The sequence below is a fragment of the Oratosquilla oratoria genome, chromosome 12, assembly GCF_046742065.1.
Source record: "Oratosquilla oratoria isolate Oo_2021 chromosome 12, ASM4674206v1, whole genome shotgun sequence".
Taxonomy (NCBI): domain Eukaryota; kingdom Metazoa; phylum Arthropoda; class Malacostraca; order Stomatopoda; family Squillidae; genus Oratosquilla; species Oratosquilla oratoria.
Genome location: NC_134788.1, coordinates 41,021,768 through 41,092,018, shown reverse-complemented (window position 1 = coordinate 41,092,018; position 70,251 = coordinate 41,021,768). Strand labels below are relative to the sequence as shown.

The 70,251-nt window shown below is 44.5% G+C and overlaps 1 protein-coding gene across 2 annotated transcripts; it reads left to right on the top strand.

Moving 5' to 3' along the window:
• Window positions 1–10,713: 10,713 nt before the first annotated feature.
• On the top strand, window positions 10,714–62,896 carry crm (cramped chromatin regulator). 2 transcript variants are annotated; one of them, XM_076195468.1, is made up of 15 exons: window positions 10,714–11,094; window positions 14,467–14,840; window positions 16,529–16,725; window positions 18,419–18,545; window positions 22,209–22,433; window positions 25,097–25,296; window positions 26,751–26,864; window positions 34,128–34,340; window positions 41,327–41,989; window positions 47,362–47,631; window positions 53,394–53,810; window positions 55,691–55,984; window positions 57,366–57,512; window positions 58,392–60,444; window positions 60,722–62,896. In XM_076195468.1, exons 1-15 carry the CDS (start codon window positions 11,033–11,035, stop codon window positions 61,321–61,323), a joined length of 5,958 nt encoding a protein of 1,985 aa, XP_076051583.1. In that variant the 5' UTR covers window positions 10,714–11,032; the 3' UTR covers window positions 61,324–62,896. The 2 variants fall into 2 exon arrangements, with proteins under 2 accessions (XP_076051583.1, XP_076051582.1); XM_076195467.1 differs by having other exon boundaries at window positions 53,391–53,810.
• The last annotated feature ends 7,355 nt before the right edge of the window (window positions 62,897–70,251 follow it).

The following is a 70,251-nucleotide window of genomic DNA, read 5'->3' as shown; positions in this document are numbered from 1 at the left end:
ATTATAATTATTATTATTATTATTATTATTATTATTATTATTATTATTATCATTATTATTATTATTATTATTATTATTATTATTATTATTATTATTATTATTATTATTATTATTATTATTATTATTATTATTATTATTATTATTATTATTATTATTATTATTATTATTATTATTATTATTATATTAATAAAAAAAATGATAAAAACAGCAACAATAACTGTAACAATAATAATTATCACATTATCCTTCTCCTCCTCCTCCCCTTCTCCTCCTCCTCCCCTCCTCCTCCTCTTCTCCTCCTCCTCCTCCTCCTACTCCTCCTCCTTTTCTTCCTCCTCCTTTTCCTCCTCCTCCTCCTTTTCCTCCTCCACTTCTCCTCCTCCTTTTTCTCCTCCTCCTCCCCTCCTCCTCCTCCTTTTCCTCCTCCTCCTTCCCCTCCTTCTCCTCCTCTCCTCTTCCTACTTTTCCTCCTCCTCCTCCTCGTCCCCTCCTCCTCCCCTCCTCCTCCTTCCCCTCCTCCTCCTTTTCCTCCTCCTCCTCCTTTCCCTCCTCCTTCTCCTCCTCCCCTCCTCCTCCTTCCCCTCCTCCTTCTCCTCCTTTTCCTCCTCCTTCCCCTCCTCCTCCTCCTTCTCCTCCTTCTCCTTCCCCTCCTTCTCCTCTTCCTCCATCTCCTCCTCCTCCCCTCCTTCTCTTTCTCCTCCTCCTACTTCTGTTATGTGAACAGAGTCCCCCACATGTGCTTCTACGCGATATTTTGGCTTATAGTATCGCCGCTGCAGGAATGGGATGGACAAGGAATGTATATGTTGTGTAGAAATAGCTGGCCTTCGGCCTTGTATTACATTTGTGTAGGTTAAGCCCATATTACGCCTGTACTGCAGGCATTTATAACCTTATGAAAGCACAACCTAGGCCCTGCCGAGCCATATTTCGGACAGTCTGGGTCGTTCGCTACTTTAGCGTACGCAGGGTGCGTTTATAAGGATGCCAGGTTTTGGTATCCAGGTCCAGTTCTCTCCTGTACTTGTCACCAGCGGTGCGCGACCCAAGGCTCGCGGTCACTTTTGCGGTTAGGGCGACACTCGCGCTAACCAGAATAAAGCCAACAAACACAATCGAGTCTCCTTCACTCCCTCGGCACCAAAGCACAAGTAACGTTCGCGTAATGTTACACCTCCTCCTCCTCCTTCTCCTCCTCCTCCTCTTCCTCCTCCTCCTCCTCCCCCTCTTTCTCCTCCTCCTTCTACTCCCTCTCATCCTCCTCCTTGTCCTCCTCCTTCTTCTTTTTCGTCCTCCTCCTTTTCTTCCTCTTTTCCTCCTTCTCCTCCTCCTTTTCCTCCTCCTCCTTTTCTTCCTCCTCCTTTTCCTCCTCCTCCTTTTCTTCCTCCTCCTTCTTCTCCTCCTCCTCCTCCCCTCCTTCTTCTCCTCCTTGTTCTCCTCCTCCTTCTACTCCTCCTCCTCCTCTTTGTCTTCCTCCTCATTTTCCTCCTCGGATTGTTAATGTGTGGAATTCATTACCTTCCACAGTCGTTGAAAGTAACACAATAGAATTAAAAAATCGCTAAAATAAGTACTTGGAAACTGATCCGCAAATAAAATATCATCCCTTGCAATAAAAGATCTGACAAACCCGGCATTTAATTGCAATTGGATAGGGTAGTGGTAGCAGTAGTGTTAGTTCATCTCCTGCCCTGTTTTCTTAACTGTAGCTTAGTTTAGTAAACACAAACAGCCTCGTTATGGCCAGTAGGCCTCCTGCTGTTCTTTGTTCTTCCTTTATGTTCCTCTTCCTTCTCCTCCTCCCCTTTTCCCCTTCTTCTCCCTCCTTCTCCTCCTCCTCCCCTTCTCCTGCTCTTTCTCCTCCTCCTCCTCACCTTCTCCTCCCCTCATCCTCCTCCCCTTTCTCCTCCTCCTCCTCCCTTTTCCCCTTCTCCTTCTCCTCCCCTCCTCCTTCTCCTCCCTTTCTCCCCTTCTCCTCCTCCTCCTCCTCCACCACCACCTCCTCCTCCTCCTCCTCCCCTTCTCCTTCTCCTCCTCCCCTTCTCCTCCCCTTCTCCTCCTCCTCCTCCTCCTCCTCCTCCTTCCTTCTCCTCCTCCTTCTCCTCCTCCTCCTCCTCCTCCTCCTCCTCCTCCTCCCTTCTCCTCCTCCTCCTCCTCCTCCTCCTCCTTCTCCTCCTCCTTCTCCTCCTCCTTCTCCTCCTCTTCCTTTTCTTCCCTTCTCCCCTTCTCCTCCTCCTCCTCCTCCTCCATCCCCTCCCGTCTCCCCTTCTCCTCCTCCTCCTCCTTCTCCTTCTCCTTCTTCTCCTCCTCCTCCTCCTCCCCCTCCACCCCCCTCTCCCCTTCTCCTCCTCCTCCTCTTTCTTCCTCTCCTCCCCTTCTCCTCCTCCTCCTCCTCCTGCTTCTTTGCTCCTCCTCCTCCTTCTCCTCCTTCTCTTTCTCTTCCTCCTCCTTCTCCTCCTCCTCCCCTTTTCCTCCTCCTCCTTCCTTCTCCCTCCTTCTTCTCCTCCTCCTCCCCCTCCTCCTCCTCCTTCTCCTCCTCCCCCCTTCTCATCCTCCTTCTCCTCTTTCCCCATTCTCATCTTTCTCCTCCTCCTCCTCTTCTCTCTCTCCTCCTCCTCCCTCCTCCTCCTTTTCCTCCTCCTCCTTTTCCTTCCTCCTCCTCCTTCTCCTCCTCCTCCCCTTCTCCTCTTTCTCCTCCTCCTCTTTCTCCTCCTCCTCCTTTTCCTCCTCCCCTTCTCCCCTTCTCCTCCTCCTCCTCCTCCTCCCCCCTTCTCATCCTCCTTCTCCTCTTTCCCTATTCTCATCTTTCTCCTCCTCCTCCTCCTCTTCTCTCTCTCCTCCTGCTCCTCCTCCTCCTCCCTCTTCCTCCTTTTCCTCCTCCTCCTTTTCCTCCTCCTCCTCCTTCTCCTCCTCCTCCCCTTCTCCTCTTTCTCCTCCTCCTCTTTCTCCTCCTCCTCCTTCTCCTTCTCCCCTTCTCCTCCTCCTCCTCCTCCTCCTTCCCTTCTCCTTCTCCTCCTCCTCCTCCTCCTCCTCCTCCTCCTCCCCCTCCGCCCCTTCTCCCCTTCTCCTCCTCCTCCTCCCTTCTCCTCCTCCTCCTGCTTCTTTTGCTCCTCCTCCTCCTTCTCCTCCTTTTCTTTCTCTTCCTCCTCCTTCTCCTCCTCCTCCTCCTCCCCCCTCCTCTTCTCCTTCTCCTCCTCCTCCTTCTCCTCCTCCTCCTTCTCCCATCCTCCTCCTTCTCCCCTCCTCCTCCTCCTCCTCCTTCTCCTCTTCTCCTTCTCCTCCTCCTTCTGCTCCTCCTCCTCCTTCTTCTCCTCCTCCTCCCCTTCTCCTCCCCACGGATCTCTGTGATCAGAAAGATAGAGAGAGAGAGAGAGAGAGAGAGAGAGAGAGAGAGAGAGAGAGAGAGAGAGAGAGAGAGAGAGAGAGAGAGAGAGAGAGAGAGAGAGAGAGAAATTGGCCCCAACATATATATTCATATAAATCTTTTAGGAGGCCATATTGTGAGATCGGAGGAAATCTTTTTTCGTTTTTATTATTTTATCATTTTTTTTGTTTTGTTTTGTTTATTGATGATCACAGAAGCTAATATATGTATTAAGCTTTGTATGTTTCGTACAAACAGAAAGCCCGCAGTGTGTATATATTATACTTTTATTATCTATTATTTATTATTTATATTTCTTCTTATCTATTTACTTATTTATTATTTATTATTCATTATATATTATTTATTATTATCATTTATCATTTATTATTTATTATCTACTAATGTATGTATTAAGTTTTATATGTTTCGTACAAACGGGAGACCCATAGTGTTTATTTATTATATTTTTTCATTTCATTTTTCATTTACTATATCTATTATATTTTCATTTTATTTTATTATTATATTTATCACATTTTTATTTCATTTTTCTATTTATCATATCTATTATACTTTTTTATTTTATCTTTATTTTTTTTTTTACTTTGATCGTTATACCAACGCTAGTCGGCAGTTCGGTGGAAAAAATAAAAACAAATAAATAAATAAGTAGATAAATAAATAAAATAAATATAAAAAGATAAATAAGGTAAATAAAACAAATAAATTATAGAAAATGAATAAATAGATAAACAATTAAAATAAAATAAAGTAAAATAAAAATAAAAAATATGAATTTCTCCGGTTTTTATTTTATCTTTATTTCGGGTTTTCAAAGTCATCAGCGGGACAGTAAAAAAAAAAAATCTTATTATGAAGAGACGAGGAAAAGGTTCGAGCCTTCGACAGTTGTTTGGCTGCTGGAAGCATCCCTCGCCTCGAGGATTCCTGGGGGACTGGCGACGGGAACGTAAGAATGAAGGAGACTGCGAGAGACCATAAGGCCTACACTAGGCAGTTCCATAACCAAGGCGTCATTTGGCGTATGGTACTCCTCCAAGTACAATACATACATACATACATACATACATACATACATACATACATACATACATACATACATACATACATACATACATACATACATACTTACTGGGAAAGGTGGAGGGGGAAACACGGGTCTTTATCTGATTATCGATAAAGACCCGTGTTTCCCCCTCCACCTTTCCCATAATTTGTCCCAATGTCTCTACATATACATACATACATACAGACATACACACATGCATGCATGCATGCATGCATACATACATACATACATACATACATACATGCATACATAAATACATACATACATACATACATACTATATACATACATAGATTCATACATACATGCATACATACATACATACATACATGCATACATACATACATACATACATATATACATACATGCATACATACATACATACATGCATGCATACATATATACATACATACATGCATGCATAGATAATACATACATACATACATACATACATACATACATACATACATACATACATACATTCATACATACATACATGCATACATACATACATACATGCATGCATACACACATACATACATACATACATTCATACATACATACATACATACATACATACATACATACATACATACATACATACATACATACATACATACATACATGTATACATACATATATGCATACACACATACATTTATACATGCATACATACACATACACGACTTGATGGCGTGGTTGGTAGTTCCCGGTTGCCACTGCAGAGGTCTGGGTTCGAATCCCGCCCAGGACTGAAATAATTTCAGTGCGGCTGCGCTGCGAGTCGTTGCTCCAACTCTCGTGGGCGGGGAGCTGGTTGTGTGTGTGCGTGCGTGTAAGGTCATAGCATTACCCATAGATCGGTCATACATGAGCTCTGAGCTCTCTTCCGGGAGGGAATTAGCTGTCGATCACGAGTCCAACACGTGATTCAAAGACCAAGGTGAATCACACACACACACACACACACACACACACACACACACACACACACACACACACACACACACACACACACACACACACACACACACACACACACACACACACACACACACACACACACACACACACATGAAAATAAAAAAACATAGCTATAGAAGAGAACTGAAGAAAAACAGTTTTCCTCATAGAGTTTTGGACACTTGGAACAAACTGGACAATGGAATAGTATGCGCAAAAACCATTCATGAGTTTAAAAACAAACTAGACACTGCAAGATACAAAGGCGGGACATCACGAGCATAGCTCCCCTTCCCGCAAAGTACAACTAGGTAAATACAACTAGGTAAATACACATGTTTGCACTTGCAAACCTATCATACGAGGAGAGATTGGCTAAACTGGAGTTACCGACACTGGAGCAAAGAAGAGAGAGAGGTGACCTATTGACCATCTACAGAATCATGAAAGGCACAGAGGTACTCGATAGAGAGAACTTACTTAACTGGGACAAAAGAAACACAAGAGGACATGGAAAGAAAATAAAAAAACATAGCTATAGAAGAGAACTGAAGAAAAACAGTTTTCCTCATAGAGTTTTGGACACTTGGAACAAACTGGACAATGGAATAGTATGCGCAAAAACCATTCATGAGTTTAAAAACAAACTAGACACTGCAAGATACAAAGGCGGGACATCACGAGCATAGCTCCCCTTCCTGCAAAATACAACTAGGTAAATACAACTAGGTAAATACACACACACACACAAGCCAGAGAACTGGGGTTCGATTCCCCGGCCGGGCGGAGATAAGTTGGGTTTGTCTCCTTTCACGTGTAACCCCTGTTCACCTAGCAGTGAGTAGGTACGGGACGTTAGTCAAGGAGTTGTGACCTTGCATTCCCGGTGTGTGGAGTGTGAGTGGTCTCAGACCTACCCAGAGATCTGCTAATAATGAGCTCTGAGCTCACTGCCGTAGGGTGGTGTCTGGCTGTCTCGACAGAGACTGCAGCAGATCCGAGGTGAATGCACACACAAACTGTTAATGAAAGTAAAAATTGAAGAGGATTGCGAATCACTGTAGGAAGACCTGAATAATGTATGGAACTGGAGTCAGAAATGGGAGGTGGACTTCAATATTAAGAAGTGTAGCATAATGGAGTTTGGAAAAAGCAAAAACAGAATATCAGGACAATATAAAATTGGAACCAAGGAGGTAAAGAAGGAGGGATCCGAAAAAGATTTGTGGGTAATTATCCCAAACGACTTGTCCTATGACAAACAGATAAACAAAATTGTTGGAGAATCATACAACTTGCTAAGATCAATAAAAGTGGCATCTACATATTTGGACGAAGAGATTAAAAAAATATTGGTCACACTGATAAGGCCTAGACTAGAATATGCGGCGACATTGTGGTCACCCAGTACCAAAAAGAATATAAAGAAAATAGAAAAAATCCAGAGAGCAGCAACAAAAATGGCATCTGCACTCGCAAACTTGTCATATGTGGAGAGATTGGCTAAACTAGATTTACCGACTCTGGAGCAAAGAAGAGAGAGAGGTGACCTACTGACCATCTACAGAATCACGAAAGGCACAGAAATACTTGATAGAGAGGACTTGTTAAACTGGGACAGGAGAAGCACAAGAGGGCATGGAAAGAAAAAGAAAAAATAACTACAGAAGAGATCTGAAGAAAAACAGTTTTCCCCATAGAGTGGTAGACACTTGGAACAAACTGGACAATGAAATAGTGTGCGCAAAAACCATTCATGAGTTTAAAAGCAAACTAGACACTGCGAGATACAAAGGCGGGACACTCCGAGCGTAGCTCCCCTTCCCACAAAATAAAACTAGGTAGATGCAACTAGGTAAATACACACACACACACACACGCACACACACATATATATGTATATATATATATATATAAATGTATATATATATATATGTATATATATTATATATATATATATATAAAATATATATATATATATATATATATATATATATGTGTGTGTGTGTGTGTGTGTATGCATATACATATATAGGCACACTGAATGGTCCCCAGTACACAGATATTAATCTTTTTCAACCACATTAATTTTTCACTTTAATTCCATGCCATCACGATCGAGACTGACAAGGAGCTGGACGGAAACATATACGGAAACTGATACGTAGTCAAGCCAAGGACTCGAACTCAGCTGAGACGTACCAAGTGAAGAGTGACTTAAACCACTGCGCTACCAAGAGTGGTTTAAGTCACTGTTCACTTGGTACGTCTACTTACTTAGTTTACTTAGTGAGGTTCCGAGATCGATCCTCACAGCCGTAGTGGACTACCGCTGCTGCCAGTCCTGTTGTCCCTCCTCGCGAGGGCCAGTTGGTCTGGTAGTGAGTTCGGAGAGAACCTACTGATGGCGGTGTAGCCTGGCACTGGAGGCTCGTCTGGCAGCACCTTGCGCAGAAACCTGTCCAGTGCATGTTTGAAGCTATCCATCGAGCATTTGGTTTTCTCTCTCACCTCTTTTGGGAGGGCGTTGAAGATTTTTGGACCCTCATGGCCTAGGCTGGTTGCCAGTGGGCTCTTAATCCTTTCCGGGGCTCTTGATGGGAGAGCTTGTCTCTCACACTTACGCCCATGCCTTACACTGTGGTACGGCTTGATTGTTAAGGGCGTGGGGTCCGGAACAAGTCCCTCTAGGATTTTCCATGTGTAAATGGCCCTGTATCTTTCTCTCCTCCTTTGTTGAGAGTATAGACCTAGTGCTCCCAGGCGATCCCAATAGCTGAGATCTTGCATCCCTCTGATATGCCTGGTGTAATTCCTTTGGACAGCTTCAAGCATCTGGATGTCTCCGCGTTTGTGTGGCGACCAGAGTTGGCTACAATAGTCCAGGATCGGTTGAATAAGCGCCTTCCAGAGGGTAAGCATCACTTTGACCTCTCTTGAGGAGAAAGTCCTTAGGACCCAGCTGGCCATCCCCCGTGCTCTTTTCACTGACTGCATGATGTGGTGCTGGAAAGTGGCATCATCACTTAGGTGTATGCCCTGGCTTTTTACATGGGCTTTGGGTGTGATTTTCATACCTCTTTCCGTGTGCAGTTCAGTGTTGTCTTTAATGCCTTGGTTTGTGCCATATCTCAAGACCTCAAACTTCTCTTCGTTGAATTGCATGTTGCTGTCGTTGGCACATGCACAAACTGAGTTGAGATCGTCTTGTAGATGTTGCACGTCCCCACTTTCCCGCAGTGGACGGCTGATGTGGGTATCGTCGGCAAAAGACATGAGGGTTGAGTCCATACTCCTATTTATGTCATTCATGTGGATTAGGAATAGGAGGAGGGGGCCGAGTACAGATCCTTGTGGTACTCCGTTTATTGACGAGATAAACACCATATGAGGACGGAGCCTTTATTTGTACGACGTTTCGCTTATTACAGCTTTTTCAAGTACAAGTTAAGATACAAATGCTTGAGATTAAATAAGAGGAAAGGAGGGAACGGGGAGAGAAAAGGGGGGGGGGGAGGAAGAGGAGGAGGAGGAGGAGGAGGAGGAGAAGGGGGGGGGGGAATCGACACTGGGAAAGGATGAGAATGCAGGCCCAAACGTCCGTGGGCGAAATGTCCAAAAAGGGGGTTTAGATATGTAATATTTTGCTGGCCATGGGTATTACCTTGGATTCAATGGACTTGACACCATCAACGGCGACTGTTTGTGTACGGTCTGTCAGGAAGTTGTGAAGCCAGACTCCTAGCTACCCTGAGATTCCTAGATCCCTTGCCTTGTTGAGGAGGAAGACACCGTGGTCCACCTTGTGGAAGGCTTTGGCAAAGTCTAGGAATACTACGTCAACATTTCTCCCTTCTGACAGGTTCCGTAGTCGCCAGTCGTAGTGTAGTAGTTTGAGAGGCATGATCGACCTTTCCTGAAACCATGCTGATTCTCTTTTATGAGTTTATTCACTTGAAGGTGTGTGAACAGCTTGTCCCTTACGCGTTTCTCAATCACTTTGACAATGTGGGACGTGAGGGAGGGCGACAGGTCGATAGTTCTTTGGCAAGGTCCGATCTCCTCCTTTGTGTATTGGGCTTATGATGGCTTGTTTTAGTAGTGCCGGGATCTCTCCTTTGTCTAGGGAGGCTAGCCACAACATATGGATTGGGACTGCCAAGACCTCGCTGCATTGTAGGAGTGGGATTGCCGGAACGCCGTCTGGTCCAGCAGCCGATTTTTAATCCCGAGCTCCTTTATTGCCTTTTCTCAACTGAGTTCGAGTCCTTGGCTTCACTATGTATCAGTTTCTGTATATGCTTCCGTCGAGCTCCTTGTCAGTCTCGATCGTGATGGCATGGAATTAAAGTGAAAATTTAACGTGGTTGAAAAAAAAAAAAATAATATATATATATATATATATATATATATATACATATATATATATATATATATATGTATATATATATATATATATATATGTATATATATATGTATATATATATATATATATATATATATATATACATATATATACATTGCTTGCATATATATTATATATATATATATACACACACACATATTATGTCCCCTCCTTGCTTAGCCAACAAAATGAGACCCCCCCTTATCATTGTTATTATAATTTTTTCTTTGTAAAACGTTTAAATTACTTCAACTCATAAATGTAAAACTTTTAAATGACTTCAACTCGGAAATGTTTCCGTTGTCCCACCCACTATTCAAAAGGGCATTAGAGCACTTTCGGATGCAGGATACGTGGGTGTGTTGAAAATAGAAAGTAACATATATTACCCGAGAAGTATTAGTGGTTTATAATAACTTTAATAAAGACAATAAATATTTTTTTCGGGAAAATGTTGTTTTATATTACTGGAAGTTCAATCACAAGTATTACCGTATGGTTATTAATTAGATTTATTCAATGTTTTTCGGAAGCTCCTTTATGCACAATTGTTAATACATAGACCCCACACAAATTACATGTTATCTTTAAGCCATTGTGTATTATATAATTTCACATGGAGAAGTTAATCACATACATTGAGAATTTATAATTCAATATTTACTGCAAGATAAGTTTCAGAATGAAAGATCGTTGAGCGCGAAATATAAAAACCAAGGCGGAGTATGCATTAAAAGAATCTTGCCTTACGGTTTGGTTTGAACAACTATATTGTTTCTATTTAACCATAAATGCAGCTTTGAAAACATCTTAAGAGATACATATACAAAATCTATGAAGGATAAGATAGTTTGTTGACAGACGCACGTGTCCGCGGAAGAAGGTCGTAAGTAACAAAGTCCGCTTTAATGACAACAACAATAGGAGTCTGGCACGTTGGGGCTGAGTTTTAGGCGATAGTAAACAATCCGTGGACACGGTTTGACCTTCTTATCGTGTTTATTACGTTGAGAAATCCTATTGCATGTCGCCAAAGTGGAACAGTGACCTGAAAAGGTGTGAAACCGAAGTAAGAGAACACAGTGATCAGAGCGGTAGAGAGAGACAGGCGGATCGTTTGACGAAAACGTCATTGCTAGACTTGCCGTTATCCTAACACCGTGCAAATACAAGTCATTAACAATGTAGAAAACATTGACGGTTGGAAAATGGGGAAAAGGAAGAGGACAACAAGTTCCAAGGACACAAACGAAGGCCCCGTAAAACAAAGGTAATTCTTTCAACAATTTTGGGCGCCATCTTAGTTTGCTTGCGAGATGGGTCAGATTTTGCTAGGCATCTGCGGTATTTATTTATGGTTTTAGTGGTCATTCGGGCGGGTGGGAGGATGCCAGTGGAGTTTCTCTGTTTATTCATAACAAGAGCGGTGCCATTATGTGCCAAATACCCACCAGAATAGGGCAAATTGTGAGGGAAGGCGCAATCCAACATGGCTGCCCTAGCGGAGTTCGACAGTAGTTGGAAGCATCTTGCCCAATTCCAAATATGATAAACTTCGTTACTTGACGAAGGATTTGAGGCAACTATTGGACAACACACGGGGAAAAGAAAGTAAAACGAGGGATATTTAGAGATGGCATGTCATGTTTGGGGAAGCCCAGGGAGTGATGATATGAAGGGAAGTGGAGGAAGGCATCATGATCATCAGTTGTTCAACATTGCACCTGACAAACAGTTTTATTACTTTGCAAACAAAGTCTGGCTGAGTAGTAACATGAGTTCATTTCATATGCTCCACATGAAACATTAAATATTGTTCCACACGAAACATTAAATATTATTACAGGTGTGACCTTACAGTTGGGTTCCTAGATAAACATCTAGTTGATCTATTTTGACAGGTTCTCTAACAGGACCTACTAACTTTCTTGTGCCCTGCACTGTTAATTTAGACTATTATAACGAGATTGTGCATAGGCTAAAGATCATTCAGGTTAAAGAAAGAGCAGTCATGTAGATTTAGTATCGTGTTGTCTCGGATTTTCTGTCATTTAACCCTGTAACTCCTGAAGTCAGTGTGTGTAACTAAATGTAAAACTTAAGCAGCAACCAGATTCAGAGGATAATTACGTACCCACAAATGGGTCGTACAAAGTTGAATGAACTAGATTGGCAGAATAGATAATCTAGAATTCAGTGTTTCTCAACCTTTTTTTGGCTGTGCCCCACCTAATGTGGTGATATATGATTCTTATCATTTGGAAAAATAAACTCCCTTTCAGTTGAAGAAGCACAAAAACCTTGGTTTAAAACCACATCAGAAGAACAAGGCATCAATGAAAAAAAAAAAAAAAAAAAAAAAATAACCCAGACTTCTTTAGTTGCCCTCAATTGCCACCGTTAGAAATTATATTGCCCACCTGTGGTTCACACACCCCACATCAAGAAACACAGCCCTAGATGATCTAAGATATGCATTCATGGGGTGGCTAGGGAAAGGGCATTGGTGCACAAAATCTTCATATCCCTTTTATTCGGAGTTTAAGAGTACGTGTCATTGGGGACGTGTTAGTGGCACTCGGTTTTCAGCTAGTGATTCCCGTAAGGTGATGTATAAAAATACTGGCTCGGTGCATTTAAGAATGGAATGGGAAACAGGGCCCTCACATGGGTGGGGGGAGAGGGACATATGCCTGGGGTGGCACTTTTAAGGGGGAGCAGCAATTCTAGCCTAGACTTGCTTCTCACAAAACTGAGAAAATAATAATAATAAAAAAAGGTTAAAAAAGTGTGAATATTTTACCTTGACAATTTTTGCATTAGAATCGTCAAGATGCGAAACAATTTCTTGTATCCTTTCTGCAATAGGGACATTGGATACACGTTAATTTACTTCTTTAATTATTTTGAAAGCTAATAGCTAACATGGGCAGTAACGGGAGGTGGAGATGAGAAGTAGTGATGAGGGGGAGTGACCATCACTGAGACCTTTGCCCCAGTGCGGCACTTAGGCAAGTAATGGCTCTGATTGGGAGTGCCGTTCCAGAAATATGGACGTCACTGCCCCAGATTCAGAAGGCATTAGCATTCATGAGCATACGTCAGAGCTGAGAGATGTACGAACTAGCGTAATTTACAGACCTGACGGGACATACCAGGGATGGAACAAGTCTACTTATTATCAGAGCTGGGTGTGTTACTGCTGGACAGGTAGTGCATTACTGTCAATGTGTTTTAATTTCCTTTAGACTAATTTTGATTAAAAAATACAAATGAAATGGAGAAACATTTACTTCTTACAAATATGTAGGATGGGGTAATCAGGCCACCACTGGGGGTAAATGGGCCATAAAAAAGTTATTCATTTTTTTTTCAATTAAAATTGGTTTTAAAATATTTCACTTTTACACCTGAATAAATACCTACCTCCATTTTACCAGAATTTTATTTACCTGTTGTAACATAATTTTTAATACATTAATAACTTTTATATGGCCCATTTACCCCATCCTATGGTACGGTACATATACGAAAGGCTTTTTCCCCCTTACAAGGGAGGTAGCTAAAAGACAAAGGCACCCATTCCATCCCCAATATACTCCACTCCCCTCTACCCTCTTCCCTCCCTCTCACCTTGGTACCTCCTAGACGATGGGTCATCCCTGCATCTTGTCCATTTATGAATATTCTCAATAAAATTATACCTAAACTACAACATTAATATTCCCTATTCTAAAACATAAAATGATCAGAGCGGGGTATTTGCGTTACTATGTTAGTAGTGCGCTACATGTCTGGCAGCAACATAAGAACATAAGAATGAAGGAGACTGCAAGAGACCATAAGGCCTACACTAGGTAGCTCCATATCCATCACCACCTGTCATCCCCATCCATAAAGTTGTCAAACATTTCTTAAAACAACTGATAGTTTCAGCGCTCGCTACATGGTTACTAAGTCTATTCCATTCATTGACCACCCAATTCCATTTATAATGTACCCAGCTCTGGTAATTACACATGATACCCTGGATGTGTAATAACACAGAAGTATCCTTTTTACTACCAAGGGTAATGCTATGGATACAGATAATCTAGAAGTAGCCAAAATAAATAAATAAAATGCCGTCCAGTATAGGAATGGTTTATCAGAGTAGGCTATATGCTATGATTGAGAGAGTGGTGTAGGAAAATTCCAGGACTGAGCAGATGCACTTTTATTCTCTAATGCAGCATTTCTCAACCTTTTACCCATACGTAACCTTTAAAATAAATTGCATATCTTTCTAATTTTATTTTCACTGTAATAATAGGTTCGATAGGATGATGTCTATATTACATTATTACAATAACCTTTTGCGAACCTTAGGATTCCACGGAACCCTGGTTGAGAAATGCTGCTTTAATGTTTCGACAGTCTTCTTCAGAGAGAAAATGGTACAGGCAGTCAGGCATACACTGGATATATATACATATCTAGCAGTGTATGTTTATTATTACCCAGAGTAAAAGAGAACAAGTAATACAGCAGTGACTTTGTATTTCATAATGTAAGTGGTGTGATGCATTGTACATATGGCAGCTGATGCTGCAAATGATAATTTGACTTGTACTGAAGAGGTTAACTAGTGCTTTATTTTCAGTTATAATGAAGATGCTGGATCGTTGGATGCACGGAAGGGTCGGGTTCTTCCCCCTGGGAAGTCCTCCATGGAAGTGTCGGCAGAAGCGGGCGATCTGCCACTGTCTTCCAGGATCGCCACACAACGACCCGAAGACCAGGAACTTGTGACCCAGCAGCTGCAGGTGCATGGCAATATGGCGTCGCCCACGAGAACGGCTCCCGCACCTGCAGCTTCGGGAGCCCCGCCACTCGCCTCCTCAGTTGTGACAGTGAGGTCCCAGCAGCTTCGTACCAGTGCTCGGGTCCAGAGCAAGCAGCAGCAGCGGCGGGAGGAGGAGAACCGTCACGACGCACCTACGGCTGGAGTGCAGCAGCCGACAAAGGGGCAGCTAGGTGAGTGACCCAGTCATGTACAGGTGGATTGCATAATTGGATCGCATGAAGAATCGTCACCCCAGACTTCGACAGGGTGACAATTGTTCTTTTTGGGCCGTCCTGGGTTTACGATTCTTCGGTTGTATAAGTTGACGACAATAATCATAACCCTCATTCAACCTAACCTAACCTAACCTTTATTCCACTGTTGATATTCGGTGTATGGGGTGACAGTTCTTCAGGTGGGATCTTGTGGGGTGATGATTCTTCATGTGGGAGTTCTGGGGTGACAAATCTTCATGTGCCCCGCATAATTTGTCTCCAGGAGGAGCCGAGATGGGAGGGAGGGGTGATGAAATGGGAGTGGAGTATGTGGGGATGGGATGGGTGGGAGTGGATTTTATGCCTTTTTTTTTTTTTTTTTCTACCTTGTAAGGGGGAAAAGGCCTTTGGTATGTATGTATAATTTGTCTGCAGTCTTGCACCATCTTTTGTGCCCTACAGATGAGTGACACCACAAGAGTCTTGTTTTAGTTTTGCAACATTTGAGTTCATTACCAGTTATCAGACATTTACAACAACCCCTATAAATGGGTTTTGACTGCACAAGTATGCTGTCAAGGTTGGGGCATATAAGAACATAAGAATGGAGGAGACTGCAGGAGACTATAAGGCCTACACTAGACAGTTCCATGTCCATTACCACCTGTCATCCCCATCCATAAAGTTGTCTAACCATTTCTTAAATAGCTGATAGTTTCAGCACTCACAAACTACATGTTTACAAAGTCTGTTCCATTCGTCAATCACCCTATTAGTAAACCAATTCTTGCCTATTTCCTTCTTAAATCTAAATGTGTCCAATTTAAATCCATTACTGCGAGTCCTGGACTGTTTTCTTAATATGATGGCCTTGTCTGCGTCACCCTTGTTAAAGCCTTTGATCCACTTGAGGATCTCTATTAGCCCATTGAACTCCGATGACAAGATGTCTTGTCATTTGGTCAAATAAAACAAAAAATCATAAAACACCAAAATGTTTGATCAAACACCAGAAAAATATGACGCCCAGTCCTCGCTTCGCTCGCGAGCGAAGCGAGGACTGAGCGTCATATTTTTCTGGTGTTTGATCAAACATTTTGGTGTTTTATGATTTTTTGTTTTATTTGACCAAATGACAAGACATCTTGTCATCGGAGTTCAATGGGTTAAATCACCCAGGGCACTCTGCATCTTTCCAGAGAGTGTAAGTTAAGGTGCATAGGGAAATAATAAGTGGAGAAAGATTAGCAAAAAGAATGCGGAATGCAGGATCGTATGTTGGAGACCCTTGAAGAAGACTAAGAGTTCATTGGATGAAGAGGATGAGTGGGGGACTGGATGCAAGAGAAAGGTCATCATATTAAAACAACAGGTCAGGACTCACAGTAATGGTTATAAACTGGACAAATTTAGATTTAAGAAGGAAATAGGCAAGAATTGGTTTACTAATAGGGTGGTCGACGAATGGAATAGACTTAGTAACCATGTAGTAAGCGCTGAAACTATCAGTTGTTTTAAGAAACAATTAGACAACTTAATGGATGGAGATGACAGGTGTTGATGGATACGGAGCTGCCTAGTGTAGGCCTTATGGTCTCTTGCAGTCTCCTTCATTCTTATATTCTTATGTCTCGGATTACTCACCCACTGTTTTCACCGAACAGGCACTGAGGGCGCGGAGGAATCCGGTGGAGGTGGTGGTGGTGGCAGTGGTGGTGGCAACACCACCACCAGTGGTCCTGGCGGCGGCGGCGAGCAGCTGAGGCGTAAACGACGTCCGTGGGAGTTGTGGTCCCTGGAGGACAAGAACCTTTTCTTTGAGGCCCTGAACGAGTGTGGCAAAGACTTTGAAGGGCTACAGGTAAAGTTCTCGTGTTTGGGCGGGTTTTGGTTAAATCTGGTCATGTGGATCCAGTGGCCAATCATCATGGGGTTTGTTTCTTAATTCAGGGTTGTCATAATGATATTAATAATAATAATTTTATTTGGCATTGAATCAATATACATGAAGTGCAGACAATGAAAAGAACACATAGCTCGAAATAACAATTATAAATGCCGAGGATAACACAAAAAAGCATGTACACTTATTTCCATTACGCTGAAGCCGATATGAGTATAGATTTGATTAATTTTTATATGCATTTTTTATTGGGTGCAAATGTGGCAGGAAAAGGTGGAATGAAGGTGGAGGTAGAATGTAGATTGAGAGAAGCGAGTAAATGCCTTGGTGGATTAAAAAGAGTAATGAGGAATAGACATTTGGGAATGGATGCTAAGAGGAGACTATATGAAGGAGTGATTGTGCCAACGGCACTGTATGGGGCAGAAACATGGAACATAAGAGAGGAAGAGAGAAGGAGTTTGAATGTGTTTGAGATGAGGTGTCTGAGAAGTGTGATGGGGGTTACTAGGCTGGATAGAGTGAGGAATGAGGAGGTGAGGAGGAGAACAGGGGTGGAAAGGGAGTTGGGAGATAGGGTTGATGAAAGAATATTAGGATGGTTTGGACACATGGAAAGAATGAGTGAAGAAAGACTATTAAAAGAGGTATGGAAGGCAAATGTAGAGGGAGTGAACATGAAGGGACGTCCTAGGATGAGGTGGATGGATGGGGTGGAGGGGGCTTTGGGGAAGATGGGAATGTCTGTTGAGGAAGGACGGGAGAGGACAGAAGACAGGGGTGAATGGAGAATGGTTGTATATGGATGATGTTGTGATGCATGGGGGTTGAGGTAGTATGTGTGAGCAAATTTTGATGCAGCCCGAATGGGATTTCTCCCCGTCTTCTCCTTTTATGCATGGGGGGACGGAGAGGGGGGGTCGCCGATTTAATGAAGCGGCCTTGCTGTGTCTTGCGACACTGCTTCTGACCCAGGGCAGTGGACAAGGTGCAGGGATGACCCGTCATCCAGGAGGTGCTAAAATGAGAGGGAGGGTGGAGGGGTGTGGAGTGTATTCAGGGATGGAATGGGTGGGAGTGATTTTATGCCTTTTCCTTTTTTTACCTCCCTTGTAAGGGGGAAAAAGCCTTGGTATATGTATGTATTATTATTATTATTATTATTATTATTATCCATAGCAAGGCCTTGCTGTAGATATGCATTTTTTATTATTATTATTATTAGTTTAACCAAAGCAAGGCCTTGCTGTGGATGTGCTGTGTCTTGTGACACTGCTTAACCCAGGGCAGTGGGCGAGATGCAGGGATGACCCGTCATCCAGGGGGTGCCAAGATAAGAGGGAGGGAAGAGGGTGGAAGGGAGTAGAGTATGTTGGGGATGGAATGGGTGGGAGTGGTTTCTGTGTCTTTGTCTTTTGGCTCCCTCCCTTGTAAGGGGGAAAAAGCCTATGGTATATGTATTATTATTTTATGTATTTATATATTTATTTATTTTTTATTTTTTGTTCAAGATAAGAGTTGTTAGTGAGGGTATATATTTACTTGATGTTAGTGTGGCTCTGTTTCAACGTCCCTTGGTGCTGGTAGAAAGGGAAGAGTTGATGAGTGGAGATTGATCGGTAACTGATGATGATGTTGTGATCCTTTGCAGACGTATCTGGCGACTAAATTGCGCAAAAAGGGAGTGCCGGGGTACCAAATCAAGAACCGGGATAAAGTGCGACATTTCTACTACCGTACGTGGCACAAGATTGCCAAGTACATGAAGTTTTATGAAGGTAAGTATGGAGGGCAGATGTGGAGGGAGTGAACATGAAGGGACGTCCTAGGATGAGGTGGACGGATGGGGTGAAGGGGGCTTTGGGGAAGAGGGGAATGTTTTGAGGAAGGACGGGAGAGGACAGAAGACAGGGGTGAATGGATAATGGTTGTATATGGAGGATGTTTTGATGCATGAGGTGGAATGGGTGGGGGGGATGGGGGTGAGGTAGTATGTGTTAGCAAAATTTGACGCAGCCCGAAGGGATTTCTCCCCGTCTTCTCCTTTTATGCATGGGGGGGCTTTTTGGCTACCTCCCATGTAAGGGGGAAAAAACCTTGGTATATGTATGTAAGTAATTATGTAGCTGTGTTCTGTTCTCCAGGAGGAGCCGAGATAAGAGGGAGGGAGGGGGGTGGATGGGAGTTGAGTATATAGAGATGGAATGAGTGGAAGTGGATTTTATGCCTTTATTTATGAATTTATGAAGCGGCCTTGCTGTGGATGTGCTGTGTCTTGCGACACTTTCTGACCCAGGGCAGTGGACAGGATGCAGGGATGACCCGTCATCCAGGAGGTGCCAAGATAAGAGGGAGGGTAGAGGGTGGAGAGGAGTGGAATATATAGGAAGTGGAATGGATGGGAGTGGTTTCAATGCCTTTTTCTTTTTGGCTACCCCCCATGTAGGGGGAAAAAGCCTTTGGTATATGTATGTATGTATTTTTTGGCTATCTCCCTTGTATGGGGGGAAAAGCCTTTGGTATGTCATCCAGGAGGTGCCAAGATGAGAGGGAGGGAGGGGAGTGGAATGTGTAGGTAATGGAAGAGGGTTGAGGGGAGTGGAATGTGTAGGAAATGGAATGGGTGGGAATGGTTTCTATGGCTTTTTCTTTTTGGCTACACACCCCCCCCCCATGTAAAGGGGAAAAATCCTTTGGTATATGTATGTATGTATATGTTTGCATGTTCTGTTATGTAAAACCTTATGTTATGGTATATAGATATAGATAGATAGTATTCTGTTATGCCTGTATGGGTAATGTTCCCGATTTGGACATTGTTAAGTCTGTTTTCAACCTTTGGCCATTGATAGACAAATGTCCAAACCATTTACCAAATACATTTCATTGCTACTCTGCATTGGTTGGCATTAGACCAGGGGTTCCCAAATTGGGGTAAATTACCCCTTAGGGGTAATTTAACAATTTGTCAGGGATAATGGAGGAAAAAAAAAAAAGATTAAGAATTCTGAAAAACAAGAAAACGTTGTGGTACCTGGCATTAGGATTAACCCTTTCAATATGATGACGCCTACGTAGGCGTCATGAGGAGCAAGTGGGTACGCGAGGATGCCGATGTCTGCGTCTTGATTATATTTATTGTAGTTGTACCTGTGTGACCCCCATACTCTGTAAACTGGCTTCATCATATTTTCTATGGTTATCAAAATTCACAGGTGAAAGAGAACGAGCAATAGAGTGGTGACTTTATTTTTTATAATGTGAGTATTATGACGCAACATTGCATGTCTGGCAGCTAATGCTGCCCGCGAGATTTTGGCCCAGAGTGAAGGGGTTAATGTGAACTTTGTATTAGATATTTGGGAATGGATGCTAAGAGGAGATTGTATGAAGGAGTGATTGTGCTGACAGCACTGTATGGGGCAGAAACATGGAACATAAGAGAGGAAGAGAAAAGGAGTTTGAATGTATTTGAAATGAAATGTCTGAGAAGTATGATAGGGGTTATTAGGCTGGATAGAGTGAGAAATGAGGAGGTGAGGAGGAGAACAGGGGTGGTAAGGGAGTTGGGAGATAGGGTGGATGAAAGAGTGTTGGGATGGTTTGGGCACATGGAAAGAATGAGTGAAGAAAGACTAGTAAAAGAGGTGTGGAAGGCAGATGTGGAAGGAGTGAACATGAGGGGGCGACTTAGGATGAGATGGATGGATGGGGTGAAGGGGGCTTTAGGGAAGATGGGAATGTCTGTTGAGGAAGGATGGGAGAGGATAGAAGGTAGGGGTGAATGGAGAATGGTTGTATGTGGATGATGTTGTGATGCATAAGGTGGAGTGAGTGAGGGATGGGGTGAGGTAGTATGTGTGAAAAATAAATTGAAGCAGGCCGAAGGGATTTCTCCCCATCTCCTTTTCTCCATGAGGGGACGGAGAGGTGGGGGCTGCCAATTTAATGAAGTGGCCTTGCTGTGGATGTGCTGTGTCTTGCTGCATGGCTTCTGAACCAGGGCAGTGGACAGGATGCAGGGATGACCCGTCATCCAGGAGGTGCCAAGATAAGAGGGAGGGAAGATGGTGGAAGGGAGTGGAGTATGTAGGGGATGGAATGTGTGGGAGTGGTTTCTATGCCTTTGACTTTGGCTACCTCCCTTGTAAGGGGGAAAAAGCCTTTAGTATATGTATGTATGTATGTATGCAAATGTATGTAGAAATGTATAGAACAAAGAAGAGAAAGAGGTGACTTGTTGACCATCTACAGAATTACAAGATGTATAGAAGTCCTTGATAGAGAAGACTTACTAAATTGGGATAAGAGAAATACAAGGGGACATGGAAGGAAGCTCAAAAATGACAGTTATAGAAGAGACCTGAAAAAGAACAGCTTTCCCCACAGAGTGGTGAATGTATGGAATAAACTAGACAAAACAATAGTGTGTGTGAAGACCATACACGATTTTAACCCCTTCACTCCGGGGCAAAATCTCGCGGGCAGCATTAGCTGCCAGACGTGCGATGTTGCGTCATAATACTCGCATTATAAAAAATAAAGTCACCACTGTATTGCTCGTTCTCTTTCACCTGTGAATTTTGATAACCATAGAAAATATGATGAAGCCAGTTTACATAGTATGGGGGTCACGCAGGTACAACTACAATATATATAATCAAGACGCCGACATGGGCATCCTCGCGTACCCACTTGCTCCTCATGACGCCTACGTAGGTGTCATCGTATTGAAGGGGTTAAGAGCAATCTAAACACTACAAGATACAGAGACAGGACACCACAAGCATAACAAAGGATTACAAAGGTGGAGCATGCTGACAGGAGACCTTTTGATCTATAACTAGGTCGGATGCAAAAAAAAAAATCATAATAATAAAATAAATAGATAAATAAAAAGATAATAATATAGATGATAATAAATAAGATGAATAAGTGGCTAGGTATAGTTAAATATTAAAGAAATAGGTAAATAGTATATAATAATAAATTGACAGATAAATAATACATACATACATATAACAAGGCTTTTTCCCCCCTTACAAGGGAGATAGCCAAAAAGGAAAAGGCATAAAATAATTTCCTTTTCCTTTTTTTAAAAGTAAAGATAATAATAAATGAAAATCAACCAAATAATAATGAACAGACATAATAACAAACAAATAAACAATATAAAATAAATACATAAATAAGTGATATAAGATAAAGAAATAAATAAGCAAGATACAGAGACTGTAGCTCCCCTTCCCATAAGATACAACTACCTAAATAAATAGATACACCATCCCTCTTGCCCCAGTACATAATCATCAAATGATGAGGAAAGAAAAACGTATTTCTAGAAATAATTCTATAGAAGTGGGGCCGAAGGTTTGGTAGCAATCATTCTATTACACCTCCGCTTTGCAAAACATGTGGTTAATGTTCGACTCCTTCCGCAGATGATCGCATCTTTTCGGGCGTGAAGAAAGCAACCCAGGAACTGTACGGGCTCATCAATTACGGCGAATTGCGGAAGAAGGTCGGTGGCACGCTCGACGAGCGGAAGGGCCAGAAGCTGCAGGAACTTGTGCTCAAAGGATCCACGAGCGTCAGGATTCGGGGAAAAAGCGTACGCGTGAAGACGCCGATCTGCAGGGCATTGAAGCGTGTGAACCAGCTCGAAGGTAAGAATGCCCGTAGTGGTGAATGCAGCGTATCATACAGTGCGGTCCAAATGTCTTGTTACCCATACCAGTAGAGGTACAACTGTACAAGTATTACAGTAATACAAAATACATGTCCTGGATTTGGTTTGTTTACTGTTAGAACAATAGAATAAAATAATGGTCTCTATCTCTATCTCTCTCTCTCTCCCTCCCCCTCCCTCCCTCCCTCCCTCCCTCCCTCCCTCCCTCCCTCCCTCCCTCCCTCCCTCCCTCCCCCCTCCTCTCTCTCCCCCTCCTCTCTCTCCCCCCTCCTCTCTCTCCCTCTCTCTCTCTCCCTCTCTCTCTCTCTCTCCCCCCTCCTCTCTCTCCCTCTCTCTCTCTCTCTCTCTCTCTCTCTCTCTCTCTCTCTCTCTCTCTCTCTCCCTCCGCCCTCCTCCCTCCCTCTCTCTCTCTCTCTCTCTCTCTCTCTTCTCTCTCTTCTCTCTCTCTCTCTCTCTCTCTCTCTCTCTCTCTCTCTCTCTCTCTCTCTCTCTATCTCTCTCTATCTCTCTCTCTCTCTCTCTCTCTCTCTCTCTCTCTCTCTCTCTCTCTCTCTCTCTCTCTCTCTCTCTCTGCCTCCCTCCCCCCCTCTCTCTCTCTCTCTCTCTCTCTTCTACAGTGCTCGACAAGGAAGTACGAACAATTAGCGAGAATGAGTGATGAGGAGAATGAACGAGTCATAAATCAATAAACAAAAGCTCACTTCGTACCTCTAATACTTTGATGGGTGGCCTTTACGTGCAATGATCTCACGAAGGTGGTTTGGAATGGAAGTGGCGTACTTGGCAAGATGTGCAGGGGTTATACTAGCCCAGGATTGGTGAATGGCTGCCTCGAGCTTGGGCACAGAGCTCGTATCTTTACCCTGCAGGTCTTGTTTAATGGGGTTCCACAGGTTTTCTACTGGGTTTATGTCAGGACTATTGCCTAGCCAGTCTGCTATGTAAGGTATATGACAGTCTTTAAGCCACTGAGTAACACTACCAGCAGTGTGGGCTGGGGTGTGATCTTGTTGAAAGATGTTAGCACCTGAGCTATTAGAAGAATCCTCCAGGTGGTCATTTAAGAGTTCATAATAAACATGTTGGTTCACTTTTAAATTTTTTCGGTTGTACAACAAGGCTCCCAAGTCCTCTTCCACAAAAACTTCCCCATACCATGAGAGAATCAGGGTGTTTCACTGTTTGTTGAACGTACCAGGGGTCAAGAGGGTCAGTGTTATTTTGCAGACAGAGGTGCTTTCTAGCCTTAATGTGGGCAAGAACAAGTATTTATCACAAGAGACAATAACCCAGATCATAGCTTTACATAAATCTGGTCACCAAACAAAGGAAATTATAGAGCAGGTTAGGGTTGGCAAGACGTCTGTGTGCAAGTGGGTTGCCATTTTTAAGAAGGAAGGTGGCTGAGACACACCTGGTTACAAACCAAGGAAAAAGTACCCCAAAAAGACATCCCCTCGTGATACTAATGTTATCAAGAGACAGTTAGAGCATAATCCACGTGTTGCTGCCAAAAAAATAAAAGAAAATAACCCGGGACTCTTTGGGGAGGTTAGTGTGTGAACAGTTAGCTGCCGCATGGGTACAGAAGCCACCGCCCGGTGAAGAAGCCTCTTCTCACTCTTAACCAGAGGCGCCGTAGGGTCGAGTTTTGCAAGAAATATCTTCAGTGGGATGATGACAAGTGGCTGGATATTCTCTGGACCGATGAGTCCACCTTTATTGTGACTGGCAATAGGGGTGGAAACGTGTATCGGTGTGCGGGTAGCAACCCTCTTGACCCCCGGTACGTTCAACAAACAGGGAAACACCCTGATTCTCTCATGGTATGGGGAAGTTTTAGTGGAAGAGGACTTGGGAGCCTTGTTGTTCTACCGAAAAATGTAAAAGTGAACCAACATGTCTATTATGAACTCTTAAATGACCACCTGGAGGATTCTTCTAATAGCTCGGGTGCTAACATCTTTCAACAAGGTCATGCCCCAGCCCACACTGCTGGTAGTATTACTCAGTGGCTTAAAGACTGTCATATACCTTACATAGCAGACTGGCCAGGTAATAGTCCTGACATAAACCCAATAGAAAACCTGTGGAACCCCATTAAACAAGACCTGCAGGGTAAAGATACGAGCTCTGTGCCCAAGCTCGAGGCAGCCATTCACCAATCCTGGACTAGTATAACCCCTGCACATCTTGCCAAGTATGCCACTTTCATTCCAAACCGCCTTCGTGAGATCATTGCACGTAAAGGCCACTCATCAAAGTATTAGAGGTACGAAGTGAGCTTTTGTTTATTGATTTATGACTCATTCATTCTCCTCATCACTCATTCTTGCTAACCGTTTGTACTTGCTTGTCGAGCACTGTATATATATATATATATATGTATATGTATGTGTATATGTATATGTATGTATATATATATATATATATATACACACATCTGTGTGTGTGTGTGTGTGTGTATATGCATAAAGACCCCACAGTTGGAATTAAAAAGGAAATTAAGAATAAAATTAAACTTCTATATATGGGCTAATAGCTATAGCCCTCTTCTGGAAAGTACAAGATACAAGAATTGTTTGAGACTTAAATACTATTAAGATGAGACATATATATTTGTATTTACGTATCTTACAGACAACAAAGATGGTGGTGAAGTGCCGAGATTGCCACCGTGCGTCCAGGTGGAGTTGGTGCCAGCGAGTGGCCGGGCCTGGCGTCGCGTGCAGGAGCTCGCCTTCAACCCGCGCGTTCGCCTCACCTGTGCCCTCCACCGCACCCTCGCTTCCCTTGTCAGGCACCTGCAGGACAAGTGGCGGCCGCCCCAGCTTAAACTCGTATCCTTTTATTCGTACTTAGGGATGCAGCGGCCTTGCTGCGGATGTAATGCAGTGGTTCGTAACCTTTTTACTATCATGCCCCCTCTAGTAATTGTTCTATTCCTCCATGCCCCCATTGCATGTTTAGACAAATTTCACTCCCATATTTACATACATACATACATATACCAAGGCTTTTTTCCCCCTTACCAGGGGGGTAGCCAAAAAGGACAAGGCACAAAAACATTCCCACCCATTTCATCCCCGAAAACACTTCACACCCCTTCACCCTCCCTCCCATCTTAGCACCTCCTAGATGACGGGTCATCCCTGCACCCTGTCCACTGCCCTGGGTCAGAAGCAGTGTCGCAGGGCACAGCACATCCACAGCATATTTACATACATACATACATATACCAAGGCTTTTTCCCCCTTCCAAGGGAGGTAGCCAAAAAGGGAAAGGCATAAAAACACTCCCACCCATTTCATCCCTAAATACCCTCCACACCCCTCCCACCCTTCCTCTCATCTGAGCACCTCCTGGATGACGGGTCATCCCTGCACCCTGCCCACCGCCCTGGTTCAGAAGCAGTGTCGCAAGACACAGTACATCCACAGCAAGGCCGCTTCATTTAATCGGCATATTTAAAGAAGAAAATAAAAAACAGTGCCTTTTTTGTCCACTCCCATATTTAAAGAGAGAAAAAAAAACCTTTTTGTCCGTTTACTAAGCAATTCTACTTTTCTCCTGAGGCCCCCCCCCAACTAAAAAAACACTTATGCCCCCCCCCCCACACACACACACACAGGTTAAGAATCACTGATGTAATGTGTCTTGCTACATTGCTTCTGACCTGGGGCAGTGGGCATGATACAGGAATGACTCGTTATCCAGGAGGAGCCAAGAAAAGAGGGAGGGAGGGGTGGTGAATAGGAGTGGAGTGAGAGGGGATGAAATGGGTGGGAGTGGGATTATGTCTTTTGACTTTGGCTACCTCCCTTGTAAGGGGGGAAGAAAGCCCTTGGTATGTATGTGTGTATGTATATATATATATATATGTATGTATGTATGTATATACAGTACTACCTCTCATTAACGGATGTTAATTAGTTGTGTTTGCGGTGTTTTTGCTGTGTTTTTGGTGATTTTGGTGCTGTTGTTTAGTGCGCGCAATCACTATGCCACCCAAAAACCACTCCGAATCAACGGATTATTCACATCAACGGACACTGTCACCCCCCTTTTAGTCTGTTAATGAGAGGTAGTACTGTATGTATTAATATTCGGAATGAATAATACATCTGTGATTTTTAACACGAATATTGTGATGCATCATCGAATCATCATACATCAGGCATTCGATGCTGCGGGTGAGAATTGGGCTCATATTGAAGAGGTTAATATGAACTTGTATGTGCTCGTATAAATCCCATGCAATTAGTTTCGAGTTTTTCCTTATAATTAACATCAGCGGGACAAGTTGGTTAGTGGTGCCAACTTTGCCGTCACCGTGCCAGATGTGAAGGAGCCACGTGTTCGAGTTAGGCCGCCCAAGGACTGCGTCATCGCCCGCATCAGCGTGCAGGTCAGATTAGTTCTGGCATAAACTGTCTCTGTTATAGATCGTAGTGTGGGTCCTTGATTTAATGCACGATTACCTGTCCTCGATTTATAAATACGTACATACACAAACTGGACTAAACAATTGTGTGCAAAAACCATAAACAAATTTAAGAGCAAACTAGACACTGCGAGATATAAAAGACGGGACACCATGAGCATAGCTCCCCTTCCCGTAAGGTGCAACACACACACACACACACACACACACACACACACACACACACACACACACACACACACACACACACACACGCGCGACCAAGAAGGAGAGGATTTACGACAAAAAAGGAAAACCTGGTTTGTACTGTAGGGGTGGGGAGTGAACGTGAGTGCCCGAAATGGTATCTATGCAGTGCTAGTTAATTGTGTTAACTCGAAATTAGCAAAAATGAATGAAAACGACTCGAAAGCCAGTTGCGAATCAGAGCCATCTGGAGGCAATCCACTGAACCGCGATGTAAACAATAAACAAAGCACCACGTGTTTACGACAATGACTTCTTAGGGTTTGGTAAGTACGAAAGAAAGAACTTAAGTAGATTATTAGAGATAGAGAGAGAGATGAGCAAAATAGGACTCGGTGGGAAAATGAAATCATGGACTTAAGAAAAGAGGTCATTGGTTTAATTGATTGTTTATCTAAGACTAACCATGAAATTTCTGACCTAGAAAAAAGCTAACTTGGATCTTACAAACGAAATTAAAGAAATGAAAAGAGACATAAATGAACTGAAGAATGATAATGAAAAGAAGAAAACTAATGATAATAATAGCGAAAATCTAAAGCGGAAAGTGAAACAAACAAATTCCAAGAATTGACACTAAAAGATCGAAGAAAACTTAGGTGGGGACACAGTTATCCAGGAAATTAAGAAGTGGAAAGAAAATATTGAAAATAAAGAAATTGCTTTCAAAGAAATAGTCAAGCAGCAAATGCAAGATAATGCAAAAGACACAATCATTCAAGTGATTAACGAAAAAGCAAATTGGGTCAGGGACACAGTAGACAGGAAGAAATGTATTGTGGTTTATGGGCTTAAAGAAAAACAAGGATTGGCGAGGTACATGAGAGAAAAAGAAGAAAAAGAGACAGCAGTAGAAATCCTTAATGAAATTCAGGGGGGAGATAGTGATTCAGGCACAGACTTAGAAGAGACTTACAGAATTGGTCGCTATACTAAGGATAGGAATCGACCTCTAAAGATAAAAACTAAGGTCACAAGTGGTAGTAGAAGACATATTTGAAAAAGTAGGTAACTTGGCAAAGAGTGAAAAATACAATAAGATATGGATAAAAAGAGAAATGAGTACTGAGGAATTAGAAAAAGAAAGGGCGCTAAGCGAAGAAGCAAAGGCAAAGGAAAAAACTTGAAAAGATCAGAGACAGAATGCAAAGAATTCCAGTGGAGAGTAATAGACTTGAGATTAAGACAATGGCGCTTCAAAACGAACAAAACAAGGGAAGAAGAAACCAGGGAGAAGGAAGAAAATTAAAAGTGGCCTATACCAACATTTGACGGACTAATTTCGGGACTGAAACGAACTCACAATGATTATCTGTTAGAAGCAAAACCAGACATAATGGGAATTGTAGAGACTAAACTAAGAGGTGAAATACCATCCACTGTTATCGGACAAGGTTTATACAACTACTGGATAAAAAAACAGGGACAAGAAACAGGGAGGGGGAATCATGTTCTTGGCCAAGAAAGACCTAAAGGTGACAAAAATTGCAGAGGGCAAAGGTAATGCTGAATTGATCATGATAAAAGTCGAAGGCAAGAATATGAAGAGTAGAGAAAGTTTGTGGTGACTTATGTGCCTCCAAAAACAAGCGCTTGGAAAGAAATTGAACATACAAAAATGCTAGATGACACAAGAAAAATCACTCAATGAGATACTAATGGGTAAGGGTAATCTGGTAGTTATGGGGGACTTCAATTGCAAAGAAATTTGTTGGGACAGCATGACAGTGCAAGGAGGAGATGACTCGTGGGGCAATGTACTGCTAGATATGACCATGGAGTACACAATGACCCAATGGGTCCGTGAAACACAAGGTACAGAAATAATGAAGAGCCATCGAAACTAGATCTAATATTTACAACAGAGCCTGAAATAGTGCATAAAGTCCAGTATGAGACACCAAATTGGAAAGAGTGGACCATGTACTCATCGAAACTATACTAAAGGAAGAAATAGACATAGAGAGGAACGAAAAGCATAGGAAAGGAAGACTGAGGTACAACAAAACAGGACTTTACAAAACTAAAGACATTCTTCCGGAATGCAAACTGGGAAATATTTTACAGGGAAGAAACAGCAGTGGAAGAGAAATGGAATATATTGATGGAAAACTACAATGAAGGGGTAAACAGGCATGTACCAAGACAAAAGCGAGAGAGAGAGTACATTAAATGTTGGTTCAACAAAAGATGCAGTGAGGCAAAAGACAGAAGGGACAAAGCTTGGAAAAAATGGAGAAAAGACGAAAAACAAAGCAAATGGCAAATTTATGTTAACTATAGAAATGAGTATGTTAATGTGAGAAGAGAGGAGAAAAGGAACCATGAGAAGGATATTATAGACAAATGCAAAGAGCAACCCAAACTATTCTATCGGTATGTGAATGGTAAACTTAAAAACAAACAGGAATTGGTGAAAAACTATGCCAAGGAAACATAGAATACACAGAAGATTTTAGAGATGGGCCGAAGTCCATGAACAATCACTTTTAAATCTGTTTTCACCAGAGAGAAAATACCGAATTGTGACATAGACAAAAACAAGAAATCTCCCCTCATGAATGAGTTTACAGCATCACTAAAGGAAATATCAGAACATTTATCAAGGCTGGATGTCAGAAAATCACATGGCCCGGGACGGTATTGCAAATTGGATTCTAAAGGAGTGCAAAGAGAAGAAACTAACAGACAAAATACACATCTTAATAAACAGCTCACTCAAAGAAGGAAAGATACCCGAGGACTGGAAAAAACGCTAACATTGTACCAAATACACAAAGGAGGAAACAAAGAAGAACCCACCAACTATAGGCCAGTATCACTAACAAGCACCATTGCCAAAATTTGTGAGAAAATAATCAAGAATAGATGGGTAACAAACATCTGGAAGACAATGACATATTAAACCCAAGACAATTCGGATTCAGACAAGGAAGATCATGCTCCACAAACTTAATATGCTTTTACTCAAGACTAATAGACATAGTGCAAGAAAGAAAATGGATGGGCTGATTGTGCATTCCTAGACTTGCAAAAAAGCCTTTGACAAAGTACCACACAGAAAACTACTAAAAATAACTGGAACACATAGGAGGAATACTGGGAAACCTACTAAAATGGATAGAGGACTTTCTGACTGGTAGAAAGATGAGAGTAGTGCTCAGAGAAAAATATTCAGACTGGAAAGAGGTGATCAGTGGAGTACCGCAAGGATCTGTGCTGGCACCAATAATGTTTGCTATCTATATGAATGACATGGATGAGGACGTGAACTGCTACATGAGCTTCTTTGCCGATGACGCCAAACTGCTAAGGAAAATAGAAAACTGCTTGAGGACTGTGAGCAGCACTGCAAGAAGACCTAAAATAGGGTATGGAACTGGAGTCAGAAATGGGAAGTGGACTTTAATACGAAGAAGTGTAGCATAATGGAGTTTGGAAAAAAGCAAAAACAGAATATCAGGAAAATATAACAATTGGAACCAAAGAAGTAAAGAAAGTAGGATCCGAAAAAGATTTGGGAGTAATTATCACGAACGACTTGTCCTATGATATACAGATAAACAAAATTGTCGGGGAGACTTACAACTTGCTAAGATCAATAAAAGTGGCGTTTACATACTTGGACGAAGACATGATGAAAAAAAATTATTGGTTACATTGATAAGGCCTAGATTAGAGTATGCAGCGACATTGTGGTCCCCCCAGTACCAAAAAGAATATAAAGAAAATAGAAAGAATCCAAAGAGCCGCTACAAAAATGGCACCTGCACTTGCAAACCTATCATACGAAGAGAGATTGGCTAAACTGGAGTTACCGACACTGGAGCAAAGAAGAGAGAGAGGTGACCTATTGACCATTTACAGAATCATGAAAGGCACAGAGGTACTCGATAGTGAGAATTTACTTAACTGGGACAAAAGAAACACAAGAGGACATGGAAAGAAAATAAAAAAACATAGCTATAGAAGAGAACTGAAGAAAAACAGTTTTCCTCATAGAGTTTTGGACACTTGGAACAAACTGGACAATGAAATAGTATGCGCAAAAACCATTTCATGAGTTTAAAACAAACTAGACACTGCAAGATACAAAGGCGGGACAACACGAGCATAGCTCCCCCTTCCCGCAAAATACAACTAGGTAAATACAACTAGGTAAAATACACACACACACACACACACACACACACACACACACACACACACACACACACACACACACACACACACACAGCAGTAATATATGAATTCTGAGCTCTCTTCTGGGAGGGTAATAGCTGTCCATCACGAGTCCAACACATGATTGAAAGACCATGGTGAATCACACATACAGACACAGTGTAAAATACAGTGTACATGCTTTCTGTAGGAGAGACCAGAGGCAATGGATTGATTGATTGAGATTGATCGATTAATGCATGGATATGGAATACATCAACCCTTCTCTCATCCCACACCAATCCAACACCCATTATAATTTTCTTGGGAGGAGGTAATTAGTGGAGTTCCACAAGGATCAGTATTGGCTCCAATAATGTTTGCCATGTATATGCCGGAGGACTGGAGGAATGTCTGTATAGTTCCACTTTACAAAGGAAAAGGGGACAAGTGTGAGTGTAGTAGTTTCAGAGGGATTAGTTTGATAAGTGTAGTTGGGAAGGCTTATGGGAGGATCTTGATTGAGAGGATTAGGAGAGGAATGGAGGGAGTAATTGGTGAGGAACAATGTGGATTTAGGACAGGTAGAGGTTCTGTAGATCAGATTTTTGTGGTAAGACATATATGTGAGAAAATTATAGGAAAGGGAAAGGATGTTTTTTGGGCATTTATGGATCTGGAAAAGGCTTACGACAGGGTAAACAGGAGGGCACTGTGGGAGGTTTTGCGAATATTCGGTATAGGAGGAAAGCTTCTAGCTGTTAAGAGTTTTTATGAGAGTAGAAGAGCATGTGTCAGGATTAGAAATGGAGAGAGTGAGTGGTTCGAGGTAAAGGTGGGACTTCATCAGGGATGTGGTATGTCACCCTGGCTGTTCAACTTGTACATGGATGGGGCGGTGCGAGAGGTAAATGGAAGGGTGGTGGGTCAGGGATTGGAGATGGTTAAAGAAAATGGAGAAAAGTGGGAGGTGAGCCAGCTGTTGTTTGCGGATGACACTATGCTTGTGGCAGGATTGGAGGAGGGATTGAGGAAGCTGGTGACAGAGTTTGGGAGAGTGTGTGAAAGAAGAAAGCTGAAGATAAATGTGGGTAAAAGTAAGGTGATGAGATGTACAAGGGGTGAAAGTGGCAGCAGACTGGAAGTGAGCATTAACCCCTTCAATACGATGACTCCTACATAGGCGTCATGAGGAGCAAGTGTGTACGTGAGGATGCCGATGTCGGCGTCTTGATTATCTATATTGTAGTTGTACCTGCGTGACCCCCATACTCTGTAAACTGGCTTCATCATATTTTCTATGGTTATCAAAATTCACGGGTGAAAGAGAACGAGCAATACAGCGGTAACTTTATTTTTTATAATGCGAGTATTATGACGCAACATCGCATGTCTGGCAGCTAATGCTGCCCGCGAGATTTTGGCACGGAGTGAAGGGGTTAAGGGAGAGCAACTGGAGGAAGTGGATAGTTTAGGTACTTGGGTGCAAATGTGGCAGGAAAAGGTGGAGTGGAGGTGGAGGTACAATGTAGATTGAGAGAAGCGAGTAAATGCCTTGGTGAATTAAAAAGTGTAATGAGGAATAGACTTTTGGGAATGGATGCTAAGAGGAGACTGTATGAAGGAGTGATTGTGCCAACAGCACTGTATGGGGCAGAAACATGGAACATGAGAGAGGAAGAGAGGAGTTTGAATGTGTTTGAGATGAGGTGTCTGAGAAGTATGATGGGGGTTACTAGGCTAGATAGAGTGAGAAATGAGGAGGTGAGGAGGAGAACAGGGGCGGAAAGGGAGTTGGGAGATAGGGTTGATGAAAGAGTATTAGGATGGTTTGGATACATGGAAAGAATGAGTGAAGAAAGACTAGTAAAAGAGGTGTGGAAGGCAGATGTGGAGGGAGTGAACATGAGGGGACGTCCTAGGATGAGGTGGATGGATGGGGTGAAGGGGGCTTTGGGGAAGAGGGGAATGTCTAGGGGCGAATGGAGAATGGTTGTATATGGATGATGTTGTGATGCATGAGGTGAAATGGGTGGGGGGATGGTGGTGGGGTAGTATGTGTGAGCAAAATTTGACACAGCCCGAAGGGATTTCTCCCCGTCTTCTCCTTTTATGCATGGGGGGATGGAGAGGGGGGTCGCCGATTTAATGAAGCGGCCTTGCTGTGGATGTGCTGTGTCTTGCGACACTGCTTCTGACCCAGGGCAGTGGACAAGGTGCAGGGATGACCTGTCATCCAGGAGGTGCTAAGATAAGAGGGAGGGTGGAGGGGAGTGGAGCGTATTCAGGGATGGAATGGGTGAGAATGATTTTATGCCTTTTTCTTTTTGGCTACCCCCCTTGTAAGGGGGAAAAAGCCTTGATGAATGTATGTATGTGAATGACATGGACAAAGGTGTTATAATTTTTTGGGGAGGAGGTAATTAGTGGAGTTCCACAAGGATCGGTATTGGGTCCAATAATGTGAATGGCATGGACGAGGGTGTGGAGTGTTACATGAGCTTCTTTGCAGATGATGCAAAATTATTCAAGAAAGTGAGTACTGAAACGGACTGTGACCCACTACAGAGAGGTCTGAACAGGGTCTGGGAATGGAGTCAGAAGTGGGAAGTGGACTTCAACATAAAGAAATGTAGCATAATATTCTTTTTTCTAAAATGAATTTTCTTGTCATTAAAACTTGTTTTTTCTTTATAGCCGGGGGAGGCGTGAGTAGGGTGTGGGAATGGAGTCAGAAGTAGGAAATGGACTTCAACGTAAAGAAAATTTGTCTGTTCTAAAATGAATTTTGTCGTTAAAATATTGATATTTTCTTTCCAGCCGGGGGAACTGATCAGAAGTTCCTCAGTGTCGCTCGCCAGTCACGAGGCCCGTCTGGTTGCAGCATCGTCGTCGTTGCGTGGAGTTGCAGCTGCTGGCTCGCACCAACGTGGCAGTGGGAGTGGCAGTACGAAGGACAAAGGGTCGACAGCGGCCACTACAGCTGGCAAAAGAAAAAAGGCCATCAAGGTTGTCGCCGATGCGAACAATAGGGTTCGTGTTTAAATCTTTCGATCCTGTATGCTATAGGGCGGCGTTTCCCAAACTTATCCAGTTCATGACCCCTACAATTGTTACACTTCTCCTGTTCCTAGGGAAATAGTGAGCCTAGGGTAATACTAGGGAAAGAGCACAAATAATTTGCTTACTTTTCTTTGTTTATTTAACGTCTTAAATGTGCTAGAATGTGTATATAATGTTGTGAGAGTTCACTGTTACTACTTGCCTTAGGGAAGCTATCTCCAGACTGTGTGTTCCTATTCTATTCAAATTGATACTGCTAAGCCCCTCCCTCTAGGGATAACATGATTGGCTCTGAAATCAATATTAAAACACATTTGACCAATCATTTTGCGAGAAGGGGATGCTGATGTCGTCAGAGGGCTGTCAACAGGACCCTCTTACGTAAAAGCCTTACCTAGTCATTTTGAATGTTGTTTGGTAGCTCTACTCGATCAGGGTCCACCCCGGGACAACCTATGCTATGCTAGTGTGTCCTAAGCAGTGAGAATCAGTTTCTCACACGGTGACCTCCACCGTCTTCTGAAAACGTACCCATTTTCAACATGGCCGATATGTTATTTTAGAAATGGAAAGATTAATCACAGGAGAGAGAGAGAGAGCAATAATTTTTTTTTTTATTAATTTGACTTCAATTTTTATTATTTATTCATTTTTTTTATTAATGTGGGTCATGACTCGCAGTTTGGGAACCTCTGCTCTAAGGGGTTGTAATGACATGTACCAAAGGCTTTTTTCTCCCTTACAAGGGAGGTAGCCAAAAAACAAAGGCATAAAAACCACTCCCACCCATCCCATCCCCTACATACTCCACTCCCCTCCACCCTCTTCCCTCCCTCTCATCTTGGCTCCTCCTGGATGATGGGTCATCCCTGCATCTCACCCACTTCCCTGGGTCAGAAGCAATGCAGCAAGACACAGCACATCCACAGCAAGGTTGCTTCATTAAATCGGTGACCCCCCCTCTCCATCCCCTCATGCAGAAAAGGCTGTTATGATTCATCACGTACGTTTATAACTTTTCACAATAATCCATAAAATACTAAGGTAAAAATAAAAAATGTAATATTTTCTATTATATTATTCCAATTCAACTCTTGAATATTTAGATAGATATATAAATGGCACTGGACTAATTCTTAATATAAATGTATATATTTCCTATGGTTAATTTCTAATTGTAAAGGGGATATTCCGGCCTTACCAAGACAACACTAATATGTCCGTCTCCTTCGACTCCCCAACCAACACCCAAAACTGCGTCACCTCTCTGTCACAAACGACAACCACGAATGAACCCTGTCCGAAGCACAGAGAAAGCTGCCCTCGAACAAAACCACAAAACAAAAAAATGCACTACTTCATAACAAGGCGATGGGGGAGAAATCCCTTCGGGCTGCGTCAAATTAATTCTCACACATGCTCCCTCGTCCCCCATTCCCCACCCACTCCTCCTCACGTATCTCACAAGCACATTAATAATTTGGAATGTGATGTCCTTTGCTAGTGCTATGGTGGTTGTTGTTGTTGTTGTTGTCGTTCCCTAGACTGTCTGTCCGAGCAGTCCCGTCTCCCCAAGGAATGCCACAGCCGAAACTGGGTTTTCCCACAAATCCTTTATGGAGTGTATGTTGTGTTGTTTGCGTGCATGATTGTGTATAATGCAGTCTTCCATTATGTGATGTATGGTATGGGGTGAAGTGTTACATCCTGGGCAGCTGTTCACAATGCGGTCATCCAGCCTCTTCTGGTAGCTTAGAAGTGCTGGGTGGTGGCCGCACCGCAGTCTGGCCAGGTGGACTCTGTCCTTTTGTGGGAGAGAGGATTCAGAAGGGTGGATATCAGGGGGTCTGGCATGCAGTAGTGTGTTGTCTTTCAGTGTGTTAATGGAGCGGTGAGTGATATGATTATGAATATGTTTCCGGAGGCTGGTATTTGGTGGTTGTGGAGGAAGAGAAGAGAGTATCTGTGTGTGATACAGGTCTTTGGGTGTTGTTTTAATGTTTCTTGGTGTGTGTGGGTGTTCTGCTATGTAGTGTAGCGGGTGTGATGTGTTTGTGGTGGCTGCAGCAAGTGTTTGTGTGCCTCTCATGTCGAGGTGGTCCTTGACTTTGAGGACTTTTGTTTCGTGGTGTAAATGGTCTGTAGGTGTTGTATTTGTGCAGCCTGTAATTGTTTTTAGGGCTTTGTTTTATATGATTAGAAGGGTGTTGTGGTGTGTCTCACTGAGATTAGGAGCCCATGCAGGACTCGCATAATTCATCGCTGAGCGTATGCATTGTTTGTATATTGTTGTATTAGTTTCTTTGTTTTGTCTTTGGTTGTTGTTGATGTTGGTCTTCTTCTTCTCCAGACTGTTTGTCCGAGTACAGACGCTCCTCAACTTACGTTTTAGTTACGTTCCGAACGGCTGAACGTAAGTTGAAAATGAACGTAAGTTGTTACTGTACTATACATCGGTAAATTCTATTACCGTATCTTATAAAACACCCCTAAATCGTTAATTAAACACATAACATTGTAAAGTAAAATAATAACATTAATTTCAAATAGATTAAATTCAAGCAACATAAATTGAGATGGTGGAGGAGGAGGGGGAGGAGGAGGAGGCAAGGCATTTTCAGTTTGTCCTCTGCGCAATGTAAACAATGGACGCAGCGTTGTGCGCAAGTATCGTTTGAACTACGGAGAGCGTGGTAAACTAAAAAATTCACTCAAAATTTTTTTTCACAATTTTTTTTTACCATCAGTTCAAACGTAAAATCGAAAAAACGTAAAACGAATGAACGTAAGTAGAGGAGTGTCTGTAGTCCCGTCTCCCCAAGGAATGCCACGGCCGAAACGGGGTTTTCACACAAATCCTTTATGGAGTGTATGTTGTGTTGTTTGTGCATTTGATTGTGTATAATGCAGTCTTTCATGACATGTTGAAGAGTATGAGGTGAAGTGTTACATCCTTGGCATTTGTCCACAATGCAGTCGTCCATTCTCTTCTGGTAGCTTAAAAGGGCTGCTGGGTGGTGGCCGCATCGCAGTCTGGCCAGGTGGGTGGACTCGTGGGAGAGAGGATTCGGAGGGATGGATATCAGGAGATCTGGCATGCAGCAATATGTTGTCCTTTAGTATGTTAATGGAGTGATGTGATTATGAATATTTTTCCGGAGGCTGTTATTTTATGCTGTGGTTATCGTATATGTGGTTTAGAAGCGACGGGGATGACCCTTCGTTCATGCAGTGCAGAGACGGGAGTGTCGGTGAGTCAGTATTGGATACATGTCAGATGGAGGAGGAGCCAAGATAAGTGGGAGGGAGGGGAGTGAATGGGAGTGGAGTATGTAGGGGATGGAATGGGTGGGAGTGGTTTTTATGTCCTTGTTTTTTGGCTACCCCCGCGTAAGGGGGAAAAAGGCTTTGGTATAGCAGGAGGAACCAAGATGAGAGGAAGGGAAGAGGGTGGAGGAGAGTGGAGTATGTAGGGGATGGAATGAGTGGGAGTGGATTTTATGCCTTTGTTTCCATCCAGGAGGTGCTAAGATAAAAGGGAGGGTGGAGGGGTTGGAGTGTATTTAGGGATGGAATGGTTTTATGCCTTTTTCTTTTTGGCTACCTCCCTTGTAAGGAGGAAAAAAGCCGTTGGTATATGTATATGTATGTATGAATACTTGGATACCCCTCTTGTAAGGGGGAAAAGGGCTTTTGGTGCTGTAATGCCTGCCATTTATTTTTACATTATTTGTTTATTATTGAGGTGTCTGAGAAGTATGGTGGGGGTTACTAGGCTGGATAGAGTGAGAAATGAGGAGGTGAGGAGGAGAACAGGGGTGAAAAAGGATTTGGGAGATAGGGTTGATGAAAGAATATTAGGATGGTTTGGACACATGGAAAGAATGAGTGAAGAAAGACTAGTAAAAGAGGTATGGAAGGCAGATGTGGAGGGAGTGAACATGAGGGGACGTCCTAGGATGAGGTGGATGGGGTGAAGGGGGCTTTGGGGAAGAGGGGAATGTCTGTTGAGGAAGGAAGGGAGAGGACGGAAGACAGAGGTGAGTGGAGAATGGTTGTATATGGATGATGATGTGACTGCATGAGGAGGAATGGGCGGGGGGTGGGGGTGGGGTAGTATGTGTGAGTAAATTTTGACGCAGCCCGAAGGGATTTCTCCCTGTCCTCGCCTTATATGCAAAGGGGGACGGAGAGGGGGGGTCGCCGATTAAATGAAGCGGCCTTGCTGTGGATGTACTGTGTCTTGCGACACTGTTTCTGACCCAGGGCGGTGGGCAGGGTGCAGGGATGACCCGTCATCCAGGAGGTGCTCAGATGAGAGGAAGGGTGGGAGGGGTGTGGAGTGTATTTAGGGATGAAATGGGTGGGAGTGTTTTTATGCCTTTCCCTTTTTGGCTACCTCCCTTGGAAGGGGGAGAAAGCCTTGGTATATGTATGTATGTATGTATGTATGTTTATTTATTATTATTTGCTTGATTTTTATTATTAGTTATCTGTTAAGGTACAAAGAAAAGAAAAGAGAAGTAAAGCAAAAGGTAAAGGAGGCAAAGAGGAGAGCAGATGTGAAATGGGGTAAGAGTATGACAGAAAATTTTGAAAGTAATAAAAAGATGTTTTGGAAAGAAATTAAGAGAGGAAGAGGAGGCGAATCAAGTAGAGAAGAAAAGGTAAAAGGTGCAGATGGAGAGATGGTAATGGAAGAGAAGGCAGTAAGGGGAAGATGGGCAGAATATTTTAGGGAGTTGCTAAATGTGAAGGAGGATAGGGAGGAGAAATAAGGAAGGATGAAGTGAAGGCAGTTGTTAAGATGATGAAAGCAGGTAAGGCACCTGGTCTGGATGGATGCCATGCAGAATGTCTAAAAAAAGTAGGTACAGTGATGGAGGACTGGCTGGCGAGGTTATTCAATGTTTGCTGGAGAGAGGGTAGAGTGCCGGAGGACTGGAGGAGTGCCTGTATAGTTCCACTTTACAAGGGAAAAGGGGACAAGTGTGAATATAGTAGTTTCAGAGGGATTAGCTTGTTAAGTGTAGTTGGGAAGGCTTATGGGAGGATCTTGATTGAGAGGATTAGGAGAGGAACAGAGGGAGTAATTGGTGAGGAACAGTGTGGATTTAGGACAGGTAGAGGTTGTGTAGATCAGATCTTTGTGGTAAGACAGATATATGAGAAAGCTATAGGAAAGGGGAAGGATGATTTTTGGGCCTTTATGGACCTGGAAAAGGCATAAGGCAGGGTAGACAGAAAGGCACTGTGGGAGGTTTTGCGGATATATGGGATAGGAGGAAAGCTTCTAGGAACTGTCAAGAGTTTTTATGAGAGTAGTAAAGCTTGTGTAGAGGAGCATGTGTCAGGATTAGAAATGGAGAGAGTGAGTGGTTCAAGGTAAAGGTGGGACTTCGTCAAGGATGCTTTATGTTGCCCTTGCTGTTCAACTTATACATGGATGGGGTAGTGCGAGAGGTAAATGCAAGGGTGGTGGGTCAGGGATTGGAGATGGTTAAAGAAAATGGAGAAAAGTGGGAGGTGAGCCAGCTGTTGTTTGCTGACGACACTGCGCTTGTAGCAGGATCAGTGGAGGGATTGAGGAAGTTGGTGACAGAGTTTGGGAGAGTATGTGATAGAAGAAAGCTGAAGATAAATGTGGGTAAAAGTAAGGTGATGAGATGTACAAGGGGTGAAAGTGGCAGTAGTCTGGAAGTGAGCATTAAGGGAGAGAGACTGGAGGAAGTGGATAGTTTTAGATACTTGGGTGCAAATGTGGCAGGAAAAGGTGGAGTAAAGGTGAAGGTAGAATGTAGATTGAGAGGAGCTAGTAAATGCCTTGGTGGATTAAAAAGTGTAATGAGGAATAGACATTTGGGAATGGATGCTAAGAGGAGACTATATAAAGGAGTGATTGTGCCAACAGCACTGTATGGAGCAGAAACATGGAACATAAGAAAGGAAGAGGAGTTTGAATGTGTTTGAGATGAGGTGTCTGAACAGTATGATGGGGGTTACTAGGCTAGATAGAGTGAGAAATGAGATGAGAAGGAGAACAGGGGTGGAAAGAGAGTTGGGAGATAGGGTTGATGAAAGAGTATTAGGATGGTTTGGACACATGGAAAGAATGAGTGAAGAAAGACTAGTAAAAGAGGTATGGAAGGCAGATGTGGAGGGAATGAACATGAGGGGACGTCCTAGGATGAGATGGATGGATGGGGTGAAGGGGGCTTTGGGGAAGAGGGGAATGTCTGTTAAGGAAGGACGGGAGAGGACAGAAGACGGGTGAATGGAGAATGGTTGTATATGGATGATGTGATGCATGAGGTGGAATGGGCGGGGGGATGGGGGGTGAGGTAGTATGTGTGAGCAAATTTTGACGCAGCCTGAAGGGATTTCTCCCCGTCTTCTCCTTTATGCATGGGGGACGGAGAGGGGAGGTCACCGATTTAATGAAGTGGCCGTGCTGTATATGTACTGTGTCTTGCGACACTGCTTGTGACCCAGGGCAGTGGACAAGGTGCAGGGATGACCCGTCATCCAGGAGGTGCTAAGATGAGAGGGAGGGTGGAGGAGTGTGGTGTGTATTCAGGGATGAAATGGGTGGGAATGATTTTATGCCTTTTACTTTTTGGCTAGCTCCCTTGTAAGGGGGAAAAAGCCTTGGTATATGTATGTATCTGTCAATTTATTATTATTTACTATTTACCTGTTTGGTTATTATTTAACTATACCTATGCATTTATTTTATTTATTATTATTCATATTATAATTTTTATTTATTTTTCTTTTATTTATTTATCATTTTTATAATTTTTTCCACATCCGACCTAGTTATGGACCAAAAGGTCTCGTGTCGGCATGCTCCTCCTTTGTAATCCTTTATGTCCCTCTACGTAATCTGCTTATCACTGCCGTCTTCTGTATATAGAGGGTTCTTCTCCTTATTTACTCTACATTCTGCATTCCAGACGGAAACGGACTACTCCAGCGATGATGAACGGCCGGTAATCTTGGGCGGTGGTCCTGATCTCTCTGCCGAGGGCTCCGGAGAGGTGCGTTCCGTCAGAGCTGGCCAAGTGATGGTGAAGGACGAACCCCTTGATCCGCCCGACTCTCCACTGCCCTCGGAACAGCAGGTGGACCAGAAGCTCTTCCACCCGGACCTGCAGATCAAGGAGGAGGAGGAAGAGGGGGACATCTCAAGTCGGGCGGTGCGCGAGCTCCTTGCTCTTCGCACAGTGGCTCGCGGACCTGAAGAGGACCAGCGGAACGCCGACGTGGTGTGCGTGGGCGAGACCACCCGCCTGGCCGCCCTCCGTCTGGAAGGGAGCGCTACGTCTTCTGCTGTGACTACTAAGCTTGCCCCCACGTTGGCAGATCGAGGGGAGGCGTCTGTGATGACGCCGGTCTCGATGGCAGATTCCGAGGAGGAAGAACGGGAGGTTACACGGGAGCAGGACGTCGGAACGGAGGTGCCCGGCGGGGTCGACCAGGGCAGCGGCACAGAGTTGGCAGCCGAACGCGAGGCCCAGCAGAAGGCCCAGGAGGAGGAGGGCGAGATGGACAGGATCCGGAGCGGCTGGACGATCAGTAGCGGCATTGGAATCACATTTGGAGAACTCTACCTCAGAGTAAGTTTGCATTGTAGAGTTGACTTTTCCCCCCCTTTTTATTATTATTTTTTATTTATTTATTATTATTTATTTATTTATTTTATTCATTTATATATTTTTTTCCATAAATACTTGTATCTCCACGAGGCACAGTGTGTTTGGGTTGTAGGTTGACCGTCCTTTTTATTGATTTATTTATTTTTTCTTATTTCTCATAAATATGTGTATCTCCTTGAGACACAGAATGAGTTTACCTGGTTGACCCTTTTACTTATTTAATTTTTTTTTCTCGTAAATACTCGGATCTCAGTGGGACACAAAGGCTTTTCCCCCTTATGCGGGGGTAGCCAAAAGACAAAGGCATAAAAACCACTCCCACCCATTCCATCCCCAAGATACTCCACTCCCATTCACCCCCCTCCCTTCCTTTTATCTTGGCTCCTCCTGGATGACAGGTCATTCCTGCATCTTGCCCACTGCCCAGGGTCAGAAGCAGTGTCGCAAGACACAGCACATCCTCAGCAAGGCCACTTTATTGAATTGGCGACCCCACCTCTCCGTTCCCTCATGCAGAAAAGGAGAATACTTGGAAAAATACCTTTGGGCTGTGTCAATTTATTTCTCACACATACTCCCTCACCCCCCATCCCTCACCCACTCCCCCTCATGCATCACAGCATTATCCATACACAACCATTCACCCCTATCTTTTGTCCTCTCCTGTCCTTCCTCAACAGACATACCCCTCTTTCCCAATGCCCCTTTTACCCCATCCATCCATCTTATCCTAGGTCAACCCCTCATAAATACTTGTATCTCCACAAGACACAGTGCGTTTACCTTGTAGGGTTGACCTTTTTTTACTTAATTATTTCTCATAAAAACTTGTATCTCTGTGAGGCACTAGGGAACAGACCATGTTTTTAATGTGCCCGGATTCAGTGTCCATGTATTTTTCCCTCTCTTTGTTTCTTTGTTTCCATCTGTCTCTCTCCTTCCTCCCTCCCTCTCCTTCCTCTCTCCTTCTCCTGCCCTCCCTCTCACTCTCCCTTTCATTCTGTCTCTCTCTCTCTGTCTGTCTCTCTGTCTCTATCTCTCTTCCCCCTTCTCCTGCCCTCCCCTCTCACTTTCCCTCTCATTCTCTCTCTCTCCCATCCCTCTCTACTAGTCAGTGATACAGGTGTATATTGTAATTCTCTTCATTTGTTAAATATCCAGTGTGAGATCTCATTAAGGTCCCGCACCTTTCCTCGTGTCTGATGTTTCCAATAACGTGTTTCCTTCATTCACTTCCAGTTTTGTATCTTTGAACTCGATAAGATTTTTGGCCGTCTGCATTTCTTATGGATGATAAAGTATGTATGTACATTCATATACCAAAGGCTTTTTTCCCCCTTACAATGGAGGTAGCCAAAAAACAAAGGCATAAAATCCACTCCCACCTTTTCCATCCCCACATACTCCACTCCCATTCCCTCCTTCTCATCTTGGATGACAGGTAAACAATTTCTGATGGATGATAGAATGATGACTATTTGATTGAACGTCACAAACTCCCCCCTATCAGGAGGCTAGGACGATACCCCTCACAGAAGACTTTGTAGAGTGGAATTTAACCTCTTTACTACGGGACACGTTGCACATCTGGCAGCATTAGCTGCCCGATGTGCGATGTTGCGTCATAATAATCGCATTATAAAAAATGAAGTCAGTGCTAAATCGTTCGTTCTCTTTCACCCGTGTATTTTGATAACCATAGAAAACTGATGAAGCCAGTTTAGAGAGAATGAAAAATACGTAGGTACGACTACAATAAATATAATCAAGATGGCGACATCGACAACATCGAGTACCCAATTGCTCCTCATGCCGCCTATGTAGGCGTCACCGTATGGAAGTGGTTAATAAACCATGCCCTTGGTTCAACTTGCCCTGAGTAGGGTTCAAACTGTCATCATCTTGACTCTTGCCACAAGTACATACATACATATACCAAAGGCTTTTTCCCCCTACACAGTGGGTAGCCAAAAAGAAAAAGGCATAGAAACCACTCCCACCCATTCCATTTCCTATATATTCCATTCCCCTCCACCCCCCTCCCTCCCTCTTATCTTGGCACCTCCTGGATGATGGGTCATACCTGCATCCTGTCCACTGCCCTGGGTCAGAAGCAGTGTCGCAAGACACAGCACATCCACAGCAAGGCCGTTTCATAAATTTGGCGACCCCCCCTCTCCGTCCCCTTATGCAGAAAAGAAGACGGAAGAAATCCCTTCAGGCTGCGTCAAATTTTTTCTCATACATACTTCCTCACCCCCCATCCCCCACCCACTCCCCCTCATGCATCACAGCCTCATCTATACACAACCCTTCTCCATTCACCCCTATCTTCTGTCCTCTCCCATCCTTCCTCCACAGACATTCCTCTCTTTTGTAATGCCCCTTTCACCCCATCCATCCATCTCATCCTAGGATGCCCCCTCATGTTCACTCCTTCCACCTCTGCCTTCCACACTTCTTTTACTAATCTTTCTTCACTCATTCTTTCCATGTGTCCAAACCATCCTAATACTCTTTCATCAACCCTATCTCCCAACTCCCTTACCACCCCTGTTCTCCTCCTCACCTCCTCATTTCTTACTCTATCTAGCCTAGTAACCCCCATCATACTTCTCAGACTTTCATCTCAAACACATTTAAACCCCTTCTCTCTTCCTCTCTCATATTCCATGTTTCTGCCCCATACAGTGCTGTTGGCACAATCACTCCTTCATGTAACCTCCTCTTAGCATCCATTTTTAGATGTCTATTTCTCATTACACTTTTCAATCCACCAAGGCATTTACTTGCTTCTCTCAATCTACATTCTACCTCCACTCCCACTCCTCCCTTTTCTGCCACATTCTCACCCAAGTATCTAAAACAATCCACTTCCAGTCTTTCAACCTTAATGCTCACTTCCAGCCTGCTGTCACTCCCCTTGTACATCTCATCACCTTACTTTTGCCCACATGTATCTTCAGCTTCCTTCTTTCACACACCTTCTCAAACTCTGTTACTAACTTCCTCAATCCCTCCTCTGATCCTGCTGCAAGCGCAGTGTCGTCAGCAAACAACAGCTGGCTCACCTCCCACTTTTCTCCATTTTCCTTCATCTCCAACCCCTGACCCACTACCCTTGCACTCACCTCTTGCACCACCCCATCCATGTAAAGATTGAACAGCCAGGGCGACATAACACATCCCTGACGAAGTCCCACCTTTACCTCAAATCATTCACTCTCTCCATTTCTAATCCTAACACAAGCTCTACTACTCTCATAAAAACTCCTGACTGCTCTTAACAGCTTTCCTCCTATCCCATATATCTGCAGCACCTCCCACAGTGCCTTAAGTAACCATGATAAAGTAGTTGGCTCTTAAGTTTCTAATTGAGCAACGGGTAACTTGTTGGAGGTTTCAGTCCCTACAATTGGAGTAAAAGACGATCTTGAAGTTGGCAACATGTTGGATGCCCGTTTCAGGATAGTCAAATAGTCAAAGATGTGGGTTCATCTGAACACTTTAATGAATAGTTCTGATCTGATACAAAACTGCTGGGAAGTCCAGAGGAAAACTCCAGAGGTTGCCAGACTTCCCTAGCCAAAAGTTACAGAAAGCAAAAGGGGCATTCCCCGCAAAGGGGCGGCCAATTAAGAAACATAGGACAAGTATAAGATGATGGCACTCTTGAGGGTTGCCAAAAGGGAATAAAACCATATTGATGTGAAGATGGTTGGGTCCTGGTCCCACGGCATGAGCTTTTCCAGGTGTCTGCCTGACTGTCTTGCTTTGACCACAAGTTTATTTGGAGTTTGTCCCGTCCCTTGGTACTTCTCTGACATATGGCCAATAAAGGTACCTGGCGAGCAATGTCCCTGATTGCCTGGCTAAAAGGACTTTTGAGAGTTGTCCCCGAGATGAAAGAAATCTTTTGGTGTCTATCACAGTGTATATCACAAATAGGGTACATTAATAAGTGACCAAATAATAGTAATAATAATAATAATAAAATAATAATAATAAAAAAAAGAATAATAATGAATCCTGTGTGCAGAGCCCTTACAAGCCTAAGTGCCGCCCCGGGGCTATGTTCTCGGTGATGCCCCCCCCCACCCCTTCCCCCATCACCACTTCCCATCTCCACCATTTGTTGTATTATTAAATCTGTTGAATAAATTTAGAACTTAAAAGTAATGCGTCATTGTATGCATATGTGTGCGTATGTGTAGTGAGTATAGATGGTTCCAGAAGGAAACTAATTGCCATTTCTGTTTACGTGATTAGTTATTTTATTTTTTGTAATGCAGAAGTTGAATGGGGTATAGGTTATTGATATTATTAAATTTGAATTAATATATAACTAAAATTTGGATGTATGTAAATTTCCACCATTCCTTACAGCATGTTACAGCTATTGGCTTGTAAAATAATTAAACAGACCTTAAAAATGTTATTTAACCCCTTCGATACAGTGACGCCTACGTAGGCATCATGAGGAGCAAGTGGGTACGCGTGGATGCCGATGTCGGCGTCTTAATTATATTTATTGTAGTTGTACCTGGGTGACCCCCATACTCTGTAAACTGGCTTCATCATATTTTCTATGGCTATCAAAATTCATGGGTGAAAGAGAATGAGCTAAATACAGCGGTAACTTTACTTTTTATAATGTGAGTATTACGTGTTTGGCAGCTAATGCTGCCCACGAGATTTTGGCCCGGAGTGAAGGGGTTAATGTTCCTATTACAGAAAGGACAGGGGAAAAATATTTCATATTCTGTTGATTCTAATGCAAAATTCGTATATTACAGTAAGATATTCAGGGCTCCTTTTATCTCTTTTTATTATAATTATTTTGTCAGCCTTGTAGGCGACATGTCCGGACTAGAATTACTGGGCCCCCCCCCCCCTAAATGTGCTGCCCCAGGGCATATACAGCCCCCCCCCCCATGCGAGGGCCCCGCCCGTGTGCACTTTTGGGACCCGTTACCCTGCCACGAATGTCACCTGACGTCAAGTAGCGAAAATCGTATCTTACGGGAAAGGGAGCTGTGCTCGTGGTGTCCCGTCTCTGTATCTCGTCAAATCTGATTTGATCTTAAAATCTTACATTGGTTTTGCGCACACTACTGTTTCGTCAAGTATGTTTCATACATCCACCACTGTGAGGAAAACTTTTTTTTTATTTTTTTTTTTATTTTTTATTATTTTTTTTATTATTATTATTTTTTTTTATTAGTATTTTATTTGTCTCTTCTATAACTGTCCTTTTTGAGTTCCCTTCCATGGCCTCTTGTGTTTTGTGTGTGTTATCCTGGATTGACTGCCACATGTAATCTTACCCGCAGATTGGCCGTAACGAAAAGTTGTGCCTCGAGTACGAGTTTGAGGAGGCGGAGGACCAGGACCAGGAGGACGAACCCGTCTCGTCATGCGTCTCTCCGACTACCACAGCTACCTCCACCGCCGCAAACACGTCGCCGACGGGTCCCACTTCCCCGTCCATGGGTATATTCCAGACGCCTCCTAAACCGTCTCGAGTTACGGACCACCAAGGTGTTGAGAGCGAGATGCGGCAGGGACATGTACGAACTGGATTGGATGCGGTGGATACGAAGGTAAGGTAGCCATAGGATTAATCCAGAACGTATTTACGAGGAACTGTGTTCATGTCCATGGCATAAGAGTGAAAGGAAAGGATGCAGAGGATAACAAGGTAAGGTGGCTGTAGGATTAATCCGGAAAGTATTTACGAGGAACTGTATTTATGTCCGTGGCACAAGAGTAAAATGAGAGCTGCCACGCTTAACCCCTTCCATATGGTGACGCCTACGTAGGCGTCATGAGCAAGTGGGTACGCGAGGCTGCCATATCGACGTCTTGATTATATTTATTGTAGTTGTACTTGCAAGACCCCCATAGTCTGTAAACTGGCTTCATAATATTTTCTATGGTTATTAAAAAACACGGGTGAAAGAGAACGAGCATTACAGGGGTTACTTTATTTTTTATAATGTGAGTATTATGACACAACATCGCATGTCTGGCAGCTAATGCTGCCCGTGAGATTTTGGCCCAGAGTGAAGAGGTTAAGATCGCTTTCTCTTGATTCATGTGGCAGTTGCAGATGAGTGGGCTCCAGCTTCAGACTGCCATATGTATGATGCATCACACTAATCGCATAATAAAACATAAAGCCACTACTGTATTACGAGTTCTCTTTTACTCTGAGTAGTAATAAACACAGAAAATGTGGTAACTTGTGTACAAAAAGCAAACCAGTTCACAGAATCCGGAGGGTAACTCGTGTACAAAAATAAAATAAAATACATAATCAAGAGGTCGATGCTGGCATCCTCATATATCTACTCGTGCCTCATGACGCCTACTTAGGCGTCATCATACCAAAGAGGTTAAATCTAGTTGACTGTTGCCTGAACAGAGATGGGGATTTATTTGCTTTTGCCCAGCGCGGTGGGAGAGGTGCAGGGGTGACCTGTCATCCAGGAGGAGCCAAGGTAAAAAGGAGGGAGGGAGGGTGCATGGGTGGGAGTGGAACTGTACCTTTGACTTTGGCTAATAGGTCCTCTCTATCAAGGCATTCTTTTCCTTTCATAATTCTGTAGATGGTTATTAGGTCCCCTCGTTCTCTTCTTTGTTCCAGGGTTGGTAATTCCAGTTTGGCCAGTCTTTGTTCGTATGTTAGGTTGGCAAATGTTGGAACCAGCTTTGTCGTTGCTCTTTGTATTCTTTCAAATTTTCTTATATTCTTTTTTGTACTGGGTGACCATATGTGTGTATGTGTATTTGTTCTTGATGTGTGTGTGTGCTGTGTGTGTATTTGTTTTTGATGTGGTTATCTGTCAAGCAAAGAAGAGAGAGGGCAAACTATGGACATGAACGGAGAGTGATCGTTAATGGATGAGGGAATGCTGTAGTCCGAAGGGAAGCTCTTCATGCGTGCGCCATAGACTCCTGTGTGTGGGGTTAGACCAAGAGAGAGGGGAGGTTAATCGCTTCGGTACGGTGACGCCTACATAGGTGTCATGTGGCGCGGGTGGGTACACGAGAATGCCAGCGTAGGTGTCTTGCTTATATATTCTATTCGTAGTTATACAGGAGCTACCTCCAGATTCTGTGAACTGGTTTGATCATGTTTTCTGTGTTTATTATTACATACATATACCCAAAGGCTTTTTTCCCCCTTACAAAGGAGGTAATCAAAAAGAAAAAGGCATAAAAACCACTCCCACCCATTCCATCCCCAACATGCTCCACTCACCTCCACCCTCTCATTACATACATACATATACCAAGGCTTTCTCCCCCTTACAAGGGAGGTAGCCAAAAGGAAAAGGCATAAAATCATTCCCACCCATTCCATCCCTGAATACACTCCACACCCCTCCACCCTCCCTCTTATCTTAGCACCTCCTGGATGATGGGTCATCCCTGCACCTTGTCCACTGCCCTGGGTCAGAAGCAGTGTCACAAGACACAGCACATCCACAGCAAGGCCGCTTCATTAATTCGGCGACCCCCTCTCTCTGTCCCCTCATGAAGAAAAGGAGAAGACGGGGAGAAATCCCTTCGGGCTGCGTCAAATTTTTCTCATGGATACTTCCTCACTCCCCATCCCCCACCCACTCCCCCTCATGCATCACAGCATCATCCATACACAACCCCTCTCCATTCACCCCTATCTTCTGTCCTCTCCCATCCTTCCTCAACAGACATTCCTCTCTTTCGTAATGCCCCTTTTACCCCATCCATCCATCTCATCCTAGGATGCCCCCTCATATTCACTCCTTCCACCTCTGCCTTCCACACCTCTTTTACTAATCTTTCTTCACTCATTCTTTCCATGTGTCCAAACCATCCTAATACTCTTTCATCCACCCTATGGGTCACCCCTGTTCTCCTCCTCACCTCCTCATTTCTCACTCTATCTAGCCTAGTAACCCCTATCATACTTCTCAGATATTTCATCTCAAACACATTCAAACTCCTTCTCTTTTCCTCTCTTATGTTCCATCTTTCTGCCCCATACAGTGCTTCTGGCACAATCACTCCTTCATATAACCTCCTCTTAGCATCCATTCCCAGATGTCTATTTCTCATTACACTTTTTAATCCACCAAGGCATTTACTTGCTTCTCTCAATGTACATTTTACCTCCACCCCCACTCCTCCCTTTCCTGCCACATTCTCACCCAAGTATCTAAATCTATCCTCCATTTCCTCCAGTCTCTCTCCCTTAATGCTCACTTCCAGCCTGCTGCCACTCTCTCCCCTTGTACATCTCATCACCTTACTTTTGCCCACATTTATCTTCAACTTCCTTCTTTCACACACCTTCTCAAACTCTGTCACTAACTTCCTCAATTCCTCCTCTGATCCTGCTACAAGTGCAGTGTTGTCAGCAAACAACTTGCTCACCTCCCACTTTTATCCATTTTTTTTAACCATCTCCAATCCCTGTCCCACCACCCTTGCATTTACCTCTCGCACCATCCCATCCACGTATAAGTTGAACAGCCAGGGTGACATAACACATCCCTGATGAAGTCCCACCTTTACCTCAAACCATTAACTCTCTCCATTTCTAATCCTAACACAAGCTCTACTACTCTCGTAAAAACTCTTGATTGCTCTTAACAGCTTTCCTATCCCATTTATCTGCAGTGCCTCCCACAATGCCTTCCTGTCTACCCTGTCGAAAGTCTTTTCCAAATCCATAAAAGCCCAAAAAACATCCTTACCTTTTCCTATAGCTTTCTCACATATCTGTCTTACAACAAAAATCTGATCTACACAACCATTACCTGTCCTAAAACCACACTGTTCCTCACCAATTACTCCCTCTATTCCTCTCCTAATCATCTCAATCAAGACCCTCCCATAAGCCTTCCCAACTACACTCAACAAGCTGATCCCTCTGTAACTACTACACTCACACTTGTCCCCCTTTTCCTTGTAAAGTGGAACTATACAGGCACTCCTCCAGTCCTCCGGCACTCTACCCTCTCTTAAACATTAAATTACCTCACCAGCCAGTCCACCATAACTGTACCTCCTTTCTTCAGACATTCTGCATGGCATCCATCCAACCCAGGTGCCTTACCTGCTCTCATCATCTTAACAGCTGTTTTCACTTACTCCTTCCCTATTTCTCCTCCATTTTCCTCACTCATCACTCTCATTTTCTTAGTGCTTCCCACTGCAACTACCTTTCCCTCCCTATCCTACTTCACATTTAGGAACTCCCTAAAATACTCTGCCCACCTTCCTCTCACTGCCTTCTCCTCCATTATCATCTCTCCATCTGCACCTTTTACTTTTTCTTCTCTACTTGATTGGCCTCCTCTTCCTCTCTTAATTTCTTTCCAAAACATCTTTTTATTACTTTCAAAATTTTCTGTCATACTCCTACCCCATTTCACATCTGCTCTCCTCTTTGCTTCCTTTATCTTATGCTTAACTTCCCTTCTCTTTACTTTGTACCTCTCATACGATTCCCTCGTCCTAATTTGTAGCCAATCTATGAAAGCCTGCTTCTTCTTTTCTACGCCCTTCTTTGCTTCCTTATCCCGCCAATCACTACCCTTCCTTCTATTTCCTCCCACCCTCCTTGTTCCACATGCCTACATACATACATATGTATATATACAGTAAACCCTTGATATAACTTACAATGTGGGGACAGGGGTCTGTTGTTATATCAGAAGATCTGTTATAACCGAGGATCTGTTATATCTGATGGAAATACCGGACAGATCTGTTATATCCCAAAGTTTGTCCATTATTAGAAATTAGTACATACATATACCAAGGCATTTTCCCCCTTCAAGGGAGGTAGCCAAAAAGGAAAAGGCATAAAATCATTCCCACCCATTCCATCCCTGAATACACTCCACACCCCTCCACCCTCCCTCTTATCTTAGCACCTCCTGAATGACGGGTCATCCCTGCACCTTGTCCACTGCCCTGGGTCAGAAGCAGTGTCGCAAGACACAGCACATCCACAGCAAGGCCGCTTCATTAAATCGGCGACCCCCCCTCTCTGTCCCCCCATGCATTAAAGGAGAAGACGGGGAGAAATCCCTTCGGGATTAGAAATTACAGTAAACCCTCGATATAACTGACGATATAGGGACGGGTCTGTTGTTATATCCGAAGATCTGTCATAACCGGGGATCCCTCATTATAACAGATGAAAATCCGTTATAGCGAGGGTTTGTCCGGTCAGATTTTTTGTCCGTTATATCCATTATCTGGTATATTGAGATAAGTTATATCAAGGGTTTACTGTATATATATTACAAAGAGATTACAAAGGCGGAGCATGCCAACAGGAGACCTTTTGGTCCATAACTAGGTCGGATGTGAAAAAGAAATTTATAATAATGATAAATAAATGAATAAATAAAAACTAAAAGTAAATAGTAATAAATAAAATAAATTCATAGGTATAGTTACATAATAAACAAACAGGTAAATAGTAAATAATAATAAGTTGACATATAACTAATAATATATGAGAATCATACATACATACATACATATACCAAGGCTTTTTCCCCCTTACAAGGGAGGCAGCCAAAAAGGAAAAGGCATAAAATCATTCCCATCCATTCCATCCCTGAATACACTCCACACCCCTCCACCCTCCCTCTTATCTTAGCACCTCCTGGATGATGGGTCATCCCTGCACCTTGTCCACTGCCCTGGGTCAGAGGCAGTGTTGCAAGACACAGCACATCCACAGCAAGGCCGCTTCATTAAATCGGCAATCCCCCCTCTCTGTCCCCCCATGTATAAAAGGAGAAGAGAATCATATGAGAATCAAGCAAATGATAAACAAACAGACAAGTGATAACAAAACAAATATGTATGAAGGGATAAAGGCTTTTTGGTATTGGTATGTACACGCATGCTTTAACTCAGCCATACCATAAGGGCTGTTGGCCCGCATAATTAACAGAGTGCGGAGTGATCCAATAGAGGTATTCAAGTGGATCAAAGGTTTTAACAAGGGTGATGCAAACAAGGTCATCATATTAAAACAACAGGGCAGGACTCGCAGTAATGGTTATAAACTAGACAAATTTATATTTAAAAAGGAAATAGGCAAGAATTGGTTTACTAATAGGGTGGTCAATGAATGGAATAGACTTGGTAACCATGTAGTAAGGGCTGAAACTATCAGTTGTTTTAAAAAACGATTAGACAACTTTATGGATGGGGATGACAGGTGGTGATGGATGTGGAGCTGCTTAGTGTAGGCCTTATGGTCTCTTGCAGTCTCCTTCATTCTTATGTTATATCCGACATTGAAGAAAAGGAGACGACTAACATCATGATTTGTCTATTCAAGCAGGGACTGATCAAGGGGAAGGAGGCAGAGGCCACCGAGAGCAAAGAGGAGCGTAGGGCGGCTATTGAGAACGTGTCGGGAATGTTGTGCCAACTGCTGGTGATGGCGCGCAGCCTGACCACGCGGCCGTCCTGCGACAAGTGCCCCTGTGGCCACGTGTGTGGCGTCCGTGGGGGGAACCTCCGAAGTCCCGCCACCAATCGTCAACTCGGCGCGGGAGGTCTCGGCGGAGTGGGAGCGGGGAGGAGTCCCGGAGGAGGGCGCACCATCGTAGGTGCAGCCGTAGGAGCAGGCGGCACTCGAGGAAGTCCCTCCACCGCCCGGGGCAGCCCATCCACGACCAGAGTCTCCAAGGATCGCGCCAAACCCAACTCGGCTAAACAGCTGTTGGTGGGCGAAGGGGCAGCCATGTCGCTAGGGGTACGTATGTTCAGGAACCACGAGTTCTTGACTTCTTTGTGTCTCGATACTTTTGTGACATTGGATCGTAATTTAGATTTGTTGTGATAAACATCTGATTTTTCTTCTCTTTCTCCTCTCTCCCCTCTTTCTCTTCTCACTCTCTTGTTCTCTCTCTTTTTCTCTCACTCTATCTCTTCTCACTATCTCTTCTCTTCTTTTCTCACTCTATCTCTTCTTCTCTTTCTCTCTCTCTTCTTCTCTTTCTCTCTCTCTTCTTCTCTCCCCTCTTTCTCTTCTCACTATGTCTCTTCTTCTCTCTCTTCTTCTCTCCCTCTATCTCTTCTTCTCTCTATCTCTTCTTCTCTCCCCTCTTTCTCTTCTTCTCTCTCTTCTTCTCTCCCCTCTTTCTCTTCTCTCTGTCTCTTCTCCTCTCCCCTCTTTCTCTTCTTCTCTCTCTTCTTCTTTCCCCTCTTTCTCTTCTTGTGTCTCTTCTTCTCTCCCTCTATCTCTTCTATCTCTTCTTCTCTCTATCTCTTCTCCTCTCCCCTCTTTCTCTTCTTCTCTCTCCTCTTCTTTCCCCTCTTTCTCTTCTTCTCTCTCTTCTTCTCTCCCTCTATCTCTTCTTCTCTCTCTTCTTCTCTCCCCTCTTTCTCTTCTCTCTCTTCTTCTCTCTATCTCTTCTCTCCCCTCTTTCTCTTCTTCTCTCTCTTCTTCTCTCCCCTCTTTCTCTTCTTGTCTCTCTTCTTCTCTCCCTCTATCTCTTCTTCTCTCTATCTCTTCTCCTCTCCCCTCTTTTTCTTCTTCTCTTCCTCTATCTCTTCTTCTCTCCCTCTATCTCTTCTTCTCTCTATCTCTTCTCCTCTCCCCTCTTTCTCTTCTTCTCTCTATCTCTTCTCTCTCTTCTTCTCTCCCTCTATCTCTTCTCTCTATCTCTTCTCTCCCCTCTTTCTCTTCTTCTCTCTCCTCTTCTTTCCCCTCTTTCTCTTCTTCTCTCCCCTCTTTATCTTCTTCTCTCTCCTCTTCTTTCCCCTCTTTCTCTTCTTCTCTCTCTTCTTCTCTCCCTCTATCTCTTCTTCTTTCCCCTCTTTCTCTTCTCACTATGTCTTTTCTTCTCTCCCCTCTTTCTCTTCTTGTCTGTCTTCTTCTCTCCCTCTATCTCTTCTTCTCTCTATCTCTTCTCCTCTCCCCTCTTTCTCTTCTTCTCTTTCCTCTTCTTTCCCCTCTTTCTCTTCTTCTCTCACCCTGTCTCTTCTTCTCTCTCTTCTTCTCTCACTCAATCTCTTCTCTCCCCTCTTTCTCTTCTATCTCTTCTTCTCTCTCTTTTTCTTTCACTCTATCTCTTCTTCTCTCCCCTCTTTCTCTTTTCACCTTATCTCTTTTTCTCTCTATCTCTGTCTCCTTCTTTCTCTCTCTCTATCTCCTTTCTCTCTCTCTCTCTCTCATGTGCACAAGCACACACAAACACTTATTGATACATTAACCCCTTTTCTGGGAGGTTTCCGAGGGATAAACGAAATTGTCTCACAAGTAGAACAATTGCTAGAGTTTTGTAAAAGGCAGCAAAAGGGTTTTAATATTTAGAGGTGGAGGTGTGCTGATTAATCAGCATTGGCAAGAATCTGCACTTTAGGTGAATCGTCTTTTTTTTTTTTTTTTTTTTTTTAAGGTTTGGCATCGGCAATATTTTGCTGCTGATGATGCTGATTCTGAAGAATTGCTGATTCATCAAAAAAGTGCCAATGACAATCGGCACACCCCTATTTGGAGGTTTATGAAGAATAATTGTTTAACTTGTGCTGAATGTTTAAACAAAGAACTGTAGTACTCTTATCCATCTGACAGGACAAGATTTGCTCTGCATTAGACCAGAAAATTAAGTAACCTTCTTCCTCCCGCAGGGTAAAGGAGTTGTCAACGGCGGTGCCCCACCGACGGCAGGGAGTGCAGGGAGCACTACGGCCAAGGAGTTGTTCGCAGCGGTTCCGCCTTCAAGTCCGGTCACCCACCATCCTGTCGTGGCCACAAGCATGCCGAGTTCTGTCGGAGGAGTCTCGGTGGTGGTCGGGGCGTCTGGGGGAGGGTCCTCCGCTACGGATCCCTCGGGCGAGTTTCGCGTCCCTCTGGCACCCGCACCCCGGCAGCACACCGGCACGCAGAGCCAGCAGCACCAAAGCTTCAGTGCACAACTCAATGTACGTAAGAGTTTGATACACTTCGTGGTGATCGTTACAGTTATTGGCATTCGGGTGCCAGTTATTATTTGTGTTTGGGTTATGCAGATCTTCTAGCCACCTGAAGTACAGTGCAGGTGGAATTGGTACGTACATACACCGAAGGGAGCGGAGTATGTGGAGATCAAACGATTAGGAGTGGGATTATACCCATTGACTTTGGCTACCTCCATTGTAAGGGGGAAAATGCCTGTGGCTATGTGTGTATGTTTTTTCATGCACATGAATTTTAAACTTTGAACTGTAGTACATTCAATTGCCTCAACCAAAAGCTTGTTCTACTTATTGATGATGTGGTTAGCAAAACATTTTTTCAGAATTTTGAGACTATTACATCTCTTACTTTTAGTATTTGATATGAAAATACTTTCAATATTGTTATCAATGTCATTTAAGATATTTTTTAGAATAAGTTAGAATATTTTAAGCTGTTTTTGTATGTTTTACTTCTTATATTTGGTACAAGTTTTGTGGCTTGCTGCTGGACTGTATGTAAACATCATGTGTGGGTGGTCCAGTGATGAGCTAATGATCGCTGGATTGACTTTTGAAGTCCGAAGGTCATGCTACCACTTACAGTACCCTTTTTGCTCTCTCTGAAGCAGAAATTCAATGCTTATATATTTTAAGGTCATTATGGATGATTACATCAAGAGCTTTTTCAGTTTCCACCTTGATTAAAATTTATTCAAAGAACTTGTACAGACATACATACATACATACATATACCAAAGGGTTCTTCCCCCTGTACAAGGGAGGTAGCCAAAAAACAAAGGCATAAAAACCACTCCCACCCACTCCACTCCACTCCCCTCCTTCCTCCCTCTCATCCTGGCACCTCCTGGATGACAGGTCATCCCTTCATCTTGTCCACTGCCCTGGGTCAGAAGCAGTGTCGCAGGACACAGCACATCCACAGCAAGGCCGCTTCATTTAATCGGCGACCCCCCTCCATCCCCTCATACAGAAAAGGAGAAGACAGGGTAGAAATCCCTTTGGGCTGTAGTCATAGTTTGTCATGAACTTTCTCCGTCTCGGAGAGGGCTATGATGGAGTTTCCTTGTGGAGAACTTTTTGGAGCGGCAGGGAATGTAATGTTCGCCTCGGTCTCTTAATCCAACACTTGCCAACTGCCACTTGTGCTGACGTTTGTGCCTGGGACATAAACCCACTTCAGGAATTGCCGCCAGGCAGGACTTCAACTTTCTCTTACACTCAAACCCAATTTACCCCCCCCCCCCCCAAAAAAAAAAAGCCTCCCCTCTCCCTTTCCCTCCCTCTCTCATCTCACTAATAAAGAAAAAAATTATGTATCTACTAATATGTTTTATATTTACTACAGAAACTACTGCCTCGTTTCAACAACCGTGTAGGACGACGATCGGTGCGTAAGAATGTCGTCGTGCGGCAGCTACCACTCCTCCCGAAGCAGTCGCTGCCCTCCAGCGTTGTCGCTCTCAAAGTCGTGCCTCAGAACCGCCTAACACAGGTTAGTCCAGTCGAGATAGATACGAGATCAATCAATCGCTCAGTCCGTTGCCCCTGGTCTCTCTTGCAGTCGATCCACGACTTCCAGGAACGAATATTGTGTAGGAGAGTTTCGTATTTGCATTTTGGGCCTTCAGTGAGTCCCTGCTTACGGGTCTTGTAAAACAAATGGGAGATAGAGAATCACCTTTGGTACGTGTCTTCAAATTCCGTCAGCAGGGACCCGACATTTGGTCTCCAGACTGGGCCCAACTTAATCACTTCAGTACGAGTCAAATTCTTGCGTGCGACATCAGCTGCCATATGTACAATGCATCACACCACTCACATTATAAAATATAAAGTCACTGCTGTATTACTTATACTCTTTTACTCCGAGTAATAATAAACACAGAAAATGTCAAATCAGTTTACAGAATCTGGGGTAACCATGTACGACTACAAAAATATATACTTTTTTTTCAATAATAATGCAATTCATGCTATGCATAATAATGGGGACAGTACACTTCCTTGTTTCATTCCTGTTGTTACATCAAACCATTCATCTTTCTCATAACCAGTCCTAAGAAGTCACACACACACACAGACACACACACACACACACACACACACACACACACACACACACACACACACACACACACACATACACAAAAAAAATATATATATATATATATATATATATATATATGTGTGTGTGTGTGTGTGTGTGTACCCACTTCCACCTCATGACACCTACGTAGGTATCATCGCACCAAAGTGGATATACCAGTCCTTTAATTGAGTTTGTCTTCCCACTATACTGGAAAGTTATGTGGCCATAGTTACGTGTCGTTGATTGCGGCATTTTGACGTCCTATTCGTCTCTCCTTTGTAGGGCCTGACCCTGAACGGAGGATCGGCTAACCAAGTGCAGATGGCGCTGCCCCCGAACACGGCCACCATCCTGCCGCAGCAACAGCCGCCCACCCAGCAACCGCCCCTGCCAGGAGGGATGATGGCTAAGGTGACGCTGCCGAGCCTGAAGGAGAACCCGCCGCCGGGCACCAACACCGTCTCCGTCAACATCCCTAACCAGCCTCCGCTGAGGGTGGAGATATCTTCCGCCAACACCTTCGCCGTGTCGCCCTCGCCTCCCGCAGCAGTGCCTACCCTCGTCACGCCTACCTCCTCCATTGCGTCGTCCTCTGTGGCGGCTTCCGTCGCTGGGATCGTCACTAAGGTCGAACCCGGAACGTGGAATCCCGTGAACCAAACGGCTCCTCCCACGGGCAAACTGGTGGCGGCAGGCACGGTGCCCGCGGTGCCCGGTGTCGAGCTGGGAGTGTGGGCGGCAGCATCGAACCAGACGCCTCCTCCCGCGGGTAAACTGATGGCGGCAGCAGCAGGCACGGTGCCTACGATCCCCAAGATAGAGCTAGGAACGTGGACGGCATCGAACCAGGTGTCCGCTCCGTCGGGCAAGCTGGTGGTAGCGGCGGGCGCGATGTCCGCCGAGCCAAAGATGGAGCTGGGAAGATGGCATCCATCGAACCAGATCTCTTCCGCGGCAGGGAAGCCGGTCGTCGCAGGGACACTTCCCCAGGAGAACACCTGCAGGAACGGCAGTGTTAGCAGGACTTGTGCAACGGTTGTTCCAAACGTCTCCTGCAAATTAGAGCCCCCAACGGTGTCCCAGGACGGGAGCAACAGCAACGACATTTTGCACACTCTAGCCTCGCAGGTCTTTACCGATCTCCCCGAGCTTCGGCTGGTGACCTCAGAGTTTGAGACGTCGACAGCGAGACAGACGGTGTCTCATAAACCCCAGCTGGCACCTGCGGCTGCCAGCGTCATCAGCACGGGAGGGGCGGCGGCGGTGGGTTCGCCACAAACGGTGGAAGACTCGCTACCCTCGCTCTCGTCTCTCCTGCGGTCGCCCTCGGAGTGTGGGTTGACCGCTGCCACCGAAATGTGTTTGAATACTGATGGACTCCTCCAGACGGCATCCTCACTGGAACTGCCGCAGCATAAGGATGTTTTGCAGAACCAAAGTACAAATTTAACTCTCGCATCACACGGTACCCTCTTGGCATCCACACCGACGTTGGCCTTCGACGGTGGAGGAGGAGGAAGAAGAAGAGAAGGAGGAGGAGGTGAAGCGGGTGGTCAGGTGACGCAGCGACACCTCCCCTGCACCTCCACCGCACCTCTGCCTCCTGTGTCGGCATCCATGAACACGACCACCTCCCCAACGACCCCACTCATGTCGCTCCTTCTGCAGTCAACCGAGGTGGCTGCTTCCTCGACCACGGTGGGTCCCACCTCCTCTTCGCCCCCGCAGTTGGCCACCGTCGTGTCCTCCGCCTCCTCCGTTTCCCCGCCAGGAGGTGCCATCCCCGAATTCCACATCCCGGAGAGTCTGATGCCCATGCTGGACATCTCCCTCGGGGGGACCATTTCCCTGGCTGACCCCTCGCCGCCAACCCCACAGACCCCCAACACTCCCATGCCAATCCACCACAACAACCCTGTCCATCATCAGGAGGGCTCGGACGCTCCGTCGTCTTCGTCGTCTTCGTCATCATGCCCCACCACCACTTCTACTAGTAACAGTACCTTCAGCAAGTTCACTGCCAGCAATACGTTCCTGATGAGCGCCCCGTTCAACGCGACCACCTTCAGTAGTTCCTTCAGTGCGACCACCACCGCCGACTCCTCCCCCACCTTCACCACTACGGCCTCGGGCGCGTTCAGCGCCACCTCGTTCAACACGAACACTTTGCACACCTCCTTCAACACGACGACCACAGCTTCCTCCTTCAGTGACGCTTCCTTCAGCATATCCAGCTACCCCTCGTCGGCAGTGGCTACGTCCATGAGCGAGACGAGTACGGACAAGCTCCTGGATCTGGCACTCACCAACTCCAACTCCAATTCCAGCTTCACTAGTGAGTTCCGTCAGGCATTATTACCATTAATATTAGTACTTGTAGTGGAAGTAGTAGCAATATATCAATTATAGTGTAGGCTGCATGTTATTGTGGGGCTAAAAGCTGTTAAGTAGGATGCAGCTGATACTTTAAGGTCTTTGTGGACAAGAGCCACACCTCATTTTGCGTAATCAGCTATGAAAAAGGGTTGGGTAGGGAGAGGAATGAAATTTAGGCATTATTTGACTCAAAACCCTCTCTTTGTCTACAACTAACCCTCTTTGTCCGTCTCTAGGTCTACTGGCTGCTGCGGCCAGCTTACAACCGCTGCACCCTTCACCCACGCCGCAGTCTTCCGCAGCGGGGCCAGCGGGAGGTCGTCAACCGCCTCCACAGCCTCCACCGCCACTTCCACCAGACGATTCGACGCTAGACACACCACCACGACCTGTCGTGGCACCTGGCGGGAGCACCTCCGCCGTAGTGCCGCCTCCTTTCCCTGCGTTGTCGTCAACACCGCCACCTCCGTCGTCATCACCGCCTTCATCGCCCTCACGGTTGCTCCTCCTCCACCATACGGATTCGCAGTGGCTCAACAACGAGGTCAACGACTTCTCTCTGTCAAGTTTCTTGGGTCATCTCGAGTCGCCACTGAAGGTGTTGACGACCCCAGGGACCGGTCAGGCTTCGTCGTCGCCTGTGGCCTCCTCCTCCTCCTCCTCCACTGCCACCACAACTACGGCAGCTACAGGCTCTGTGGCAGGAACCATGCTGCCGAGTCTGGCCCACTTGACGGCTGTCCTTAACGAAAACAGCGTTGACTTCACTGCCAAGTTTGCCGAGATGAAGGCTGCGGCCAGTGCCAATACGGCTGCCTCTGCGGCCTTTAAGCCGTAATTGACGCTGTGGGTGTTGGTCGCTTCTTCTTCGGGTGGAGTTGTCGGAGAGGAAGGAGAATGCATAGTTGAGATGGCAGGCTGTAGGGTATGGGAGGGGAGGGAACTTTGTCACATTTGATGCAATACTCATTCTGTTAGGTAGGAAGAGAGATTTCTGAAGCAATTTTTTTTTTTTTTAACATTGTGATAATTGTCATCAATAAGATAAAGGGTTTGTATTTTTTATTATTTTTATTTATTTATTTTTATTTTCTCTTTTTTAACATTGCTGTGATTTAAAGGCAGCAGCAATGGTCGTTTGTTTAACAAGTTAACTGGCAGCTACTGCCTTGTTTGTTGGGAGTTCAAGTTGCTCCACCCACTTCAAATTTTTTTCTTCATATTTCTTTGATTTTTATCATTTGCAGCTCTGAAACAAACCAGAAAACTGCAAACTTCACTTTTATTCTATTATTATTATTTTTTATTTATACCTTTTTTTTTTATCATTTTGTATTGCCCTCTGGAAAGATCCAGAGATATTTGCAACCAAAGAACAATTTAGTGTTGGCTCCTCGAGATTGGAGCATGACGCTGGAGAGGTATTGTGGGCAACGAAAACAAGGACTAGCGGCAGCAAGTGGGCTGAGCACAGAAGGAGTCTCTCCTCTTGTGTGTGGTTAGAAAACGGTAATGCCGGAATGCATTGGGTATTATAAAGCTTTCTTGTGACTAAATCAGAGGTCCTGGTTGTGTCTTGTGAAAAATGAAACACTTCGCGATGCGTGAATGCGTCTCTTTGTCAGCAGCTGAACGGGTGGGTTGCTTTGAAATGCACCTACAATTTTTTTTTTCATTATCATCTTTTTATTATCATTGTTTTTTCTTTTTATATAACCAAATCCTGCTGTCAGGGAGAGATTAATTCATAGCTCACCGGAAGGGGAATTGTATATTTTTTACCCAAGTGGCTTTTTATATGATGTTTTTTAAACCTGACTTCCCCCCAAAGTCATGGGGGAGTGTTTGAATATGAGGAAATTGCCAGTAAAAGCTACTGTTTACAGCATGACACGGATCTGTACAAGACTCCTCAGAAATGGTAAATAAAGAAAATGGTTACTGTAGCATTTCCCTATCAGGATGCATATGATTTTACCCTTATTCTGAGAATAAAAAAAAACACTGCCTCACTGTTAGATCAACATAACATAGTACAGTACCTGTGTGTGGATGTATGTAGGTGTTTGTGTGCTTGGGTGGGCGCAAGTATGGTCAACAGCCACACGAACAATCTCCAGGGTTTTATAGGGCATTTGTAGACTGTGTTTATTTTTCGCCAACAAATTTGTACTGCATTGCCGACTAGGTGCCTGTTGGGAAGGGGTAGGGTGGGGTGCAGAAGGGATGCTGTCATAGTATTAGGCATTTGCATGACAAGAGGTGATGCTTGAGTTTTGTAACTCGCGATATTGCATTGGTTACTAGTGCTATGCTGTCACTAATAGTTACCCTGTGGATTGTAACATTTGTCCTGCAATTGCTGAGGGTCTGGAGTGAGAGAGAAATTAAAAAGGCTGATTTTATGAATAGCCTGTACTTTTTATTTCCCATTGTCTTTGTGGAGACTACCAAGGAAGGTGATGGAAGGAGGAGTAGAGGGCAGACGACCATTAGGGAGACCCAGATACGGATGGATGGAGTAAGGAAAGATGAGGAGAGGGTGGCACCAAGAGAGGACTGGAAAGAATTGGCAGAATATATAACCATCTGGAGAGGCATAGTGAAAGTGATGAAGGGCTGTCCGGCCTGACAACCAACAGAATGAGAGTAAGTAATTGTCTTTGTGATGGTGTGCACCAAAGGCCCACTTCCCTATATAAGATGGGGTGGCAAAGTCAAAGCATACACACTTCATACACAATTACATACATATACCAAAGGCTTTTTCCCCTTTACAAGGGAGGTAGCTAAAAGACAAAGGCATGAAAACCACTCCCACCCATTCCACCCCAACATACTCCACTCCCCTCCACCCTCTTCCCTCCCTCTTACTGTGGCACCTGGATAATGTACACAATTAAGATACATTAAACTGTCCCTCGCATCTCGCCACACTGTTGGCCTCAAAAACAGTGCAGCAAGGCACAGCTCTTCCATAGTAGGGACCAATACCCAGAACCAGTTTATGTCCCCTTCACAATATGGTGACCCCATCCCTACACCCTTCTCGTCCTCTCAAAATATAAAGCATAAAGCAGATAAGAACAACACCCCAGAAGAGGCTGGATGACCGCATTGTGAACAGCTGCCCGGGATGTAACACTTCACCCCATACCATACAACACAATGGAAAACTGCATTATACACAATCATGAACGCAAACAACACAACATACACTCATTAAAGGATTTGTGGGAAAACCCAGTTTCGGCTGTGGCATTCCTTGGGGAGACGGGACTGCTCGGACAGACAGTCTAGGGAACGACAACAACAACACCCTCCTCTGTGCTGTGTCATTCCTTTGTTCTTAACCACTTCAGTACAAGTCAAATTCTCGTGTGCTGCATCGGCTGCCATATGTACCATGCATCACCCTACTCGCATTATAAAATATAAAGTCACTGCTATATTACCCGTTCTCTTTTACTCTGAGTAATGATAAACTCAGAAAACGTGATCAAACCAGTTCACAGAATCTGGGGGTAACTCATGTACAACTACAAATATATATATATATATATATATATATATATATATATCATTAAGATGCTGACTGGCATCCTCATTTACCCACTCATGCTTCATGACGCCAACGTAGGCGTCGCCGTGCAAAAGTGGTTAATCTTCCTTCTCTTGTTTACAGTAAACCCTTGATATAACGGATCTCGATATACCGGATATAGGATATAATGGACAAAAAAAAATCTGACCGGACAAACCCTCGCTATAACTCATTTTCATCCGTTATAGCAAGGGATCCTCGGTTATAACGGATCTTCGGATATAACGACAAACCCCTGTCTCCCATATCGTCCGTTATATCGAGGGTTTAATGCATCTTCTTTGCTCAAAAAACGGTACCATGTTGTGGTTATTTGTTATTGGGAATCTTAGTGCTTACCTTCGTTCGGGAAACTTTTTCCCTCAAAGTGTTATTTTCTTTCGATTCAGGAGCCTTTCCTGAAACCTCGAACCACACCTATCGTAACTTTAAATAAGATACGATTAAACTCCCCTCCTCTTTATTCTCAAAGTTAATCCCCGATTTATCAAATACAAAAAGTTATGGAAATCTTGATATCTGACCTTTATAGGTCAGATATCAAGACTTCCATAACTTTTTGTATTTACAGTTTAATGTACATAAAAAAACATACTGACAGTATTCTATATAATTCCACCATCTTATCAAATTTGGCAAAAAACAGTTTTGTCTTCATTTCATTGCGTCGTCTGCTATTCGAAACATTCCGCCCGTGCGCTTCGGGAAAGGTTCGGGGAATTCCGCGTTCGTGACGTCACAGTTGCCAAACAAACAACATTGTTATTCTGAATATCTAGACTTCGGAAAAGTGGTATGCGAGGCGCAATTAAAAGTGAATTTTCTGAATAAATTCTTCTGTAATAGGTAAAAACTTTATTTGTATGCTTTTAAAAAGTACTTTTTCGAGCAATACGATGATTTTTAGCGAATGGTATATCTGTTGATATCTGACCTTTAAAGTGAATATTAACCCGTGGCCTTTTGAGCTCTTTTCGAACTCGAAAGAGTCCCTCCGAATTCAGTCCTCACTAACGTCGAGTCAGACAACCTAGAGCACTGGTTCCAGACGGACCTCTAATTCAGAAACCTCTTCAAAATTCAAAGATACCAACGTTTGAGAAACCAACTCGGTAGAAAGTTGTGACCGGTAAGTTCTCAAACTACCTGTAATTATTAAACCTCAATTTTCATAGGTTTAATCTTCTCAAACGCTGTAAATTTAATCTTCTCAAACTTGATGAAATTAATCTTCTCAAACATTGGTTGGATGCAACGTCCAAGGAGTCGGGGGTTGGGGTGGGAAGGCTTAGATTTGCTTTCTTTTTCGGGGGTTTTGGGTTCTTGGAGGGAGCAGCGAAGTCTCTTTCGCCCATTCATCCTTTAAGTAGGATTCCCAACGCTCCCTGGCGATGACCAGAGCCTCTGCGAAGGGGGTACAACGCTGGTTTTTCACTTCATGCGCTAATTTCCGGATGGCTACCTCCGGACAGTTGGGGTACGCTGCGGAGTGTTTGCCACAGCAGTTGACGCAGAATAGTTGACTTTCCTTACAGTCTTGCGTGGCGTGACCCTTACCACATCGAGCACACCGGGGAGCCTTGCATCGACAATCCTTCCTGGTATGCCCCAGTAGCTGGCACCTGGTGCATCTACGTGCGGGGGCGACATAGGGAACCACCTGGTGAAGGGTGTACCCAAGTTTCACTGTGGAGGGGAGGATGTTCATTTGGAAGGCTACTCTCACTGACCCGGTTACAACGCCATCTCTTGTAGTGAGATGCTGGACTGTATCTCCGGTTAGTTCCTGGGCCTCCAAGTCTGCCTTGAGAAGCTTCTCTGCATCGTCGTTTATGGGGACACCATTCACAACTCCCACGACGATGGTTCTGGGTATTCTGGTCGTGATCTTCATGGGTGACTGCCGGGCTGATTTCAGGGTCGCCGTCCGTAGGAGCTGGCCCTGCTGCTTCTCCGATGTACAGCTTATAAGCCATTCTCTGGATGGTGTTCGGCGGATGCCATCAACAGGTCCTACTGCATCCTTTACAAGCTGTGCCTGTCGCCAGGATCCCAGCTTGAGGAATTGGGAAGGGTCCTCAGTAGGCTTGATGAGGACCGGATATTCTGTGGGGCCCGAGTCGAGGAGGGGCTTCTGGGGACGTTGACGACGGTTGTTGACAACACGCCGTTCTCCCTGTCTAGAGAAAGCAGTGATGGTCGCGTACGAATGACGTGCCGGTTCTCTCCCCTCTTCGTCGACGTTGCTGGTAGCGTCCGTAGCTCAGGGGAGGGTAGGGGGCTGGTCGGCTATTGGGCCGTCCGGCTGTGGGTGGTGTTCCATAGGTGGGGAGGATTCTTCTTCTATACTTTGCGGTAGATCCCAGTATGTTTATGACCTTGCGTCAGAGGCAGCTCCTCGTAGGCGCTTACTGCGGTGGAGGGTGCCCTGGAGTCTAGGTTCTTCATCTTCTTCTTCGCTGGCGGAAAAAAAAAATGCTCTTTGTACTCGGGGGTTCTTCCATGGCCGCCATGGTGCACTCACGATGGCTCGTGGAGGATTTCCACGATGTGACATCCACCGAGAATGCTAAGAGCAAGACGAGTGCTGTGTTTTTTATGCTTGTCGTGGTGTGGTGCTCATCTCGGCGAAACGCCGACCTTTTAAAGGAGGATGGCGGGAACGTGGGGAGCTTTCCAAGTTCCTGATTGGCTGACCAGCGGCGTGTGCTGGCGGCATCATCGACCCCCAACCAAATAAGTACCACAAGCTATCTAGGCACCGCCGAGATGACCGCACCCACGAGTGGGGACGAGCCGTTCAAGATGAACAGTACCACCCTAAGGCCGTTTGACGGCAATGGGGACGTCGTTGTGTGGCTTATGAAGGCGGAGTTGGTCGCGAAGCTAACGGGAGTAAAGGGCATGGCAAGTTACATCCGCTAAATGTAGAGAGCGTGGCCATATCCGTCTAGATGGAGATGACGACCGAAAATCGAAAGGATGTAGGAAAGGTGAAGGAAAGGTTGCAGGAGGTTTTCGGTGAGAGCCCCTTCGAAGCGTTCTGTAAGCTACAGCGAATGCGGTGGACAGGAGAACAGGTTGACTTGCTCGCCAATGACATCAGGAGATTGGCGGGCCTGGTTAATCTTGAAGGCAACAGCCTGGAGACGGTAGTGAGAATGGTTTTCGTGAATGGGTTTCCGGATCGCATATCGACTGGGCTGCAGGAAATGGAAAATGCAGCGAAGGCAGACATGGGTGAACTGATATCCCGCGCCAGGCTCCTGACTAAGGCTAAGGATAGTAGGCTGATGGGGGCCGTAGCCAAAGAAAAGCCACAAAGGAGGATACAGCCCGTGGCGGGAGAGTGGGCGCGGGTCGGAACAGCGGCCGGGAGGCATCTGGACGAAGCCCCACGAGAAAGGAAAACGGGTGAGCTCGGGGGTGACTACAACGGATGGCGTGGGCTGTCGCGGGTCCGTTGTTACGAGTGTCGGCGACTGGATCACCTTGCGAGGGACTGTACGGAGGTAGAGTTCGTTTGCTACTCATGCAATCAGCCAGGGCATATAGCCCGAAATTGCACTCAGGGAAACGGGAAGTCGGCGGCCACCATACAAGGGGCCGCTGAGGAGATGTAAGGACACCGTTCAGCCGCATGCTGATCGTGGATGTCTGGGTGAGAGGGAGACGCGCGAGGGCGCTGATAGACTCAGGCTGTTCAACCACGATCGTGAGGACCGACATAGTTCAAGAGTTCAGACAGGGAGATGTGGCCCTGACGACAGTCGACGGGAAAGAGACGATATGCGAAAGCGACCAGGAAATTGAAATTATAGTAGAGGGTATCCCAATACGACTAAGAGTGCTCGTCATCAGAACCAAGGTAAAACGAATACTATAAGGTACGTTGAGCACCCCCTCTCCGCGCACTTCCACCGTGACGTCATAGGAAATCCAGAGGGGGAGATAGTGAGAGGTGAAAGAAAATGTAAACTTTAAAGAAAACCATCTGTATGTATGGTAAACTTTAAAATTACACTATGATGTTCACATAATACTGAAATTACTCAGTATCACTTTCTTATCCTCAAATTATCAGTATCTGAGATATGACCGCCAGAAAAGTTATAAAAATGTTTTCCATGCTTTCACATTAGGTGGATTATATTAATATGACGAGTTATTAGATGGGATGACATGTCAATTTATATGTTGATCAGGTAGATGAGGAAGATATTATACTGTTGATACACACCAACTAGCTGAATATAAACCCAGTAGTAATGACACATAAAAGCATCATATGGTTTTTATTATATTACATTTCATATTTGCGTGGGTTTCCATATCTCCTCAAGCGTGGATTTTATATGTAGACCTTTATCTCTACCAAGCTCAGTTATGTTTTAACCGAATTTTTTAGTCTGTTTATTTGCAATTGAATGAAAATTTCAGGAAATGTTGCTAATAAATAGTTACTTTCAAAATGACGGCTGCATACATATCCAGATGACCGAGTATTGTGTGTGCCACATAATTCAATCCATTTCTAAGTTCTTTATCTTTGGGTAGTGAAAAAAATGTATATTTTTATCACCTTTCAGTCTAACGGCATTGCACTTCTGCACTATACAAACAGTTGGCATTTTTATATGTTATTTGTCTGCCTTAGCTACCCCTTTAATCAGAAGATGGAGCTTCGCTCCACACACTGGTGTGTGAGTGACTGACAGCTCTCGACCCGCGGAACCCTGGTCTCGATATTTCCGTTGACGTCATCATCTACCTGCGCAGTGGAGAGGTTTTCTGGCTCCTCCCCCCCCGCTAACTTACCTTATAGTATTCGTTTTACCTTGATCAGAACGATTCTAGAGGGAATTGACGTGGTGCTGGGAATGGGCGGAATTGCCCTGCTTCTACGGATTGGAATGAGGCGGGGCTCAGAAGGGAGGATGAAGACCCGACCGAGGCCGGGTGTGGACGTAGGAATGGCAATGGGAGCCGCGGAGGGCGGTGCTGCCCCGAAGCCCGACCCTGTCGAGAGGGCGACGCCATGCACGACTGAGGACGAGGACTTCCTGGCGGAATTTGACGGCCAGAAGTGGGAAGTAGAGTGTTAGCCGAAGGAAGGCTTGCCCGTCTTGAAGAACGAAGTCGACGCGCGGACCCTCAGAGAGGGGGTGAGGGAGGGCTTTGACCTTGAAGTGGAACGCTGGATCGAGGAGGGAATCTTGAGTCCCTGGGAGGAACCAGTGGAGGGCGGAATCCTGCCCTTGATGGCAGTGGTACAGCCAGCCAAGAGCAAAGTACGACCGGTGCTGGATTTCCGAGAGCTGAACCAGTTTGTGAAGTGTCATACTGGCGACGGTTTTGTAGATGTGTGTAGCGAGACCCTACGCAGGTGGCGCCGAGGGAGGGGGGTGTCCGCGGTTGTAGACTTGCGGGCGGCTTACCTGCAAATTCACGTCACGAAGAAGCTATGGAAGTACCAGCTAGTAAAATACAAAGGGAGAACTTACTGCTTGACCAAACTGGGGTTTGGGCTCAGCTCGCCCCCGAGGATCATGACGAGAATCCTGAAGACGGTACTGGAGAAGACTGAAACGATGAAGAAGGGCACCGACTCATACCTCGACGACATACTGGTGGACGATAGCGTGGTATCGGCGTCAAGCGTGGTGGAACATTTGGCTCGGTACGGATTGATAGCGAAGGAGCCGGAGCCGGTGGAAGGAGGAGCAGTGTTGGGACTGCGACTGGAAAGGGACGGGACCTGAAACCTGATGTTCAAGAGAGCCAACGAGATCCCGAAGGCGATGGATGAAATGAGCAAACAAGAGCTCCTCTCCCTTTGTGGCAAATTAGTGGGACACTACCCGATCGCCGGTTGGCTACGTGTAGCTACATTATGAGGCGGTCGGGGTCGAAGAATTGGGGAGAGAAGATTAATGAGGACACGCTAACCACGATACGTGACGTCATACAGCGGACGATGCACGATGATCCAGTGAGGGGACAGTGGAACGCGTCCCAGCAGAGCCAAGGCGTAGTGTGGTGCGACACAAATAGCATAGCGACCGGCGCCGTCTTGGAGATAGGGGGCGTGATAGTCGAAGATAGAGCGTGGCAGCGGAAAAAGGACGACTACCACCATATCAACGTATCAGAGTTGGACGC

Excerpts from the sequence above, each read along its gene's own strand:
- crm (XM_076195467.1), top strand. The coding sequence starts at position 11,033 with ATGGGGAAAAGGAAGAGGACAACAAGTTCCAAGGACACAAACGAAGGC. Across the intron at positions 14,841-16,528 it reads GCCGACAAAGGGGCAGCTAG|GCACTGAGGGCGCGGAGGAA; the intron begins GTGAGTGACCCA and ends TTCACCGAACAG. Across the intron at positions 47,632-53,390 it reads TGGATGCGGTGGATACGAAG|CAGGGACTGATCAAGGGGAA; the intron begins GTAAGGTAGCCA and ends TGTCTATTCAAG.